The following is a 72,089-nucleotide window of genomic DNA, read 5'->3' as shown; positions in this document are numbered from 1 at the left end:
GGAATCCCCTAATCTTCACCTGAACGAGATTCCAAAATGAACACTTTCAGAAACATCATGCTTAAATTCTAGAGCTCCTAACTGAAGGAGAAAATACTACAGGCAACCAGAAACAAACAACTCAAATATGGATTTACAGTCAGAATTAAACAGGATTTGGTACCTTCTACATGAAAGAACTGGAGGGTATTCTGGAAGGTATAGAAATCCAGGTTACAACTAAGATTTCATATCCAGGAAATAATTTTTTAGGAAGAAAACTAGGTATTTAATAAAATAGAAGACTACCAAGTATTTATTCCTAATTAAAAGATCAGAGTTGAATAAAAAATCTTGATTTTAAAATTTAGGCTCAAGAGAAACATAAAAAAGTAAAAAAGAAAGAAAAAAGAAAACATAAGAGATTCAATAAAGTTAAACTGTTTATATTTCTATGTGGCAAGATGATATTTATGTCTTAAGAAGTTTATCATTGTAAGGGCAATTAGAAGGAGTATATATAGAGAGGGAATGGGAAGGTGAAATGACTATGATGGGATGATATTCAAAAAAGAAAAGAAAAAAAAATTAAAGGGTGAGAAAAAAGATTACACTGGTAGTAAGGGAAGGAGAGATTTACCAGGATAAAGTATCACATATTAAAAAAACAAAAAAGGCAAAAGACAGAGGATTGACAAGAGAAATGTAATTGTGGGAAATACACAGCTAGTTATGATAACTGTAATTTTGAATAGGATAAATTCACCTATAAAACAGAAACAAATAACATAATGGATTAAAAACTGGAGTCCTATAATTTTCACTGTATAAGAAACCCATATGAAGTAGAGAAATACACACAGAACAAAGGTTTAAAAAGCAGAGGTAAAAAAAAAATCTAAAAGTAAAGTTAAAAATAGATTTAATTAAAAGAGATAAAAAACTATTTTGGTAAAGGTAAACAATGAAGTAATATAAAATACTAAAATATACATGCATCAAATGGTATAGCATCTAAAATATTTAAATGAGAAATTAAATGAGAAATAAAATTATATAGTGGGGGACTTCAACTTTTCCATCTCAGAATTAGATAAATCTAATTAAAAATAAGCAAAAAAAGAAGTTAAGGAAATGCATAGAATTTTAAATAAGTTAGATATGATAGATCTCTGAAGAAAATTAATAGGAAAAGAAAGGAATATACTTTTTCTCAGCAGTATATGGCACCTACACAACATTGACCATGTATTAATTAGGGTATGAAATATCCCAATAAATACAAAAAAGCAGAAATATTAAAACATCCTTTTCAGGTCATAATGAAATAAAAATTATATTCAATAAAGTTTTCACTTTTTTGTTGCTTGCTTGCACTTTATTTTGCTTGATAGTTTTTTATTGGTATAATTTGATTTTTGTGCAACACAATAATTATATAAATATGTATACATACATTAGATTTAACATATATGTCTACCATGTTTAACGTATATTGGACTACTTGCCATCTAAGAGAGAGCATGGGGGTAGGAAGGGAAAAATAGAACACAAGATTTTGCAAGGGCTAATGTTGAAAAATTGTCCATGCATATGTTTTGAAAAATAAAAAAAGTTTTAATGAAAAAAAGATACAAAACCAAATTTGTAGGATGCATACAAAGTGGTACTTAGAGAAAAATCCGTATCTCGAAACCCTTTATATATAAAATAGAAAAAAAAAGCAGATCAATAGAGAAAAATCCGTATCTCTAAACCCTTTATATATAAAATAGGAAAAAAAAGCAGATCAATTATTTGGGCATGCAACTAAACAAACCAGAAAAAGGACAAATTACAAATCCCCAATTAAACACCAAACTGGAAATCTTGAAAATCAAAGGAGGGATTAATGAAATTGACAATAAAAAAATTATTGAGTTAATAAACAAAACTAAAAGCTGGTTTTATTTTTAAAAACCAACAAAATTGATGAATTTAATTTGAAAAATAAGGAAGAAAGAAAAAGAACAAATTAAAAACCCTCAATTAAATACCAAATTTGAAATTCTGAAAATAAGAGGCATTTTGTGGAAAAAAAACAAGATAGATAAACCTTTAGTTGATTAGAAAAAGGAAAGAAGAAAATCAAATTGTTAATATCAAAAATGAAAAGGGTGAACTTTCCACAAATGAAGAGGAAATTAGAGCAATAATTAGGAGCTATTTTGCCCAACTATATGCCAATAAATCTGATGATCTAAGTGAAATGGATGAATATTTACAAAAATATAGATTGCCCAGATTAACAGAAGAAGAAATAAATTACTTAAATAGTCCAATTTTAGAAAAAGAAATTGAACAAGCTATTATCAACTACCTAAGAAAAAAATCTCCAGGGCCAGATGGATTTAACATATGAATTCAACCAAACATTTAAAGAACAATTAATTCCAATATTATATAAACTATTTGGGAAAATAGGGAAAAAAGGAGTCTTACCAAATTCTTTTGTGACCTAATACCTAAATCAAGTAGAATCGAAACAGAGAAAGAAAATTAAAAACCAATTTCCCTAATGAATATTGATACAAAAAATCTTAAATAAAATATTAGCAAAGAGATTATAGCAAGTTATCACCAGATAGATATATCTTGACCAAGTAGGATTTATACCAGGAATGCAGAGGTGATTCAATATTAGGAAAACTATTAGTATAATTGACTGTATCAATAACCAAACTAACAAAAATCATATGATTATTTCAATAGATGAAGAAAAAGCATTTGACAAAATCCAACACCAATTCTTATTAAAACACTACAGAATAAAGGAATAAAATGGAGTTTTTCTTAAAATGATCAGTAGTATCTATTTAAAACCATCAGCAAGCATCATATGTAATGAGGATGAACTAGAACCATTCCCAATAAGATTAGGGGTGACACAAAATTGCCCACTATCACCAATATTATTCAATATTATATTAGAAATATTAGCTTTAGCAATAAGAGAAGAAAAAGAAATAAAAAGAATTAGAGTATGTAATGAGGAGACCAAATTATCACTCTTTGCAAATTATATGATAGTATACTTAGAGAATTCCAGAGAATCAACTAAAGAACTACTAGAAACAGTTCACAACTTTAACAAAGTGGCTGGATACAAAATAAATCCACATAAATCATGAGCATTTCTATATGTTATCAACAAAGTCCAGCAGCAAGAGATACAAAGAAAAATTTCATTTTAAATTACTGGGGATAATATAAAATATTTGGGAGTCTACCTGCCAAGGCAAAATCAGGAGCTTAATGAACATAATTACAGAACACTTTTCATACAAATACAGTTGGATCTAAACTGGAAAACTGAACTGTTTAATAAAGCATTAATTATTAAAACAACCTATTAATGACTAAGACATAATGGTGGATCAATGGGAAAGATTTGATATACAACCCAAACATCCAAATTTTGAGGACATAACTTATTATTTGAGGAAAAACTGCTAGGCAAACTGGAAAACAGTATAGCAGAACCTAGGTATAAAACATATTACAACATTTACCAAAACAAGGTCAAAATGGGTGACTTATACATGAAGGGTGATACCATGAACAAATTAGGGGAAGATAGAATAAGTTAATTGTCAGATGTATGGAAAGGGAAGAATTTAGGACCAAACAAGATATAGACAGCATTACAAAATGTAAAATAGATAATTATGATGAATTAAATTAAATTTTAAAATTAAAAAAATTTTAAACAAAATCAATGCAAACAAAATTGAAAGGAAAGCAGAAGGGTGGGGAAAATTTTGTTGTAAGTACTTCTAATGAAAATTTCATTTCTCAAATATACATATATAATATATATTTCTAATTGAGCCAAATTTACAAAAATAGAAATTATTGCCCAATTGATAAATAGTCAAAGGATATGAACAAGCAGTTTCAAACAAATCAAAGACATCTACAGTCATATGAAAAAATACTCTACATCTTTATTGATCAGAAAAATGTAAATTGAAACAATTTTGAGGTTTCACATTCACATTCATCAGATTGGCTAATATGACAAACAAGGACAAGGACAAATGTATCCCAAAGAGATTTCTTTTAAATGGAAAAGAATCTATTTGTACAAAAAATTTAGAGTAGTTCCTTTCATGATGGTTAAGAATTGGAAACTGGGAATCTCCATTAATTGGACAATGGCTGAGAAAGTTATAGTATGCTATTATAATTGAATATCATTGAACATGAAAAACTAACAAGCAAGATGATTTCACAAAAACCTAGAAAGATTTATATGAATTGATACAAAGTAAAGTGAGCAAATTGTTAATCATCTCAAGAATGGGGGGGGAGGAAGAGTTAGAAATTAGAACTGAAAACTTAAAAAAAAAAGCTTAAAATTGTTTTTACATATAATTGGGAAAATATTACTAAAATAATAAAAATTAAGAATTAAGAAAAAAACTAATTAGAGACCCTGACTTCTCTGGCATTGTTGACCCAATATTCAAAACCATGTAGGTTGCATGCTAGAAGAGCTTAAAAAAAAAAAGACTGAAACCAATTACATCCTTATTTGTCAGCCTATACTGTTGGAATATACTATAAATGAAATAAACTGATCCTCTCATTTTGGGAAATGGTTGGTTTATGTTGTTGGTGAAATTTCTGATTACTTTTTGATTATATATCACTATGACTTTACTAATTAAACCATTCTATTTTCACTACTTTTAGAGGTCAATGTGCTTTGTAAACAACAATACTGTATTTCAAGGAAGAGAGATTTCTATTGTTTGAAAGTATGTTATCATCTGGGATTATAGGAGAAATTATAAATAAATTCCAATAAGATATTATAGCAAGATGCTATGACCTACAATTCTAAAACAGAGGTGGGGCAAAGGGAGAGGATGTTGGACTTAGAGTTAGAAAGATCTGAGTAAAAAAAACAAAAAACAAAACTTCATATATGTATTAGCTATGTGACTCTGATCAAGTCATGTAACCTGTTTTTGCCTTAATTTCCTCATCTGTAAAATGAAGAAAATGATCTTGATAGTCTCTAATAACACTTTCACTTCTCAAGCTGTGATCTAGCCTCTCATTAACAATTTATTTTGAAGAGGAAACAATAGGCATATTGGGGACCTGATTGAAGAGCTCAAATTTTATAAAATCATTTACAAGAGATAAAAGGGATGGCAAATTATAGAGGACAAACAAAAAAGACAAGTAAAATCTTGTAGTAATAGTGTCAGAAGGGCTAAAATATAGTGTGTGCTGAAGCTTGCCGTAATTAAAAAAAACTCCCCAAAACAAAAGAGATTTTGATGTTATATTTGGGAACAAGAAGATCAAGAAAAAGATATGATGCTTACTTAAGATGATGATAATAAACCATAAAGAGAAGGAAGACCTTCTCAATCTTACTTTGCTTTTATTTTCTCTACCAAAATGTCTACCCCAGACATTTTAAGGATAGAAGAAAAAGACTTTTTTGTTTTGTTACCATTTAACTTTAAATCCTTTGTTCATAAATTCACTCTGTTCAATATTAATTATAGCTTGCTATATATAAAAGTTGTAGCTAATGAATACTTGGAATTGATTTATGCTTACAAAGTGCTTAAGGGTTGTTATATCAATAAAGGATTAGACTTGTTCTTCTTGGCCCCAGAAGGCCAAAAAAAAAAAGCAATTTGAAGAGAAGCAAATTTTAACTTTATATAACTTTCAAAATTGTAGTAACTATTTCAAAGTGGAATAGACTGGCCTGGGAGATACCTGGACATATTTGAGCAGAGTATGGATGATCATTAATTTGGAATGTCAGAGAATAAATACTTATTCACATAATATAGAAGATATTATATAACCTTAGAAATCTTTTCTAACTCCAAGCTTTTGAGATTCTATGATATTGTGAATAGAAATTCAAAATTAAAGAGAAGATGGCAAGAATATAGCTCTCTCAAAGAGTTAAACTCACCAGGTCTAAAAAGGTACATCCTAGGAGTTTGAAAGAACTGGTGAATGTAATTACTGAGTGAGTGGTTTCTAAGGAAACATCACAAATGGGAAATTTGTTGTAGGATTAGAGAAAAGCAAGTTTTCCATTTTTTTAAATAGAAAGGACATTGATACTTCAGACTACTAATTAGTTTGACATACATTTTTGTCAGATTGTAGATTGGATTACTAAAACAGCTTGTGAGTTGGCTAATAGGTTTAATTGAATTAAATTGGTTCAATAGAATGTAATTAATAAACATTTATTTAACACTGCTACAAGTTAGAGGCATTAATATTAAAAATGAGTCTCTTCACTTAGAGTTTGAAAGGCTAAATGTATATATGTGTGCATGCATGTATAAACACATGTATATAATGTATAAAATATAAACTGTGTGATATAAAGCACAATGTATAATATAGACATTGAATTATATAATACATATAATATAGTGTGTGTACATATCTGTGTATATGTGTTTGTGTGGGTATACTTGATATCTACACAATTAAGTATGAGAAGAAATAGAATATGCTAAGGTAATCGAGTCAATCAAAATGTTATAAATATTAAGGAAAGAGATTTGGGTGGGGAGGTTGGGGAGGACTCAGAAAAGTTCTCAAGAAGAAGTTAGTATTTGAGCTGAACCTTAGAAAAAGGGGAAAACTTCAACAAAGATGTTGAAATCTTTTTCAAATGTAGTATGGATTGCAACCTTTCTTTCTCTAATGTATATAACTTTTTGGAGTCAAATGTGAAAGAGGCTGTATGGGTTTCTACCTTATCCCTATTCTGGATATTCCAGCAAGCAGTCCAAGCAATTTGAATAACTCCTCCTAACTACTCAGAGTGAATAGGGGAGATGTTGTATGGAGCTGAGTAGAAAGTGGAAGGAGATTAAAGTGTTCTGGAAATCAAGACTCACAGAGGAAGACTGATGTAAATAGTAGAGGGTGCAATATTTTAGCTTTGGGGAAGAGAGGATACAAAAATGTTATTATGAACAAGTATGAACTATTGTGAGAGGTACAAAGGAGGAAACATCTAGCAACAGAATTGAGAGGAAATGTACCAAGAACACAATGTTTGAAACCCTGGCCATGTGTATTCTTATTTGTACATGGGTGATATTTTCTTTGTAATGAATTTTGTTTAATTTGATGTATTATTCCCATGAGGAAAATATAAGTGGGACTCATATCTATGATATTGAATCAATACTGATTCAAAGTGTCCTTTTGACCTTAGGCAGATTTCAAGGATGCTACAATTAAGGGGGGGTCCAGACTACAAATGTAATTTGAAGGCCTTGGATAGGGTGACTTCTAATTTCTCTTCCATAAATCATTTTTACAAATGATACAGAATGCAGGGACACATGTACACACACACACACACACACACACACACACACACACATAAATATAGATAGATAGACAGATATAGATATATAGAGATAAGGATATCTCTCATAAATATAACATCTATATCTATATTGATATGTTACTTATATCAATATAACTATATTGGTATATTACCTATATCTATGTAATGCTAACTAGGATTCCTAGGTTTTTTGAAGTTTTCTATAACTATTTTAATTCTGCACATTCCACTCTAAAATTTCATACAAATCTTCTGAAATTTCTCTCAAATCATCTCCCTTTTTTTCTTCAATTCTATCACCTTCATATGTCATAATTTGTTCATACAGTCTACAATTATTGGACTTCTCCTCAGTTTCCAATTCTCTGCCACTATACATGTTTTTATTCATATATATCCTTCTCTTCTTTCTATGATCTCTTTAGGTTAGTAACCAATTGTGAGGATGAGTGAGTCAAAAGGATATTTAGTAAAACTAAAAGCTATTGCTTTTTGATTATAGTTCCTAATTACTTTCCAGAATGCCTGGAATAGTTTATAATTCCATTATCCATTGATGATCTCATACTTTCAAAAAGAGCTACTAAGAATATTAATTGTTCTTTTGGGTTTTCTTCTTTCTTTGATCTTTTTGTAGTATAAGCCTGGTAATGGTATGGATGGGTCAAAGATCATACACACTTCAACACTCTTTTGGACATAGTTGCAGATGACTTGGCTAATTGGCTTGACTAGGCACAACTACTCAATACATGTATTTATGTACATTTATATATTAATACAGCATATGTATTAATGTACATGTTTTTCCAAAGCCCAGTTAGCATTTGTCATTTTCTTTTTTTTTTTTGGGTCAACATTGCCAATTTAATGGTTATAAAATAGATCTTCAGACTTCTTTAGTTTGCATTATTTTTATTATTACTGATTTATAAGATGTTTTATACATCATTTGATAGATAAAATTTATTTCTATGAAAAGAGACTGTTTATATCCTTTGACCATTTACCATTACCCTCATAAATTTTAAATCACTTCTTTATATATTTAGAAAAGACCTTTTTCACAGAAAATTTTATCTAAGACCTGCCTCCCAATTATTTGTTTTTCTTTTCACTTTAGCTGCATTGGTTTTGTTGGTGCAAAAACTTTAAAAATTATATATCATCATAATTTTCCTTCCATGAATCTCTGTATTTCTTATTTAATAATTATTTACCTTTCCATAGGTCTAATGGATAATTTCTTTCTTGCTCCACTAATTTGTTAAAATGTCTTAGTCATTTATACATTTATACATTAGGAGCTTATCTTGGTATATGGTGTGAATTGATGGTATATATCTAATTTATAATTTATAATGGACTGCTTTCCAGTTTTCACAATAATCAACTAATAGGCTTTAATTTATAGTATACTTAATTTATAGTATAGTTAATCCATTTCATTGATCAACCTCTATTTCTTAACTAGTAACAAATTCTTCTTTTTACTTTAAAAATTTATTTTTATATAACAAAATAAACATTTCTGTAATGAAGTATAATAAAAATTATCACAAATGAAACTGCAAATCTATTGGGTACAACTTGCTATTATTTTAAAATATATAATAATTTTATCATGTAAATTTTTTTCATTTTTTTCTTTCACACCTCCCACCCTAGAGATCGCCACTATTAGACATCTACACACACACACACACACATACACACACACACATACATACACACACACACACATACACACATACCCCTCATCCTACATACACTTCCATTTATCAGTTCTTTCTCTGGATTCAGGTAGTGTCTTCCTTCATATTTCCTTTGTAGTTATTTTAGGCATTTATAATAGTCAAAATGTCTTATTCACTAAAAGTTGTTCTTAAAACAATATTGTTGTTACTACATACAATACTCTTTTGGTTCTGTTCATTTCACTCTTCATTATTTCATGGAAGTCTTTCATGTTTTTCTAATATTATTCATCATTTCTTATAGAGCAATAGTATTCTGTCACTATCATATACCACAATCTTTTCAGCCATTCTCCAATTGACAGGCATTCCTGAAATTTCTATTTATTTGCCAGCAAAAAGAGAGCTGCTATAAGGATTTTAGAACATATAGACTCTTCCTCTAATCATCTTTGGAAATAAACCTAGTAGTAGTGATGCTGGGTCAAAAGATATAAGTTGTTTAATAACTTTGGGGGCATAATTCCAGATTGTTCTCCAGAATGGTTAAATTGGTTCACAGTTCCACCAACAAAGAATTAATGTCCAGTTTTTTCAAATCCTCTCCAACATTTGTCACTTTGCCCTTCGATCACTTTGCCAATCTGGTAGATATAAAATGATATCTCAAGGTTATTTAAATTTGGATTTCTCTAATCAACAATATTTTTTATGTGACTATAAATTGTTTTGATTTCTTCCTTGGAAAACTGCCTATTCATATCTTTTGGCCATTTATCAATTTGGGAATGCCTCATATTCTTAAAGATTTTACAAAATTCTTGATATATATGAAATGAGACCTTCATCGGAGGAGCTATCTATAAAAAATTTCCCTAATTTTTTGCTTTTCTTTTGATCTTGGCTAAACTTATACATGTTGCAGCTCATGCTAATCTCTCTTTTATTTATTTATAAATTATTTGCCTATTCATAAGTCTATTCCTTAATCAGTACCAAATTATTTTGATGACTACTTCTTTATTGTATAGTTTACTATCTAGTAGTACTAGGTTCTCTTCTCTCCCATTTCATTTTTTATTATTTCCCTGAAGACACTTGACCTTTTGCTCTTCCAGCTATATTTCCTTATTATTATTTTCTAATTCTATAAGGTAATCCTTTTATAGTTTGATTAGTATGGTATTGAATCCATTAATTAATTTTTTAAGCATTGTCATTTCTAGCATATTAGCTCACCATACCTGTGAGCAATTATGTCATCAATATTTAGATCTGTCTTTATTTGTGTAAAGACTCTTTGGTAATTTTATTCATGTAATTCATATAATTGTATTCATATAATTCATAATAATTCTGCCTAGCGCTTGTTTTGGTTGCATCCAAAAAAATTGGAATGATGTCTTATTGTTGTCATAATATGTGGAATTATTAATTCTTTCAATGATTTAATTTTGATCCATTTACTTTTTGGTGTTAAATTGTTTTGTTTTCAATTGATTGCGATTCTTCTTAGTGATTCTTTACTGAATGTGACATTTATTGCAATGTTGTTTATTTTATTTTATTAACAGTTAGTGTTTATAAGATTTGGATTTGGATTTCTTTTTCTCCCTTTCTTCTTTTCTTCCTCCCTCTTCAAGATAACAAGAAATCTGACATAAATTATACATGTACAATCATATTAAACACATTTCCACATTAGTCATGTTATGGGAATCAGTAGGGAAAAATCATAAGAAAGAAAAAAAAAGAGAAAGTGAAAATAGTATGCTTGAATCTTCATCCTTTAGTTCTTTCTCTGAATGTGGACAGCATTTTCTATCATGAGTCTTTCAGAATTGTTTTGGATCACAGTATTTCTGAGAAGAGTTAAGTCAATCAAAGCTGGTTATTGCATAATGTTGCCTTTATTACATACAATATTCTCCTGGTTCTTCTTATTTCACTTAGAATGAGTTCATGTAAGTATTTCAGGTTTTTTCTGAAATTTGCCTGCCCATCATTTCTTATAAAAAAAGAGTATTCCATTAAATTCACATATCATAATTTGTTCAGCCATTTCCTGATTGATTAGCATGCCCTCAATTTTCTATTCTTTGCCATTACCAAGAGAGTAAAGTGTGGTTTGTATTTCTTGTTTTCAGCCCTTGTTTGAGAGGTTTTTATATTTTAATACTTGTTAATTTTTTGGAAAGATGCCATAGTCATCTGATAAAACACACACACACACACACACACACAGAGAGAGAGAGAGAGAGAGAGAGAGAGAGAGAGAGAGAGAGAGCACTTTCTAGTTCCATGAATAATCATCAGGGATCTATCACATTTAATTTTCTAAAATTTTATTCTGGTCCATAATTTCTTTTCAGTTTGTTTTCATTATATTCATCCAGGTTTGAGGCCCTACTGTTATAGTTGTATTTATTTCTCACTGTAATTCATTTTGCCATTTAACTTTTCTGTTAAGTACTGTGTTTGATTTTGATATTAACCCATTGTCTATGAAACTTTTTAGCAAAATGTAGTTTCCTAGTTTATCTCTTTCACTAAGTAGAATTACATTATTGCTCTGTCAAAATATGATCACTACTACAGCAATTTTTCTATCAACTGAAACATAATAGATTTTATACTATTCACATATTTTAGTTTTATGTATGGATCTTTAAGTTTCAAGAATGTTTCTTATCTAGATTGTATTCCTAGATTTTACTTTCTGGTCTATTCTTCTATCCTCTTCTATCTTATGGATGAGTTCATCTCAATCACACTCAATGTTTTAATAGTTAATTATGCATTTTTCTCCAAGCTATTTCTTATACTTTCTTTGTCTTTGTCTCTCCATTAAATCCTTTGCTTTTTATAAAGAATGTAATGGTGAGAAAAGAATGTACTTATCATCCATGCTCTAGGCTTGATACAATCTACTTCTGTTCCTTTCCTCCTCTTCTCTTACTTTTATCTAGAGTGTAGTTATAGGTTCTTAGGTTTTCTTATCATGAAAACATAAAAAATCCACACCCATACTCACTGTCTTTTTACACTTCTCTCTAAGACTAATAATAATTAGGTTCTATCATCTCATATTAGAAGCGAAAAAGTTTATCTTCATTTAGTTCCTTTTATATTTGCTCACTTTTATTTACTTTTTAAAATGTTTCTCTTGATTTCTATGTTTGTTTCTCACAAATCCTTTGTGCCTCTAATCTTTTCTTCAAGAATATTTGGAAATGTTTTATTTCTTTGAAAGTCAATTATTTTTCTCTATAGAATTATACAATCAAGTCTCAACTTTTGTTGAAAATGATTTGAAAGTCACTTACACAGGAAGGCAGCGTCAAAGATGATAGAGTAAAGGCAGGAATTTGCCCAACCTCTTCTCCAAATTGCTCCAAATTCTTTTAAATAATGACTCTAAATAAATTTCAGAGCATCAGAACAGAGTAGACAAAAGTAGAACATTTTCCATCTGAAGGCAACTTACTCAGTTTTTCAGCTTAGCAGAAAAAGTCTGTCACACCAGGATGGGGTCCTGGGGCAGGACACACGAGGACAGAACACACGAGGACAGGACACACTGAGAGCCCTGGATCCAGACCCAGCCAGGCCCAGGTCTGACCTTTGAATTAGTGGCAGTACTGGCGGCTTCCAGTCCTCTCAGCCCAGAGATACCAAGGAGGATCTGGAAGGTCAGCAGAAATGGTCTATGGAACCAGAATAGAACCCAGTACATAATCCCACTGCAGTCTGAGTCTTGGTCCCAGCTTTTGGCCCAGACACCAGTGCCAGCAAGGCAGGACCTCTGAATCCGCAGCAGTGCTGGAGGCTCTCAGTCTATGGACACCAGGGAGGACTCAGAAAGTCAGTGGAGAGGGTTGGGAGTCTGTTGTGCTCAGTCAGCAGAGCTTCAGCAAGGGCCAACAAACTAACTCTTACACCTGCATTGGAGTGGAGACTTATCTAACAGCTCCAGGGCAGAAAAAAAGTTCTTGTGGTCAGATTCCTAGAAGAATTTCTGAAAACAGCTGCACAAAATTCCTGAAGCTTGGGACAGTGCATCCCCCACCCTGGAAACAGAGCCTTACTTTAACAAACAGTTAAAAGCCAAATAATAAACTAGGAAAATAAGCAGAAAACAAAAAGTTTCTGGTCATTGAAAGTTATTACGGTAACAGAGAGGATCAAAACACACACTAAGAAGATAACAGAGTCAAAGCTGTTATATCCAAAGCCTCCAAGAAAAATAAGAATTGGGCTCAGACCATGAAAGAGCTTTTTTTAAAGGGACTTTGGAAATCAAGTAAGAAAGATAGAGGAAAAATTAGGAAAGGAATTGAGAAAGGTACAAAAGGAAATACAAAAAAATGAATGAGGAGTAGAATCCCTTAAAAACCAAAATTGGCCAGTTGAGAAAGGAGGTACCAAAGCTCACTGAGGAAAACAATTCCTTAAAAAATTGAATTGAAATATGAAAGCCATTTGACTTTATGAGAAATCAAGATACAATAAAGCAAAACCAAAAAATGAAAAAATAGTAAAAAAAAAAAAATCTCACTGAAAAAAGAATTGACTTGGAAAACAGATCAAGAAGGATAATTTAAAATTTTTGGTCTACTTAAAAGTTATGATAAAAAAAGAGCCTGGACATCCTCTTTCAAGAATTTACCAAGGAAAACTATCCTGATATTTAGAACCAGAGGGTAAAATTGAAATTAAAAGAATCCATTGATCACCTCCTGAAAGAAATCCCAAAATAAAAACTCCTAGTAATATTATAGCAAATGCCAGAACTCTTAGATCAGGGAGAAAATATTGCCAGCATCCAGAAAGAAACAATTCAAGTACAGTGGAGCCACTGTCAGAATAACACAAGATTTAGCCACTTATACATTAAAGGACCAGAGAGCTTGGAATATGATATTCTGGAGAGCAATGGAGATAGGATTGCAACCTAGAATCACCTACCCAGCAAAACAAAATATAATCCTTCAGAGGAAAAGTAGACATTCAATGAAACAGAGTACTTTCAAGCATCTGTGGGGAAAAGACCAAAACTGAATGGAAAATTTGGTTTTCAAATACAGGACCCTGGTAAAGCATAATGAGGTAATCAGAAGGGACTTAATCAGGGTTTATCTGTTTACATTCCTCCATGGGAGGACGGATTCTTGTAACTCATTCGAACATTCTCATTATTATGGCAGTTAGAGTGAGTATATATAGACAGAGGGCAAGTGTGTGGGTTGAATACGAAAGGATAATATCTTTTTTAAAGATGAAATAAAGGGGTGAGAGAAGAATGTACGGGGAGAAAGGTAAAGGGAGAAGTGGAATGGAGCACATTAACTGTTATTAAAAAGGAGGCAAGAAAAAGATTTTATAGTGGAGAAGAGGGGGAGGAACTGAACCTTACTTTTATCAGAATTGGCTTAAATAGGAAATTACATACATATTCAATAAGATTGTAGAAATCTATCTTACCTTGAAGGAAAATAGGAGGGGACTGGGATGTGGGAAGGGGGGAGGGTGATAAAAGAGAGGACATACTGAGGAAAGGAATGGTCATTGGAAAAACACTTTTGAGGAGAGACAGGGTGAAAGTAGAGAGAATAAATGAGGGAGAGACACAATTAACAATAGTAATTGTAAAAAAAAAATTGAAGCAAGTTTCTCTAATGGAATATTTTTTTCCACTGGAAAAATGAGCAGGATGCTCTCAGGGAAAAAAAAACCTGGAAAATCCTCCATGAACAAAGTGAAATATATTATATCCAAAGTAATAGCAAAGTCCTGGAATGACCAGCTGTAAATGACTTTATTATTCTCAGTGGTACTATCATTCACACCTACCTTGAAAGACTTATGTTGAAAAATCATATTCATACCTAGAAAAGAAACAGATTGAGTCTGAATATAATCAAAGTATTATTCTCCACTAGTCTCTCTCTATTTCTATCTCTTTAATTTTTAATTATTTTTTAAAATTTTAATATTTTTAACTTTTAATTTTTCTTGAGGGTTTTTATTTTCATCGAGGAGGCAGATTTTTGTTTTCTTGCATAATTTGACTTTTATGGAAATGTTTTGCATAACTTCATATGCAGTTTCTTAATTGTGGGTAAGAATAAGAAAAAGAATCTATAACTCAAAAATTTAAAAACAAATGTAAAAAAAAATTGTTTTAAATGTAACTGGGGAAGATATTACATGAATAAATTTTTAAAAAGAGAACCTCCCCCCAAAAATCAAAGGCCTAATGGGGTGAAATTAATTGCCTAAGTTCACACAGCTATCAAATGATCAACTCAGTTATACAGGTCAACACAACTGAAACAATGATTTGATTTGAAAATGTCCTTTAATGGTCCAATATGTGTGGTTTCCTAGATTCAAGGACTGAATTTTAATCATTTTACTCTCTGTTATATTATGAAAGCTGGAATTCTATTTGCAGTAGATGCTGGCAAATGTTTAGTGACTGCAAAATTGTTAATTGTGCAGTATAATATTTAATGCTATAAAATAAACTGATGATTACTTACGTAGAAAAAAAGAAAGTCATAAACACAAATGATGAAACATTGAATCTATGGAAAATAGAGGGTTAGGTTCCAGAACCATGTAGAGCCACCTTTTTCTATAGATTGCTGAAAATACACTCTTCTGTATCAATTTTCCTAACAAAATAACTATGAAATAACCTAAACAATGTAGTATAGAAAATGAAATTAACATGCAAAACATCTTTTCTTTTTAGAAATTTCCTAGAATTCTGTAGGCCTTTTTATACTAACATCTCAATTTAAAAAACCCATCGATTTCAGACATTATTTATTTAAAAAAAAATAATGTATGAAATATATAGTACCATAACTACTGTAAAGCAAATAAAATTCTTAAAACTAAATGTTTTTGATCTGAATCTTATCTGCTATTTTATCAGAGGGCATTGTGAGTGCCTATTAAATAGGAATTAAATTTAAATCTAAATCTAAATTTAAAAATTGTTTTTTTAAAAAACTATCCCATTAAAGGATGTCTGGGATTAGCAGTTATGGCAGCACTTGTTATCCTCAGCTTATCCTGAAGTCTTTTTTCTTGTCTTCTCTTCCTCCCAACCAGTTAAATTTGCCCCAGGTAGTGAAATTCTCAGTTAACACCAAATTTTATGCCTACAGTTGCTAAAGACATTGTGGCCTGAAATTTATCTAACATCTTTATTTTCATACTAAACTGCATCACTGAGGTTGGGCTTAGAGTCCTGGTTGCATGCACTATGCTTTAGAGGAATAATTGCAACACCAAACTTGAATTTTAAAGACAAACAAGGAAAAAATATAATGAATGCACAAGGAGTTCTTTATAACAATAGGATGAACAAGACCAGTAGTAGTTACTAGTACTAGTAACCCTAGTAATGGGCAAAAGCATTGCTTTTCTCATTTTTTTTGTCTCTATGAATATAGCCAGCTGTGAATATACCCAGTTGGCCAATACAAAAATAAAAATGAGGTTACTAATAAAATCACTCAAATGCTTAAGTCAAGGAAGTTGAGAATTGACTCTACTTAATTTTACAAAGCAAATTTTAAAAACACCCTCCTAATACAATGAAAACCTGCTATTGAGTAAGAACCTCCTAAGATAAAATTTCATGAGAAGTAAATAACTCCACAATAATTTCAGTAGAATCCCAGAAAACAAACAGTGGGTTACTGAAAAAAGCTTCAAAAGAACAGAGAAGAAATGAAGTAATCTCTTTGAAAAGAAATTAATACTCTTGAAGGGAGGGGAAAAAAAACTTGGAAGGAGAATTAATAGCTTTGTAGAAGCAGACATTACCCAATTAGTGGATAATATAAAAAAAGAATGGAATAAACAACTATAAAATTCAATGCTATAGCTTCAGAAAAAAAAAATAATAGAACTAAGATTGAAAATTTAATCCCATGCAAGGTATCTATTATCAAAACCAACTGATCAGTAAAATATGATTAGAAATAATTATTAAATCATTGTATATCCTGAAAACTAAGATAAAAAGTCATACTTATATGACATTTTATTTTAAAAGAAGAATATGAGTATATATGTGTGCATGTATACACACATAGCTATTAGGCATTATTATTAGACATTGTTATGCTGTTGTTGGCACTAAGATGTCTAACCATTCTGGAAAATAATTTGGAGTTATATTTTAAAAGTCACTAAATTGTAATCCTTTAATTCAGAGATACTGATTTGGGGTATAGACCTCCCAAAAGTCAAAGGTAGAGGAAATGTGCCAATACATACAAAAAACAACTCTAATAACAAATTTATAATAGCAAAAACTGAAAACAACCTGTGTACTCATCAATTGGGGAATGACCAAACAAAATGTATAAACAGCACCCCCTCACCCAACACACACACAATCATCTATGTAGATTGAACAGTTTTTCTCAATTGGTTGAGAAGTTTCACATCTCTTTCTGGTTTTTTATTACTCTGGTGACAAGGTTATCTTTCAGAAAAAAAAAATAACAGCTGCCTAATGTAATGGGCTGAGGCTTGAGTTGATGCACTGAGGTCCCAAGCACATGAGGCTAAATAGTAATTGGACCATACTCCATTAATATATAAGCTTGGAGAAAGAATGGCCCCTGCCCACTCTTTGTGCAAGTCTTGATGTGTTGTATAGGAAATGACGATTTTGGTGGGTGGAGGCAGGGGAGTGGAAAAGAAAGGGGAAGGAGAGACTGCTTGCTTTTGCCATTGCGATGACCTTTCAGCTCAGATCCCCCTCTGTTAGCTGGCTTCCTGTCGCAGCTGCCCATATTGCTATCGCAATCTTTCTTGCCCATATTGCTATCGCAATCTTTCTTGCCCATATTGCTATCGCAATCTTTCTTGCCCATATTGCTATCGCAATCCTTAGTCACCTCTTCACTTCAATAAAGTTTGAAGATTTTTCCCTTAACCTGAATTCCTGACTCCGGCTGACTTTAAATATGTGGTCATTACAGCCTAACCAACCCATGAGGACAAAAAGGTTACATGTGCGTATGATGTCTGCATGATTATTACATGGTAAGAATGGGCAAATTTGCAGAATTCAGACAACCTTTATAAATACATACAAATGACCTGATAGATGTCGAGAATTCTGGAAATATGGTGGAATAGGTCAAAAAATTCCAAGTTCTCTTAATCCCCCCCACACCCCAAGCAAAAAGAAAATAAGCCTCAGGGGAACATAGCTAAACATGGTTAAAAACAAATAAGAATTGGGACACCACAGTGGTCCTCCTGGAACAATCAGAAAAGATGTTAAGAACTATATAGCAAGATAGAAGTTTGGCCCCTATGATGTGTAAACACTTCCAGACTAGTGACCCTGGAGCTAGCTGCATTGGGAAGTAGCCTCAGTCCCAACCACAGAAACTCACTTCCAAGGCAGCATGGGTAGTTGGACTTCTGAATTGGGGAAGATTTAGGGAACATAAACTGATAAGGAAGGCTAGACCCATGTGGGCTGGGAGACAGCCTTAGGCAAAAAGGATTCAGCATATACCTAGTGAATAGAGAAGCAGAGGTACTGCAGGTTGTGGACACTTAGGGCATGGTGGAGTTCTTGGAGAAGTAAAAGAGGGGACAGAAGCACAATTCCCTCTACTTAAGAACTAGAGGTGATTACATTAACAAACTCTTGTTTTAATAAAATTGATTAGACAAAGAAGAAAGAATAAACCATGAAAAATTAGTAAGAGAATAGACAAGTCTGGGATCCATCTTCAGAGAAGGATACATGATTAAAAAAGCTTCTCCTACCACAAATAGTGAAAAGAATTGGTCAACTGCCCAAAATTAATTCATAGAACTTTAAAAAGTAACTTAAACATCAAATAGGAGAGATTGGGGAAAAACAAAAAATATAAAAATAAAAGTAAGAACTATACAAGAAAAACAAGAAAATTAACCCCATTACATAAGGAGATTCAGAATCTTGAGGAAGAAAATTACTGCTTGAAAATTAAAATTAAACCAGGGGAAATAACAAACTTTTAAGAGACTAAGAAATCATTTTTAAAATAATAGCTTTTTAGTTTTAAAAATACATGCCAAGATAATTTTTAGTATTTACCCTTTGCAAAACCTTGTGTTCCAAATTTTTGTCCCTCCCTTTCCTGCTCTCTCCTCCCCCCTCCTGTAGACAGCAAGTAATCAGTTAAACATGTGCAATCCTTCTAAACATATTTCCACCTTTATCATGCTGCATAAGAAAAATCAGATCACAAAGGAAAAAATGAGAAAGAAAAACAAATTATAAAACAATAAAAACAAAGGTGAAAAATATTATGTTGTGATCCACATTCAGGCCCCCTACTCCTCTCTCTGGATGCAGATGGCTTTCTACATGACAAGTCTATTGAAATTTCTTTGAATCACCTCATTGCTGAAAAGAGCCAAGTCCATCACAGTTGATCATCATATAATCTTATTATTGCTGTGTACAATGTTCTCTTGGTTTTACTCACTTCACTTAAAATGAATTTATTTAAGTTTCTCCAGACCTTTCTGAAACCAGCCTCCTAATTTTTTTATAAAGAACAATAATATCTTACATGCATATACCATAACTTATTCAGCCATTCTCCAATAGATGGGCATCCTCTCAGTTTCCAGTTCCTTGACACTACAAAAAAGCTCCCATAAACATTTTTGTACATTTGGGTCCTTCGACCTTTTTAATGATCTCTTTGGGATATAGACCAAGTAGAGATATTGCTGGATTAAAGGATTCACAGTTTGATAGCCTTTTGGGCATGGTTCCTAATTGCTCTTCAAAGTGGTTGGATCAGTTCACACCTCTACCAACAATGTATTAATGTTCTAGTTTTCCCACATTCCTTCCAACATTTCTTATTATCTTTTCCTGTCATTTTAGCTAATCTAAGAGGCGTGAAGTGGAAACTAAGAAATCATAAGACAAAATATAAAGAATGAAAAAATAGAAGATTACGTGAGACATCTCATAAGGAAAAACAACAAATATAGAGAACATCTCAAGAAGAGAAACATACTATGATAAAAAAATAATTTTGATATATAATACAAGAAAAAATTAAAGAAAATTGTTCTGAAGTGTCAGAACAAGAAGGTAAAGTAGAAGTTGAAAAAGTCTACCAATAATCACCTGAAAGAGATCCTACAAGGAAATTATATATGAACATAATAGTTAAATTCTTAAACCTCCAGATAAAGAGAAAAATATTAAGAGCAACAATAACAACAAAAGCCCAACATTTCAAATGTGGTGGAGCCACAATTAGAATCACACAAAAATCTAGCAGCATCTACATTAAAGACTACAGATCCTGGAAAATAACATATTAAAGAACAAAAGAACTAGCAATGTGGCTGAAAATATCATACCCAAAAAAGTGAAGCATAATCCTGAACAAAAAAAGAAAAGGTATATTCAATGAATTGCCAATCTTTTAGGATTTTGTTGTAAAATTTTAATAATAAATTTGACATAAAATATTAATAATATAAAATCTTAATAAAACATTTGACATAAAAGATCCATGAGAAATATAAGGTATAAAAACATATAATGCCTTATATATTTATGTGTATAAATATATAAAATAAATATCAAATTCAAGGAATCAATAAAGATAAACTTTATGTTTTATATATAGAAATGAAAAAAAAGAAAGATTGGGGAAGAGCTGAATTGGATGTGATTCTAAAAAACAAAACCATGTAGGAAAAAGTTTTAAAAAATAACAATTATTTTATATAATGAAATGGTAAGAAAGAATTCACACAGAGGAATTAAATGGGAGAGGAGGGCTGTTCTAGAATCCTACTCACCTTAGGAATAGGGTAAAGAAGGAACAATGCACGTATATCTAAAAGAATATAAAAGTTTTAGAAAGAAAGAAAAGGGGAAAGGCATAAGATAAGATAAGAAGATATCTGAAATATTTTTAAGTATTAAAAAAATAAGCTGATACCCAAAAAAAGTAATCAGAACCAGGGCAATAATTTAAGGAAAGGAAAGGAAAAAGAAAACAACATTGGAAGACATCAGATCCATGATCAATGGAGAAAACAATCACAACTTCAAGACATTTATGTAAAAGCTTACCTCTTATTCTCTCAGCAAAAAAGTGGCAGGTTGTAAGGGAGGCATCTTCAGATAGCCCATGTGTCAATGCTAATTTGATTTGCTTGAATTTACTTACTTTGTGATAGGAGAGGGTTGGGGATGGGGGGGAGGAGAGAGAGGAATAGTGATAGGAACAATTGGTTGGAGCTTTCAATATTAAAGTAGATGGAGGACAGATGAACACACAGTGACAGAGACAGAAAAACAACAGAGATTGAGAAAGAAATGGGGTGAGAATGAAGAAAACATCAAAAAAGGAGGAGAAAATGGTATAGAAAATTCCAAGCTCTTCAGATTTCCCCAATAAACAGAACAGATTTGTGCCTCAGGGCAAAATAGAGCAATGAAAAAAAAAATTGAGGCAGAACAGGAGTTCTACTGGGACAACTTGAAAATTAATCAACTAGGAAAAGAAATACAATTCTTTTTTTATTATTATAGCTTTTTATTTACAAGTTATATGCATGGGTAATTTTACAGCATCGACAATTGCCAAACCTTTTGTTCCAATTTTCCCACCTTTCCCCCCATCTTCTCCCCCAGATGGCAGGTTGACCAATACATGTTAAATATGTTAAAGTATAAATTAAATACAACATAAATATACATATCCAAACAGTTATTTTGCTGTACAAAAAAAAAAAATCAGACTTTGAAATAGTGTACAATTAGCCTGTGAAGAAAATCAAAATGAAGGAGGACAAAAATAGAGGGACTGGGAATTCTATGTAGTGGTTCATAATCATCTCCCAGAGTTCTTTCACTGGGTGTAGCTGGTTTAATTCATTACTGCTCTATTGGAACTGATTTGGTTCATCTCATTATTGAAGAGGGCCACATCCATCAGAATTGATCATCATATAGTATTGTTGTTGAAGTATATAACGATCGCCTGGTCCTGCTCATTTCACTCAGCATCAGTTCATGTAAGTCTCTCCAGGCCTTTCTGAAATCATCCTGCTGGTCATTTCTTATGGAACAATAATATTCCATAATATTCATATACCACAGTTTATTCAGTCATTCTCCAATTGATGGGCATCCACTCAGTTTCCAGTTTCTGGCCACTACAAAGAAGGCTGCCACAAACATTCTTGCACATACAGGTCTTTTTTTCCTTCTTTAAAATTTCTTTGGGATATAAGGCCAGTGGTAACACTGCTGGATCAAAGGGTATGCACAGTTTGATAACTTTTTGAGCATAGTTCCAAATTGCTCTCCAGAATGGCTGGATGTATGCACAGTTCCACCAACAATGATTTAGTGTCTGTTTTCCCACATCCCCTCCAACATTGCACATTATCTTTCCCTGTCATTCTAGCCAATCTGACAGGTGTGTAGTGGTATCTCAGAGTTGTCGTAATTTGCATTTCTCTGATTAATAATGACTTGGAGCATCTTTTCATATGGCTAGAAATTGTCTCAATTTCTTCATCTGAGAATTGTCTGCTCATATCCTTTGACCATTTATCAATTGGAGAATGGCTTGATTTCTTATAAATTAGAATCAATTCTCTGTATATTTTGGAAATTAGGCCTTTAGGAGATATAATTCTTAAAGAAGAAAACAATTCTTTGAAAATTAGAATTGGGCAAGAGGAAGCCAGTGAAGCTAGAAGAGACTAAGAAATAACAAAACAAGATATAAAGAATGAAAAAATGGAAGACAATGTTAACAAAGTTAACAACTTATAAGAAAAAAAAAACAGATCTGGAGAACAAATCAAAAAGAGGAAACATACAAGTAATTGAACTACCTGAAAGCTGTGACCAAAAAAGAATCTTGACCCAATAAGATAAGAAATAATCAAAGAACATGGTCCTGGAATGACAGAACATAAAGGGAAAATATAAATTTAAAAAATCCACCAATTATGACCTTAAAAAAATCTTACAAGGAAAAACACATAAGAATATGTATATGTAAATATATATATGAATATATATATATATGTATGTATGTATTACTGATAACTTTCAAACCTCCCAAATCAAAGAAAATTTTTACAAGAAATAAACCAAAAAAATTCAAATATGCTAGAGTTACAATTAGAATTTTACAAGATTTTTCAGCAGCTATAATAAAAGACTATGGGTCTTGGAATGTTATATATCAACAATCAAAAGAACTAGGTCTGCATCCAAAAATATCATATCCAGCAAAATTAACATAACCATGTTATGGACATTCAAGAAACTTTGAAATTTCAGGACTTTTTCTCAATGAGACATGAAAAAACTGAAAATTTAACATATAAGAGTCAACATCAAAGATTAATTTCAAGAGACTCAACAAGGATAAATGTTTATATTTTTACATGGAAATATAAACCTCTATGTGTAAGATTGACAGTAGTAATTGGGTAGTTCAAAAGAAAGAATTGATGCAGAACTGATTATGATCTGAATATAAAAAGCAAAGCTGACTATGAAAAGGTAAAAACAGTAATTATACTATATGAATGACATGCAGAGAAAGAACCAAAAAAGAGAGTTAAAGGGAGGAAGAGAACTGGCAATTCTGAAAAGCTATTCATATCAATAATGTATAATAGGGAACAATACATGTCCCTACTGTAAAGAATATAGCACCCTTCAAAATTTATAATGAAATAAGGGAAGATAGAATAGGATAAGATAGAGTATAGAAGAGTGTTTATAGATTTATGACAGTGGGACAAATTATCTAAATTAATCAGAATCAAGATGAAGAGAAAGGATAGCATAAGCTAAAGTAGGGTATAGAGAGGTATTTAGATTAATGGGAGTGGAATAAGATGTGTAGATTAATGCCAATAGGGAAAGAAAGGGTAGTGGGAGCATTTAAGACAAGGATAAATGGGTGAGAAAAGGTTAAGTAATAGTAAGGAATAGAATTAAAGTAGAAGACTTAACAGGAAAAGGAAATAATAGATATACACAAACAATATAATAAGGATCTAGAGCAGAATTTATTAGGGAAACAAAAGTTGAGTTAGTAATCATTGATCTCAGACAAAGTCAAAGTTAAAGATTCAGTGAAAAGAGAAATATGCATATGTCAGTCATATTACTATTGTTTTAGATGCCTGTTTACATATGTGCAAATGCACATGTATATGTATATGCATTCATGTAGATGTATGTTGTATGAATCTGTGTGAGAGTATAAAGGAGATGTGATTGTATAAAGGGGATTAAAGTGAGAAAGAAAGAATTAAGTAAAACAGGAAAAAAAGAAAAACCTACAAGGAAGCAAAGATGGATAGTCTTTTTTATTATTATATATGCTTTTTTGAAAAATGAAAATTTATTGGGACATATTTTGAATCCTCCCTGGTTTTGTGCATATGACAATGTTTTGTTTTATTTATTTTCCTTTTCTGTCTTACTTTTTTAATTTTATTTTTTCTTCTTCTGCATTAGTTTTAAATAAATAGATATTTTAAAAACTAATGAGAATAAACTGGCCATGTTTTTAGACCATAGTCTAAATGACTATGTGTATATGAGATCTAGTGTATATGAAATCACAGGGTTGTTGTGAAAATCAAATTTGGTTTAACATTGCTTCATTTGATTTTCAATTGAATTTGAATTCAAATCTAGTGATCCTGAGTAAATCACTTAACTTCTGTTTGCTTCAGTTTTCTTATTTATAAATTTGGGATAATAATAATACCTACCTCCTAGAGTTATGAGGATAAAATCAGATAATATTTTAAAAGTGCTTAGCACAGTGCCTTATATATAATAGATGTGATATAAAAATTAGCTACTGTTATTATTATTTTATATTATTATGTTACATATTATATTCCTTATTATTAAAAACACATAAATAGGAAAACATCTAAAAATCAATAATAGTTAAAAATAACTGATAGTAATAGAAATAAATCATTAAAATAATCTTAATATAGCTTTATACACATTAATTTGGCTAAGTTAGTTTTTAAAAATGGGGGGAAAATAGGTGTTTTAGTGTTTGTGAGAAGAGGAAAAATGATTTAACTGCTGGTTGAGCTATAAATTGGTCCAACAATTTTGGAAAACCAATAGGAATTATGTAAGAAAATTTATAAATTTTTAAATAATCTTTGATTCATTAATCCCACTACTGAACTGAAAGTCATTGATGGGGGGAGGGGGAGAAATCAAAAATACTATGATGGAAATATCTGGAGTAGCACTGAGCTAGACATCCACTATGTGCCTATTGATTGAAGGCTGACTGAGCAAATTGGGGCATGTGAATTCAAAGAATATTGTTGGAAGAGAAATGACTGGGTGCAGGGGTCAATTTGAATTCATAAGATATTCAAAAAGCCATGTGAAATTAGCAGAGGTAGAACAGAGAAGTGGACTGGAAGTAGAGGGAGAGGGAGGAAGAGAAAAGAAACACAGGAATGTGACTATGAAATTGCCGATACCAGATTCCAGATCCAAAAGGAATCATTTAGGGGCTGCACTAAGTTTGGTATTATGTTAATGAAACTCATTTGTATTGAAGAACACTGCAAATCTCTGAGTCTAATGTTTCCTACTGGGGAACAAGGATGCATATTCTTGTTTCTTATGTAATGTTACTTTGGACTAAACCCTAGGTGAGTGAATCCCCCTCAGAGTTCTAGGGCAATCCTGAGATGTTGAGGTTATCTTTTTCTAATGCTTCTGTCTTCAGTTTTTATTCCAGTGTGCTCTCTCTACTGCTTTCCATCAGTGATTAGTGTCTTGTCCATTTAACCAATTAATAGAAACCAACATTTATAAAGAAATAACAAGGACAGAAAATTGCAAAGCAGTCCCCTCCAAGACCAAGGCTGGGAGAAACACACCTGCAAAGAGTGAGATTAACCTTAATGCCGTTTTTTCATAGCATACAAATCCCCTTTCAAAATGTCATAACCAGTGTATGGATGAGACTTCATTTCTGTTATTTCTGGGATATATCAAGTAGGTCCTTCAGACTTTATACCTCACCATCTGGTCTGTGACAAATTGTGACATTAATTCGGGCTCCCGAACTTCTGATGGCTTGGTTTTCTGATCTTTTGCAATTTACAATATGTGAATATGTCATATCCTTATCCAATGATCCTTTACCTAAAATCAGGAAAGCATTTGACAAAGACAGAAGCAATAATAGAGTCATGTGCTTTTAGTTTCATGCTTGCTTAGGGGTCCAGAGGTTCATCCACTAAATAGGGGTCTCATCAACTTATTGTTCTTCTTCTGGAATGATAGCCAGCAAGGAAAGAACCAGACAAAAAGACTCCCTTTAGTTTGTTAGAGTATTTTGAATGTATTGAATGCACTTCCAACTCCATGGTCAATCAAAAAGCCTTCTCTTCACCATGTGTTTAGTAGACCAGAACCAGTTATAGAATGTTTGCATATGTTCCAAAGTCCACATGGGGATTGCATCAGCCTAGTATTCTGTGTATGCTTACTAGCCCCTCATTACACTTAAAAGTTTGCTTCTCCTTTGTGTTTCAACCTTTTGTCTCTAATGCGTGATGAATGTCAAAAAGCTGCTAAGCAATTACATTGCTTTTAAAAAACTGTCACTGTTTAAATGAAGTGTTGAGAGAAGTAATTGGAAATTCTGGGAAGGAGAGAGTGAGGTAAATTTAAATCTTTAGTATTTTTACAGAGCAAAATTTTTGGCTCAGGGCTTGAGTTCAAAAGAGTTATTGATTCATTTGTATAATTTGTTAGAGGAAAGACAATCCCATTTAATGGTTTTTTTCCTAAGCAAATGAGTCAGTAGTAGCCACTGCTAACTACTACCTAAGCTAACTAATGGTATTAAGATAGGTATCTACCATCCTTTCATTGATTAGTTTGAACAGAAAACTATTCTTTTGAGGAGCAAGGTCCAAGGGAGTAGTTAGAAAAAGAACCATATCCAAAGTAGAGGAATTGTCAAGACTACCAACAAAAAACAATGGGAGCTAAGGAGTAAGAGGGATTTACAACTGCCTATATGCATGTTATCTCAGCAAAGCAATACCACTGCTATGCATATAATGTAGTGAGATACCATTTTTATATTTTCTATTATAGTTTTATTCTAGCTAGGTTATTGCAGACTTGGACAATAGTATTTATCTCTGTTCTACTAGGCAAATAATATTTTATGAACTTTTTAAAAATAGTATTTTTTTCCAATTATATGTAAATATAGTTTTCAATATATATTTTTATAAGGTTTTGAGTTCCATTTTTTCTCCCTATCTCCTTTCTTTCCTCCCCAAGATTGCAAACAATCTGATATAAGTGATATATGTGCAATCTTGCAAATATATTTCCACATTAGTCATGTTGTGAAAGAAGAAACACAACAAAAGTGAAAAGCTATGAAGAACAAACAAAAAAGTGAAAATGCTTTGATTTGCATTCAGACTCCATAATTCTTTCTCTGGATGTGGATAACATTTTCTTTTTCTTTTCTTTTTTAGGTATTGTTTTTTTTAAATAGCTTTTTATTTACAAGTTATATGTATGGGTAATTTTACAGCATTGACAATTGCCAAACCTTTTGTTCCAATTTTTCCCCTCTTTCCCCCCACCCCCTCCCCTAGATGGCAGGATGACCAGTAGATGTTAAATATATTAAAGTATAAATTAGATACACAATAAGTATACATGACCAAACTGTTATTTTGCTGTACAAAAAGAATCAGACTCTGAAATATTGTACAATTAGCCTGTGAAAGAAATGCAAAATGCAGGCAGGCAAAAATATAGGGATTGGGAATTCAATATAAGGGTAACATTTTCAATCATGAATCTTTTGGAATTGTCTTGGATCACTGTATTGCTGAGAAGAGCCGAATCATTCTTAGTTCATCATCACTCAATGTTGTTGTTACTGTGTACAGTGTTTTCCTGGTATTACTCAACTCACTCAGCTTCAGTTCATGTAAGTCTTTCCACATTTTTCTGAAATCCACCTGCTTATCATTTATAGCACAGTTTACATTCATATACCACAACTTATTTAGCCATTCCCCCAATTGTTGGGTATTCCCTCAATTTCTAATTCTTTGCCATTACAAAAAGAGCTGCTATAAATATTTTTGTATGTGTGTCCTTTCTCCCTTTTATGATCTCTTTGAGATATGAACCTAATAATGGTATTGCTGGATTAAAGAGTATGCATAGTTTGGCTACCTTTGGGGTATAATTCCAAATTGCTCTCCAGAATGATTGGCTCAGTTCACAATCTAACAATGATACCTTAATATCCCACTTTTCCCACATCTTCTCCAAAATATATCATTTTCTTTTTTTGTCACATTAACCCATTTGATAGGCATAAGATAGTACCTCAGAATTATTTTAATTTGCATTTCTCTAATCAATAGGGATTTAGAGCTCTTTTTTCATATGTCTATAGATAGCTTTAATTTTTTTCATCTGAAAACTGCCTGTTTCTGTCTTTTGACCATTTATCATTTGAAGAATAACTTTTAGTTTTATAAATTTGACTCAGTTCTTTATGTATTTTGAGAAAAGAGGTCTTTATCAGAAAAAAACTTGGTGTAAATATTGTTTCCCATCTCTCTGCTTTCCTTTTAATCTTAGCTTGTTGGTGTTTGTGAAAAAAAAAAAAAAGCTTTTTAATCTAAAGTAATCAGAATTACCCATTTTGTATTTCATAATGTTCTCTACCTCACTTGGTCATAAATTCTTCTCTCCATAGTTCTGACAGGTAAACTATACCTCTACTCTCCTAATTTGCTTATGGTATCACACTTTATATCTAAATCATCTAGCTATATTGACCTTATCTTAGTACATTTTATGAGCTTATAAATGCAGTTTTCATTTGCTCAGGGAAATACTGCTTTTGAAGTCAGAAAGGTCAGCCCTTTGCCAGCTGCCTTTTGACAACAGAAGGCAGCACAATTTTGCTCCCTGCTGTCATCGTCTTTGTTCTCAGTACACTTAACAAAGATACTAATTTTGCCAATGTAACCAACTCACTTTTGTTGATGGAACTGTTCCACTCTGTCTTGTCGTTGATACCAAAAACTGGCATGCTCTCAGCATAGAGAAAAAAGAAGCACTTCTATATTCTCCTAACCACATAAGGCCCTCAGCCTCCTAGAGCGAGATCACATTGATCCCTGGGCTAATGTACACAACTGTTCTACTTCCTTTTCTAAGAATAATAAAAATGTCTTTATATCACTACAAACTCCTGTAATTCCATTTCACTTCTCAAATCTGTATTTCCTTCTCATCATGACCTCTAGACTCTCCATACCTCAGTATCATGTCTACTCTACCCACATTTTCTCCTCTTCTCAATCTTGAGCTTATGTTTGTAAATTGCCATCCTTATGCTGTGCTACACTAATTCTTTCCCCTTTGCCTTATCACCATTTGTACGGCGTCAAACACCAATGCTGGATTACTACCACTATCTATTCTTTTTCTATTCATAAGATAATGAAAAAAGATCTGCAATCTTATTGACTGAAGACAGCACAAATTTATATTGTCTAACTTCAATTGGACTTTCAGTGCAGCAAATTACTTTTCTAACTTTTTCTCTATCATTTTAGCTAGATCTTCCCAATGTTCTCTTCTCTTCTTAAGCCTCCATATTTGCTCCCTTCCCCATTTCTCAAATCATTTAATCAATAACTCCCTCTTTCTCTCTTCTTTATAGGTTAAAATTCCTTGACACTGACTCTCATTCTTTTTTCTTCTCTTTAATGATGGCATGACCCTTCTCCTTGCCAAAGTCAACTCCTCTACATGAACCCTAGATTCCATCTTCTCCTATCATCAGAAGCTTATGACCAAATAATCCCTTTTTTTCTACTCTTTAGTGTTTCCCATCTTTCTGCTAGATTCTTCCTTGTTCCCTACAAACATACTCAGGTTTTTCTCATCCTAAAATAAAACACCAACCTGAAAAAGTTTCAGCAGAATAATCACCACAAGAATAGTCAGGAATAAAGTCCAAAGTTTTTATTATCTCCTTCACAGTCTGTCTCATTTGCGTGAAAGTAGGCTAGCTTTCTGGGGAAGCTTCAGATGGGCCTTGATCTTGGTGGAGGAATGCAGAAGGCCGGAGAGTCACTAGAATGGTGGGAGATGGAATGTCTGTCTGCCAGTCTTTGTCGGCTCTTTTATACCTTATTGTAATTACATCATTACAGCATGCTGATTATGTATGAACTAGAGAACCATTACATCACCATACTAAGTGCTAAGTATATATGTAAACTAGATAACCATTGTCTCATCAATTCCTCTGAGATAACACCTTGTTTCAAGTATACTTCTCCAGAGTTCTGGCTCTCTACGTGAGATATTTGTTGTTTTTTTCTTTCAGGATCTCTTTATTAATATTGCCTCTGCCACCTCCAAATTACCTCATATTATTTTAATACATTTGCATAAATATTTGCATATATATATGTTTTATTCTTCAGTAGAATGTAAACGTATTGAAGCAAGGCTTTGAATCCCTACCACTATTTATAGCCAATGATCCATAAGGTCAACGGTCCTAGGCAATGGCATCTGACAATTGCAGATGGAGTTCTGTCTCATAGGAAACCAACTTTTATCAAGGTAGGAGTCTCCTTACTCAGTTTTTCCAGTGTGACATTTTCTTTGGAATGAAAAATTTCCCTACCTAACTTATTTTAAGCCTGAATATGGCATTCTCAATATAATTGATTGGTTACCCATATACTTGTTTAGAACTGATGAAGTCAGGGGAGCATTTTTTCTTCTTACTGTAGTTATGTCCCCATGTTCCTTTTACAGCAATTTTTCTAATCTTGATGGGTGATTAGTAGAAGATATGAATATAATGTTAACATTTTATCTAAAGCTAAAAGACACCTGAGTTACTGTAATAAAATGCAAGTATGTAAAATCCTAGCTATTCAACCTGAAATAATAGTACTTTTCATGTCTCAAACAACTAAGTAGGTGAGTACTTGGAGTTGTCATCTGTTTATTGGCAGTTCAGTATTCTTGTATGAGATATGGTTCTCCAAATATCTTATAATGGTATAATGGAATAATTAGATAATGATGTAAGAATTTATAAAACCAGAAAATAATTCTATTATTAGTGAAATTAATATCTCATCTGTTCTGTTTTAAAGAAAGTAATTTCAACTCAATTAGTTATCATAGAGGATAATGACTCCTGGTCTATTTGATGTTCAAAAAGACATCTCATTATAATCAGATTTATTGTGTAGTATGGATTAACACATATAGAGAGTATGAAATGAAAGCAAATTGGAGAAGAATTTAAAGAGTATTTACACATCTTATCCCAAGTATTTTGTTAAAATTGGAGTAAAACAAGCATGGTAAATTAATTCCTGTGACTATTAAACTTATCATATTAATAGTCTTCTTACAAAGGGTGCTGTTACCTATGTTGTTCTATATAGAATTAGAACCTTATCTTCCTAAGTGGGGAATGATCAGCTATATTGAATAAACTGAATAAATAACTAAAGTAAGTAACTAGAATGAAACATAGAGGAAACATTGGTAAACATAATTTCTTTAAACTAAAAGGATTAATTCTGTGTTATAACCTTACAAATTCTTTTAGATCATCCTTCTTTCAACTTATTCTTAACAATGTTTAAATCAAATATCTTGTTTAATAAATAAATATAGGAATAAGAAGCATGGGAAAATGCAAATTAATGGGTCTAAAGATTCCTAATTTGACATTCTTATTAGAATCATAAGGTTTGAGCTAATTCTCACTATATAATTTAGTTATTAGCAAAAAAAAAAAACCTTAAAATCACTGTTTAAAATTGTATTGAGACCTATTTTGCAAGAAATTTTAGCAGAAAAAGGTTTCTTACAAGTGGCATGAATCAGAGAAGCAAATTTGCTAGAAGAAAGTGCACTGAAAAGTTGGTTGTTCTAGAATGCCTACGAGGAAAGGACGAGAGACAGCATTAGTCAATACTCTTAGAAACCAGACAGCTTTATGGGACATCTGAGTCCCAGGCTATAATGTAAAGGATAATGGGAATGGGTTACTGAGAAAGATTGGTTACCTTCCCCCTTGTTGCTTCCCCATGTGTTGTTGTTCTTTGTATTATAAAGTCTGCTTGCTGAAGGGGACTGACCCCAGTGGTCCTGTCAATGCATTAGTCAGTCTCTGTCTTTCTTCTCCTCACATATTTCCCAACTAAACCTCTTATTAAAAAACAAAAAACAACAACAACAACAAAAAAAAAAACCTTGACAAAATGTTTTTCCTAATAGCTGGTGATTCAGTGGGGAAATGCTATCTCTCTGTGAATCAAAAGGGGAATAAGAAAAATTAATTTTAATTCTGTACCATTCAATTATACTTAATAATCTTTAATATTCCCTTCTTTATCAAAAGATTTGTTTAAAGAAAAGCTCCTTCTTAGCTAAAGAGTATCATAAACATTCTAGCTTTTCTCAAGGCATATGGGCTGGTCTCCACATGAATGGGAACCTGATTTCTGTCTACAACATTAACAGGATCCAGTTTGAGTTGGGTTCTTCATATAGGACATGAGTTTTTGTTATTGCTCTCCTTCATTAGAGCTTAGGGTGACCCAGGTGACAAAGGAGAATCCAAACCAGAGAGAAATTAATTGGGGTGTCCAGATTTCTGTAAGGATTTTAAACACTCTGACCAAGCCATATTTTCAACTGACCTCCACCCTCTATAATGAAACACCTAAGAAGGACTGGAGTCTCTTATCCTCCTTCTCTTTAACTGTCTATCAATCAGATTTCAGTTTCACTTGTCAAAGGAGTCCCCCGTCGCAAGGTGTTTCAGAATCTGACTTGGCATTTTTGGCTATTAAAAATAACCAGTGACTATCAATTTATTAATTATTGGCTTTGCTAGCAAATTGATTATTAATACTTAGAAGCTTTGCCTTTTGGAATTTTCTATTCACCAAAGTAAATACTTAATAAGTGTTTATTGATTAATTGCTTCCTATAAGCTCTGAAGCCAACACTATCCAGAGAGGCACAGTCATACAATATAAATAATACTGAACTGTGGATTCAGGAAAAGCAGCTTCTTGGGGAAAAGTTTAGTGGAAAATAGGTTTTAGACCAATGTCATATACCATGTTCAAACACCATATGTATTTGTATAATCCCTTTAAAAATGAAGAATACAGTTCCAAACCTTATCCTGTGTTACTTTTATTCATATCCTCCTGTAAGTTCAACATGAGACATTTGTACATTGTAGAAAACAGAGATGTACTGGCAAATGCAAAATACCTGGTTATCTGGGGGATATGTGTACACAACAGACAAATATAATCTGCATTACTAAAATTTTCTTCTTTGTTAAATCTAGGTATTCAACAAAACAATAAACTGAGAATGATTTGTAGCATTTTCCTTTTGCTACATGCAAATGCTCATGCTAGAAATTTAGCAATCACCTCTTACAAATCAGTTCAAGTTGTTTCCAGCATATTCTTAGTAGAAGGGTCTTTTTTGTTGTCTCCTGACGTTCTGAGGACACAAAAAGAAGGCTAGAATTATTCACCTGCTATCCCTCACTTTTATCATGAGACCAATGCATCTTCTATCTCAATTACATATTTCCTTTACTTTGCTTTCGGTACATATTGCTGCCTGCTCATATATAGGAGAGGAGGATCACTGGGTTGATTAATGACACAGTTTGGACAAGCAGGTCAGAGCTTCCATATTAATTAGTAGTGGGATCTGAATCAAGAGTGATTGTTGTACTTCCAGGTTGGATAAGATAGAAGGCCTGATTGAAAAATATAAATCTCTCTCTCTCTCTCTCTCTCTCTCTCTCTCTCTCTCTCTCTCTCTCTCTCTCTCTCTCTCTCTCTCTCTCTATATATATATATATATATATATATATATATATATATTATATATATAGATTATTTTGATGAAAATGTTATGGATATGAGAACATATTTATGTCAGTTGGTGATAACTCAATTCACATGCTTTAAAAATCTTGTAGGGGATTATAAAGTTTAAAACTTTTCTACGTCTTTGTCATCTGCATCTCCTTGAAATAACTTGTGAACTGCTCCCTCAACATTCTTACAATTGCGTCTGACTTTTTTTCATTGAACTTACTTTTGTTTTAAACCAGATGCATTTCAATTCTTTGCTCAATTTACTTAGTTCATACACCTAATCTAAAAGATATCTGGGAATGAGACATAAAAACATATATTTTTAAGTATATATTGTATTGTCCTCATTGGAAAAAACAAAAAAAAAAAGTTATAAAAATACTCTTTAATTTCTTGAATTTTTCTGCTATTGTCCTTTTACTTTTTTCATCTTTAAAAACAAACTGAATGACTTTGTTTGTTTAAATCTTTTACCAAATTCTATAAATTAGTTTTATCTTCCACTGTTAATGTTATATGAGGTGATATTGCTCACAATCTTTCATCATTTTCTCATAAGATTGGGGGAGAGAAGCTTTATTTATCTAACTCTGACAATCACATAAAAAAATCAGTTGTCATTTCTCTGCTTTCCACCCACCCCTCCCCCACCTATTTAGAAGGCAAACAATTTGATATTAATTACACATATGAAGTCATGCAAAACAGAATTCTATATTAGACATGTTGCTAAAATAAACCCAACAATAAAAAGCAAGAAACATTAAGAAAGGGAAAAATATACTTCAATGCCCATCAAGATTTCATCAGTTTGGGTTTTTTATTACAAAAATATTTTCATCCCATATGAAATTATCCATTTTACTGCCTATAATCCTTTCTGCCTCTTGTTTGATCAATTCTTCCCTTATCCAAAAATGAGACAAAAATTTTCTATGCTCTCCTAATTTACATATCATATACTCTAGTGTAAATTATTTACTTGTTTTGACCTTATTTTGATATATAATATAAGACATAGGTCTGTACCTAGTTTCTGCCAAACTGCTTTCCAGTTTTTGTCATATGCCTTCAAAAAGCTTGGATCAAACACTAAATTACTACTGTCATTTCTTTTAAGATTTTACCGACTCTACACTTCTAAATGGAATACTAAGGCCTTCCACTGCCATGATTATCTGGGGTTCCAATATTGTATTCCTTGGATATTGAGCTTTGTGCTCTTCAAGGGTATTCATGCTATTTTAGATAAGGGAGATGCAAACTGTGAGTGGGCCCTAAGGTGTCTGATTTATGGCATGAGTTTGATTACTGCCCTCCCACTATTATATTTAAAAATTCCAGTCTCCAGTTTGAATTTGAACAATACAACTGCAGTCTTAGTCCTGAGTGGGGCTAAGTAGACAGTTATTAGTTCTGATTCCTATTAACTTTCCAGAATATTCTGAAACTTCAGAATGACAGAGCCATAGTACCCCACTCTCCACCTCAAGTTAAAATCAGTAGGATCAGAACAATAGACTTTCAGATCTCTCTCTCTTTTCTGTGCCTTTGGTTGGAATCCCACGATCTCCTCCAGGATTAGAAGTTTATAAATGCAAGCCCTTTACAGATTGGTCTATGCCAGCAAACCTAATTGTGCTATTGGTAAGTCCAATAGCACTATAGATCAACTTCTATTTTGAACCCTTAGTTAAAACCCATGGATTCATTGAAAAGTGAGGAGGGATATTGGGCAGCCACGTGTGAAGAAGGCAAGAAGAGACAGGGAAGCCTTCTTCCTACCAAGGTAAAGGAAAAGATTACTAACTTGGATTTAGCTTTTTAGACTTGGAATTTAAGTTTCCAGGAGGGGTGAAGATAAAGGTATAAGATTTGGATATATCCTGGAAAGAAGATTAATAGCCAGATTACCTCCTTCAGACACTCTCTAACTTATGAATACCTTCTGAAAAAAATGGTACCTACAATTGAACACAGTACTATAAATGTAGTCTGACTGGAAAGAGCACCTATGGTAGGATTATTACCTCTATAGTCCTATACATGACTATTTCTCTAATTTTGGATTAACATCTTGGGCTGCTATATCATACTAAGAAGTCATATTGCAATTGTAGTCTCTAAAAGCAGATCTTTTTTAATCACTTAATTTAAACTCTTCAATTAATAGATAAAACAAATGTGGCCCCGAGAGGTTAGTGGCAAGATCATTCTTCTAGTTATTGATAAAACTGGGATTAGAATGAAAGTTCCTGCCTCTTGGTTGAGTGTTTTTACTAATGTACTATGCTAATCTCCATGTCAATTGTTTTATAAATGAAATTAAATTATGTAGGCTGTTGGAATAATTATTCTTGATATGTTAATATTGATGTTTGCCATGCCATATATATAAATACATACATGTGTGTATATTAATTAATAATATTAATATGTAATTAATTAATATTAATTAATGTATAATAATACATGTATATAAATACACACATGTGTTTTTATCTACACATTTGAGTATTTCACCTCATTATGCAGCTATATCATCAGTATCTATGCATTGTATAGCCCTTCCAACTCTCCCTACTCCATAGTTATCCAGTTTTGAAATCATAACGAAATTAACTGTCATTGCTCCTGGAAAATGTCTGCCAAACTACTTTCCCATAGTCTCACTAACTATTCCTGTAACTTGCTGGAACAAATTTTCTCTCTTGTCTCCTCTCTCTTATTTGTGTTGTTCCCCACCCTCTAATTTAATTATAAACTTCTTTATGTCTTTATTTTTACGTTTGTATCTTCAGTATTTAGCATACTGCTTGGTATACAGTATGGGTTTAGTAAATGCTTTTTCGCTTATTCAATCCATACATTCAATCATCTTTGAACTTCCCTAATTTCTAAAATTTGGGTATAGTTTTTAGTTTTCTTATAGTAAGTTTTCTTAAAGTGATGAAAACTTACAAATATATTATGGGTATTTTTATAAATAGCTAATTCAGGTTGATGAATATCACTGAGTCAGAGACTTTATCTTGAGTTAATAATGTTAGCTTACATGTGTTTCACTGTAAAGTTTTCAAAATCTATCTTCCTTCCTTCCTTCTTTCTTTCCTTCTTTCCTTTCCTTCCTTCCCTTCTTTTTTCTTCCTTTCTTCCTTCCTTTCTTTTTCTTCCTTCCTTCCTTTCTTTTTCTTCCTTCCTTCCTTTCTTTTTCTTCCTTCCTTCCTTCCTTCCTTCCTTCCTTCCTTCCTTCCTTCCTTCTTTCCTTCCTTCCTTCCTTTCTTTCTACCTATCTATTTATCTATAAAATGCATTCAATGCATATGTGCATTATGTCACAGCACTAAAAATATTATCTTAACTTTACAAATGAAAATGGTCAAGTTACTTACTTAAATTCACATAGTTGAAAAAAGTCATTGAGGCAGTTTTCCCCCATATTATCTAATTCCAAATTTGCTATTCTTTCCATCACATCATGCTGTCTTGCAGACATATGTAGGAGCTTATATTTTGTAAACACAAGGTTGGAAAGCATATGTGAACACATGTCAAAAAGGATTTTAAAAGAAGCAAGAAATATCCATGAGGTTCTGAGATTTGAAACACCAAGAACATATTAAAATAATAATAATCAACAAAAGAAGTCAAAAGATATTTATTGGTTGCCAACTATGTGTTTAAAAGCCTTATTAATCTGTACTCCAGACAGATGTGCATATGGCATGCTCCAGATATGGTGCCAATTCAATTCAATTTAATAAACATAGATTATCAATGCTGCTCTTTTAGAGTTAAAGGGCCCAGAAAACTGCCAGGCTCATTCTTCCTCTTACTACCCTTTAGGTTCCCCCATAATCCTGTTACCTCTCTGTACCAGTTTGTTGGCCTATGACAAATAACTATTAATAATCTCCTTAAACCAGGGAAAATGGAGGATAACTAAATTAGAGAATACCAAAATTGTGTCTAGCTGACGCCAGACAAGTCCAAGTCTCCCATTTCATCCAGTCATCTACCCTGGCCATCTCGCGACCACTATCATATATTCTCCCTGTTTCTTACCATCTCCTTCAATTCCAAACTCTTTCTCCCTCTTACCCTTGGAATGCTACCTCAATTAATTGTCTGATGGCTCTAGTCAGTATTTTTGTGACTGCCCAAACAGATATTCCCTTATTTGTGTACGCATTGTCTCTTCCTATGAGAACCTAAGTTCCCTGAAGTCAGAAATTGTCTACATTTTTGTATTTGTTTCTCTAGAACTAAGTATAGTTACTGTCATATCATAAATCTGAAATAAATATATTTTCATTCATTCATGCATTCACTTATGTTGGCTAGCATTTGTCTACTTATAAACATTTTATTTATGTCAGTATTAGCTTATATTTTTCAATTATTAGTGTTAAATGTTCTATAGTATTTGACAAAACCCTTCTTATGGATACTGTGTATCATATTTGTCTGAGTCATGCAGACTAATGAAACAATAATGTTTAAGCAACATAGTACTTTGTAACAAAAAGACATACACAGAGACTTAAAAGACAAAGTCAGAGATACAGTAAACAGACAGACCAAAAAAAAGAAAAAGAGAGAGTTTTTATTAAACATTATGTGTTAGGTACTATGCTAAATGCTGGAGATATAAACAAAAGGAGGCAAAATAATCCCTGCTATAAAAATCTTATATCCTAATGTAAGAACATAAAGGAGATCTGTAAAGGGAGAAGGTATCCTGGGGAAGTGGTGTGGTATGAAGGTTTGTAGTCAAGGTAAAGTAAAAGTGGGGGCAGCTTAGATGGCTCAGTGGATAAAGCACCAGCGGCTCAGATACTTGACCTATTAATCAATCTATTATCTACCTATCTCTATCCTTTATCAATCTCTTGACGTTCTAACTATATTAGCAATTCAAATCTCTTATTATGAAAAGAGTTTTAATCTCACAGACTCCCCTAAAAGGATTTTAGGAATCCATAGGCTTCTTTGACCACACTACTAGAACTACTGATCTAGAGGAGTTATATAATCACCAGATTCATGTTACCAATAATCTACCCAGAAATATAGACTTCAAAAGGTAGAAAGGATTTTAGAGATCACAGACATTTCTCTGACAGATAAATAGATATGAAATCTAGAAAGATAAAATAACTTGTCTAAAGTTACATAAGTACCTACATATACATGTGTTCCCTGTAAGTGCATCTTCCACTGCTTCTCTACTCTCAATGGTTATTCAAAAGAAGATGTCCTTTCTCCCTTGGGGGATTTGCATTTGGGAAAATATCCAGTTTGGTGTTACTTTCCATTTTAATATAGTTTGCAAATCCATTTTTTGGTTGTTTTGTTGTTGTTGTTGTTGTTAGCCAACATGAAAGAGGATCATTCCGCTTCTTGCTGTGTTTATTTAATGCTGAAAGCTATGCTAGGCTGACTCAGGCATCAGATCAGGTTGTTGAAGATGTGATTTGAATAAAAAATATTTGGAGGAGAACCTCAGAAGCTCTGAGTTGGGAAGGCTAATCAAGGCCATCTAGTGCAACTTATGTCTAAAGGAGAATCCCTTATACATTTTTTCTTGATGAGTAGTCTTCCCAGCCTTTGCTTTAAAAAAATTATATAAGATAAACCCACTATTTCTTGATGAGGCAACTGATTCCTGTTTTGTATTCTTCAATTTGTTAGAAAGTTTCCCTCTAGATGAAACCTTAATTTGTTTTTGTGCAACTTGTTCCCCATTGTTAATGTTTTTTTTCCCCCTATGGGCCCTAGCAGAACAGGTCAAATCCCTCCTATATGATAGCCTTTCGTATACTTTAAGACAGACATAGGGGAGACAGGGAGGTTTGGTGCTGGCTAAAATACAGAATTTTAAGTCAGATACTTTGTTGCTAGTAGAAAATACATAATGAAGCCAAGAAGAGAGGCCAGGATGGTTGAAAAGTGGTGACTTGACCCTCTATTGCTCAGCATCAATTGATTGAAAATCAGCCAAAAATCTTGAGAGTGAGCTGAACTTTAAATCTCTTACCTATATAAAACTCCTGTGGGTTTTTCCCTAATTACCTAACATGAATTTTGTGCCATACAGGATCATAGACCCTTCATTTTACTGCTGAGGAAATGAAAACACAGAAAGTTTAAATGTCTTGCTCAGTCTCACAACTAATAAGTGTGTGAGATAAGATTTGAAATCAAATGTCCCTAATGCTAAATTCAGCATTCTATTCACTATCCCATGATGCCTCTGACTTCTACCCCTTCTTATCCACGATGAAGAAAAACTTACAGAAAATTTCTAACTTTAAATCAGGTGATTGTCTTTAAAACAATCAACACTAGAAATGGGTCCTCAGAAAGCTTAATCTTAGCCCCCAGAAAAGTTAGAGCTGATGACATATTGCTTCTGAACTGCTGTTCAGTCACTGCTGTCTAGTCACTAGACCTCAGCTTATGGGAGCTGAGAGGACCAGCAGATGACTTTAAAGAGATAGAAGGAACTAAAAATTCAAAGATGAAAACAAAACCTTATTTTTTCTTAAGAAATATTCATTTTGTCATATGGGGAAACTCAAATAAGTAAATACAAACTGGATACAAAGTAATTTGGAGAGGTAGAAAACATCAATTAATGGGAAGCTCAAGAAAGAACATGTAGGAGGACTATTGTAATCATAACAAGAGTATAATAATAATAGGAATAATTGATAAGAGTTTGAACTTGAAAAGTTTCTCATTTCCTCTTTTCTTTGTCTCTGTCTCTCACAACACACACATACATACATACATACAACAAATATTTGTTTATACATATATAATTTAATATTTAATAATAAAAATAATATGATTTATATCATATTATAATTCTATTTATAATATATTTATTTACTTAATTATATGTATATATGAACATATACATATAGTATGTGCATAGTATGCATATATTTCAAGATTTTGAGAAAAAATGGAGAATGAAGGGAAGTCAGAAATGACATGACATAGTTGGAGAACAAATGAGATAAGAGAATAACTTATTTTTCCTTCCAATGGCCTTTCAATCTTCTTCATGCACAGATCTAATCAACTTAACTCTTCTATTCTAAAGTCAAAAAGATTTCCATAGTGCCATATCTACAAAACAAAGTCCAAATTCTTTAGCATAGCCCTCTATGATCTAACAACATCCATGCTAACAGCCTTAGCTTATCTTTTCTTAATCGTTCAACTTCCTCCCAATCCTCCCTGTTCTATGCTTCAGCCAAAGAAGCTTATTCACTGTCCCTTGTGTCCCCCCATCCCCAACAGGTTTTTTTTTACCTCCCTATGCCTAAAATGCCTCCCCACTTTCCTTTTCCTATTGAATTTTCACTTAGCCTTTAAAGTTCATTTTGAATGCTCTCTCAATTGTGAAGTTTCCCCTCATGTCCCAGAGAGTGAAGTCCTTTTTTTATCTTAAATCTCACAAAGCACTTTGTACCTCTACTATGTACTTTTTATGTCTTTTTTTTTATGCCTCATTTTACATCCCAGAAAATGTCACATTCCCTCTATAGAAAATAAGCATTCTGAGGGAAAACATATTATTTCTAAATTTTCTCAAGATCTTTATATAGGTACTAAATATTTGTTGGCTTGAGGACTTAACTACATAAGAAGAAGGTAGGTGATGCAGTGGATAGGATGCTAAGCCTGAAGTTAGGAAGACTCATCTTCCTCAGTTCTTTCTTCAGACACTCATTAGCTGTATAACCCTGGGCTAATAACATAACCCTGTTTCCTTCAGTTTCTCATCTGTAAAATGAGCTAAAGAAGGAAATAGCAAACCACTCCAGTATCTTTGCCAAGAAAATCACAAATGAGGTCATGAAAGGTCAGAAACGACTAAACAATAACAACTTCCTTATACCATATGAAGATAAAGTCATTTGGCCAATTTATAAAAGAGATATCAGGATTTGCACATTAAAATTACTGCTGTCCCCCTGAAAGTAGTCACCTTGGGATTTCAACATGCTGTCATCCTTTAAAATATATTTCAAATGAACTTTGGAAATCACTTTCAGAGTCTGTAGTACATACTCTTAAACACCTCCTGTGGTAAGGAGTTTTTATCCTTTGAGGATTGTTTTGTTATTGGAAATAGTCAAAAGACTTTGTGAGAAAAATGATTTGGCAAAAAAAAGGTGGGTATCCATAATAACAAAGACATAACTAAGGTGGGACAGCTGGGGCTTTCTACCAGGCACCAGCATATGGTATATGTTGAAAACCCTCCAAAAAGGTTTTGTATATGGAGCACACTTCCTCTCTGTGGTAGTTCAAAACTTCCTGGACCTCTGCCTTATACCTCATATTTCTCCACTTCTCTTCATCCTCAAAGGTGTTTGGAGAAAGGATGGCAAACCACTACATAATCTTTGCCAATAAAGCCCCAAATGGAGTCACAAAGATTCAGACATGACTGAAATGAATGAACAAGCCTAAAGAAATGAGAAGGAGTTGAAGGTTGAAGGCTGTCAGAAGTCATGAAGGAAGAAAAGGAGATAGACCATCTTTTTTCCCATCTCATTTTGTGTCCCATAGGAATTGGAGAAAATGTGGCCTGAAAGAAAGACAAGTCTAGAAAAGGATGAGAGTACAGGAATATAGACCAGGAAAAGTTAAAGAGAGAAAGGAACCAATAGTCCTCTCTCTGAGGCAAACTGACCAATGTAATCTTCTTTAAGATTTAGGGAAGGGAAGATAATCCCAGGAGAGAATAAAGGAATAAGTTCCATGGAATCTGAAGCTGCCCAGAAAGAGGATGTTTGAGGTTAAAGAAGGGGATTAACTGAACACTCCCTGAGCAGCCCCTAAACTATTCCCATTTCCTACCCTTTATTGTGTCTTATCCTTCTTATTTTTATACTGATGAAAAAATTCTTAGTTATGATAAAGATTAATAATAATAATTACTCACAGTCTTATAGAACTGTATAATTGACAAAGTGCTCTAATAAATTTTATCTCAACAACTTTGTGAAATCTATAGAACAGATATTAGCTACATTATACCAAAGACTAGTCTGACTCCCCTAGGAGTTTGTCCAAAGTCATGCAGTTAATAAATGTCAGGACTGAGACTTGAAGATATCAAGTCTTTTGACTACAAGTTCAGTGTTCCTTGCATTAAATTATAACCCTCAAGGTAGGTAATAATTGCTTAATTATAGGGGAAGGAGCTTGATTTTCTGGTATGAGTTATGGAAACCAGACTCACTAATTCATAGTTACCCTCTGCATATTGCACACACACACACACACACACACACACACACACACACACACACATGCATATGAATGCACATACACAAACAGAAAAGAATGAAATTGTTTGTATGTAGTCCTGGATCTTTTTGTCTCTTCCTTTTCCCAAATGTTCACCTACTTCTTTTCAGTTTCAATGGAGGAAGCTGGTTTTAATCAAGGTTTAAGATGCCTATAAGTAGGAGCATAGGGAATGCATCTTTATATTCCATTTTTCTACCTCTTTCCACTCAGAAGGCCAATCTATACTTTGAATTATGTGCCCCCTAAACACAATGTCTGGCCAAGATATTTCTAAGAGATGCCCCCTAATGCTATAAAGCAAAGTCCAAATCTTACAAAACTACCAAGAATGTGAGTTTCCTCCCCCTTTTACTTAACACTTTCTCTCACATACCACTCCTAAAACTCAGACTCCTGGAAAATGTCATAAAGTGAATTGCTATGTCCATATGAATCATAAAAGCAGATTGCTCATAGGTCTCTTGCTCTTTGGCCTATTCTGTGCAGAGCTGGAAATGACTAAGACAAGCAGAATTTTATAAGACAGTAATGTTTTAAGGCGACTTCTGGGTGCCCTCTCCTTTACATTTTAATGTTACACTAATGTTGAATTAAAATGGAATTCCTATGGTAATATACAATGTCTAAATCAATACCAACTGATTAGTGTCAGAAGGATGAAAATGAAAAGATATCATAGCAATGGCAAAACTCAAGGAATTTTGGTGGATAATACTGTATGTGTCCATTAACTCATGCCTGACTAATGCTAAATTACAATAAAATATCTCAGAAATTCTGGCAAGAGCCACTTTAAAGCCCACAAAATGTAACCCAATTAGCACTAAGATGATAGATGCAGAAAGAATTCATTCTATCCATAGACTCCTTGTAAAATGAGGCCTCATAAACTTCCCTTTAAAGAACTGTTCCATTATTATAAACACAATGGCCAGAAGGCCTCTACAAGGCTATCAAGTTGGCTAAAATCCCAGAGATAACATTCCGACATATGCCTTAGACAGACCATGTCTATCAAGGAAGTCAGACAATAAATAATTTGTGCATTCTCTCCATCCGCTGCCCTCCATGTGTCTTCATATACCAATCTTTTTAATTTTTGTCACTCTTCATGACTCCCTCTTCTCTCTCTTGCTTTCCAGTTCTCTGGGAGTCAGGGGTAAAAGTGATAACCACAGGAGTACTCTGACTAGCCAAAAAGTGTCACATCTAATACATCTTTGAATTTTAGAACTAGTAGGGATGATCATCTATGCAAGATCTTGGAGAATTGAAAAGATCACATAGGACCCTTTCTCTTAATTTTGAAAAAAAATTCCATATAGTAGATCCTTAAACCTACAGATCAATGAGCTTGTTCCAACAAAATCTTTTAAAAATATATTATTAAAGGGGTCTTTTGTGAATATTAAGAAAATAAATGGTGATTTTTAAAGTGACTAGATGTGTAATCATAAAGCTTCTCTTAATCATCATATTCTAATCTACATTTCTTTGGGATTACTGTTAGCTTCCCCAGCTCTCCTATAGTAGAGTACAATGTCTCTCCTATCTCTCCCTGATGAGGTCAGGGGAGGGATTTTTTTAGGGCAACTGGGTTGCATAGAGGATAGAGCACTGGGCTGACAACCAGCACCAGAACCAACATTATAATCACTACCATTTATACAGTTCAGAAAGATTTATAAAGTATATTATACAGATTGTCTTATTTGAGCCTTATAGTGATCTTGGGAGGTAGTATGTTATTATCCCCATTTTACAGATGAGAAAAATGAGGTACAGTGAGATTGAACGACTTAATTCCAATGCATTATGCTCCTTGTCCCCTAGCTGCCTTGGCTACATCAGGAATAATTTATGCCAGTCTATCTTTATTACCTTTTTGATAGGGCATCTCCACTATTATATTTGGGAAATATATCAGACAAAGATTGTAGCATAACATTTGACCAAGTTTTTCCATATTATCCTTGTGGGGTAACATAGAAATATAGGAGCTAGATCAGTAGTTCTCAAACATTGTAATCATTGTTCAGCGTCCCTTATCTAATATATGACAGGCCTAATAAGTGCTTTCTGACTAATTAATATCACCAAGGGACTCTAGGACATTTTAAGATGAATGGTCTGTAGACATTTCAATTTCAACTCTGAAACAGAATCCACTATCTTTTTCTATAAAACCCACTTTCATCCAAACTTCCTAATTATTGTCAAGGATACTAGAAGTATTCTAATTACTTAGGATCAAAATTTTAGACTCATGCTTTACTACTCACTGCAATTCACCTCACAACTAGGTCTATTTGTTCCTCCTCCCAAATTCCCCATAAAATAGAAGCTTTGTAATGGCTGAGATTATCTCATTTTTGTATTTGTATCTCTAGCACCTAGTACAAAGCCTAGCAAATAATATGCACAATTTAGTTTTTGTAGAAGTAGATAGACTTCTTTGCTTTTTCTCTTTCCCTGTAATCTTCCCTCCCAAGACTAGAGGGAAAGAGAAATAAGAAGACATAGAAAGATTTTTATGCAGAGAGGAGGGAAGCTAGGTGAAAAGATGTAGAGTTAAAATATGACAAGATTCACATCAGATGGCCATTCTCAAAGAATGATGTAATATATTGGAGTTGAGAAATTGAAGAAAAGGTTTCAATGTGGAACTATGCTAAGAAATCAAAGATGAATATTATTAATGCTGGATAGTCCATTATGGTCTATTAAGATTAGCTACCATAGATTTTTAGTTCAACCCATAGCCCAAGTAGAAAATGAAAAAAAAAAAAGATTTGGGGGCAACAAGGTGGTATAGTGACAAAGAGTAGTCCTGGAGTAAAGAGAATCACATTTAAATCTAGCCTTAGAAATGTATTAGCTGTGTGACCCTGGTTAAGTCACTTTACCTTGATTACCTGAAAAAAAAAGTTTTCTGAGGGTTTGCTCCCATTCCTAAGCACATTGTTCTATTGAGCTCTATCTAATTTGATGGATAGAACCCCTGCATTCATCTTTACTTTTTGCCTCAGGGCAGTTTCAGAAAGCTAAAGCAGACTAGGTAGTTATATGGGAGGAGAGAGATCCTATTCATATTTTTGGTTATTTTCCCACCTGTGAGATCAAAGTCAGGGAAGCATCATTCATCTGGGGAACTGGAAATTCCTGAGCTGGAATTTCCAGAAGAAAAAAAAAAGATTTCAGATATAGGAGTTTCAGAAAGAAGTCAAGGCAGAGAAAAAGGAGATACCAGAAAGATTATTAGTACAATGCAGACTGCTTGTTGGACAGAAAAAGATTGTCCCCTAAACCAGAGCTACAAGTGATTATTGTTAGGATTATTATACTATCAAACTGGTATTTTTATGAGAATCTCTAAGGTTCCTTCTAGTTCTACAAGTCAATAACTCTGGTACTTCTGTACCTTTTGTTCATTTTCCCACATAAACACTGATTCAAAGTTTTCTACTTCACATGCCCCTGACCATGCATTTGTCTCTAGCCTCTAGTCAAGATATGGAGTCGATGCTGGTCAAAGAAAAACAAAAACACTATTTAAGGTCCTTCTATAACTACCATGGAATAGTTCTTTTTTTTTTCAAAAAGTATAAAGATATGTCCATGAATTTATGTACTAATAGCTAAATATAAATAAGAAGCCTGATTGTAATATAAAATAATGTAAAAAATATATTTTAATTCCATTTGATAAGTAAATAATTAAGCACCTATTATGTTCAGAGAATAATTCTAAGCTCTAAGAGAGATACTGGATTTAAATTATATTTTATAATAACAATTGTCCCTATTTTCATAGAAGTAACACTCTGATGAAGCTTAATATCTAAATCATATACATATATATATATATGTATATGATTTAGATATTAAGATAAGATTATATATACACACATATCTTTGTTTATATGGATTAAAAGTCTCCACCCTATCTGGATAGATAGGGCTCCACTCTCTAGATATATAAATACAGATAGATAAATATACATAATACATATTATACATACATATAAAGATGTGTGTCTATTATATGTAGATTTATGTATCTATGTATCTATCAACACACACACACATACCCCTGATTATAATACAAAATAAGAAACAAATGTCATCAAGAGAGACAAGGTATTTTATGAAGTTTGAAGAAGAAAAGAGTGCTAGTAAATTGAACAATGTCAGAGAAGATATATAAAAATACATATGAAAAATGTTACAAAAGTAGAATCTTTAAAACTAAGCAACAGATTCATAGGGTTTATGGGGAGAATGAAAAAGAAGGTCAGGAATATAGGATAATACCTAGGTGGTGAGCCTGAGTGACTGAGAGGATAGTGGTATACTTGATAATAATATGGAAATTCAGAAGAGGGACGTTTGGAATGAGAAGATGAGTTCAGTTTTGGATATGTTGTTTAAGATTCCTATAGGACATATAGTTCAAAATGTCCAAGAGGTAATTAGAATGTGAATCTGGAGGTTAAGAGAGATTAAGTTCTCAGAAGTGAGAATCATCTGCATAGAGAAAATAATTGCATTTATCAAAGCTGATGAGATCATTAAGAGAAACGGTAAAAGTAGAGAAGAGAAGAGGTTCCAGAGCAAAGCCTTCCATGACAGCTGTAATTAATGGACATGACCCAGTTGAAACCTCAAAAAAGAGAACTGAGAAGAAATATAAAGGAATATCCAGGAGAAAATAGTGTCACAAAAATCTAGAGAGAAAATATCAGGGGTAGAACCAAGATGGTGGAGAGATATTGCCTGAGTTCTTCCTGGCTTTCCTCAGAATCAACTAGATCAATCCTTGGAATGGAGTTTTGAGTGACAGAACCCTTAGCTATTCAGAGTATAACAATTTTCCAGCTTAAGATATCTTTGAAAGACTTCAGGAAAGATCTGTCTCAATTGGCCAGGGGAGGATGTGGTCTAGGACAGGGAAGAATGGCCCAGTGTGGAGATGCTTGCTGCAGGGAAGCTAGAGGAAGGATCTCAGTCAAAATACAGCAACATTGGTTACTTTTCCCCGAGAAGGACATTTCAGTAATGAGATCTTCAACAGAACCACAGCAGACAAATTGTGAGCCTCTAAATTTCATCATAATATGTGGAACTTGGCCAGGACCCTCAGAACAGTGGGGAAGCTCTGGACAATCTCCCCTGTGTCCTAAGAGACCTCAACCTTCAAAAATGACCCAAAAAGCAAAAAGAACTCTGACTATAGAAAACTACTATGGAAACAGGGAAGACTAGAACAGAACAAAAACCCAGAAAAGGACAACAAAGGCAAATGTCTTTAAGACGAAGCCTCAAAAGAGGATATAAACTGGTGTCCAGTTCAAAAGACTTTTTTGGAAGAGTTCAAAAAGGAGCTTAAAGAGAAGTAGAATAAAAATGGAGAAAAGAAATGAGTGTTGTAGGAGAGTTATGAAAGCTTATAAGAAAAAGCCAACACCTTGGAAAAGGAAGCATAAAAATTCACTGAATATGATAAGATTGTTGCAGAACTTGAAAACCATCAAGAATCATAGGATTCCCTTATACATGATGACACTAGGACTTCAAAACTTGCAGGAATCATTGGATTCTCTCACACATGAAGTAATGGACAATAGATTGGTTTTGGACTATCTCTTGGCTGCTGAAGAAGGTGTATATGTGATTGTTATCGATATACTCTCCTTCTAGGACTTATGGACATAGATATTCATATTGTTTGTTATATCACTACTTGCATGTATAACTCATGTTTGTTACACCACACTGAGCTTGTGCCAGTGCTGGGGAGAGCCATCACTATTAGCCTGTGTTATATTACTATGTGCTTGTGTAATACTTCCCATGCTGACAGATTTATGTATATCTTTTCAGTGTTCCTGCCCTCTACAACTGAAAAAAAAAATAACTCCTTATAAATCAATTTGATGAAATGGAAAAAAAAATGTATACTGAAGAAAAGATCAGTAAGGGGAAAATTACAATAGCAAAGATAGCAGGAAGGATTCAGAAAAGTCATTAGATTGCATGATGAAAAAACATTGGAGAATTCACATTCAATTGAAAGATCAGTGAAAAAATGGGCTGTAGAGTAAAAAAGTGTGGGAAGAAAGCAAATGGAGGCAACACACTTCTATATTTCCCCTTAAGAAAATTAGCCACAAAAGGGAAGAGAGATGTGGAATGATATCTAGCAGCTATGGATGGATCAATATTATTTGGTTTGCTTGTTTTTAACTTGACAGAGAAATGTGTATACTTGTAACTAGTAGGAGGAAGGGTAGGGACAGCCCTTAGGCAAGGAATGATTGAAGAAAAAAGAAAGGGTCAGGATTATTGAGAGGGCAGTCTGTTTAGGATGAGAGGGTGGAATGAGATCACTTGCGCATATAGGGATTTGCCAGAAATCTTGTGAAACAGAGGTAAAAAGCTGATAGTTAAGGCAAATGATTGCTATAAGTTGAGGAGGGGAGAAGAGTATATTCTAGGCAAAGAGCATCAACTTTTTCATCAAAATATAAACCAAGATACTCACTTTAGGGACTGAAGAGAGGAGAAGCCACAGAAAATTTGTTTTTGGGAAGAGAAATGAAAAAAGTTTGAAAAAGCTGCTGTGTTAAGTGGACTAGTAAGAAAAGTAAAGAGGTTTGAAAGGAGGGTCTTGTCACATTGAAAGCCTATTTGAAATTACATACCATTACTTTGTAGCAGACACAATCAGCATAATTTCATCATTTTCTTCAGCTTATGCTGCTGAACAGTAATGAAGGCAGTGGATGGTGGGAGTAATACAAAGCTGTTTTGACATATCAGTATTGGAGAGGATAAGGTGGAAAGGAACTTGGCAGAGTCATGTGAATCTTCATGATGAGTAAAGTCAACATAAATGATACTTTAAAGAATAATTTAGGCAGTATTATTAAAGATTTTAAAATTGTAAGCATCAAAATTCACTAAATGGTTAGTATATAGCATATACATCAAAGAGATCAAATAGAGAAGAAAAAGACCCATGTGCACAAACATTTTCATTATTATTAATTATTAATACTATTTAGTAATTCCTTTTTAGTATATTAAAAACTGAAAGTAAAGGGGATGTTCATCAATTGGGAAATGAATGAATAAATTATGGCATAGAACTAATATAATGCAATATAATTATGCTGTAAGAAATGAGAATAGCGATGACTTCAGAAAAACTTGGTGTGAATAAATGCAGAGAAAGAGCAGAGAGAAGAACCTGGAGGACAATTTATAAAATAATAACAATTTTGTAACAACAATCTTGAAAAATTTAAGAACTCTGATTAATGCATGATTCCAGAGCACTAATGATGGATTAAGGTACATATCTCCTCACAGAGATAGAATAGGTTTGAGAAGCAGAATGAGACATGCATCTGTATATGGCCAATTTGGAAATTCGCTTTGTTTAACATATATGTTCCAATAGATTTTTTTTTCTTTTTTAATTTTTGGGAGGTGTGATGGGCATGGAAAAAAATGCTTGTTTTGTTTTGTTTTGTTTTTAATTAACAGTCTTGGGAAAGAAACTGAATAAAGTGGTTAATGTTATTTTTATCATTGCTGATTTACAACAAATGCTTCAGTAGAGGAAGACAGATTTGGGAAGTAAACAGCTGATTAAGAGGATGGTGTCTGACAATAGGATTTGGATTTATAGACCAAGGCTTAAAATGCAGGAATTATAAAAATGACAGAATCCTGGCCAAGGATGGAATGTTCCTAATTAAAACTAGTAAGAATGCCTTTGCCTTGGGGTCTTAACGAATCTAATTTAAAAAGATTTATTTAAATAGAAAGGTCTCATTTCCTCATGCCTTCAATGTGGCCCACAGGTTTATTCATGGGTGTTCAGGTCGTAGTTCATGTGTCTCCAGTAGTCAAGCTCAGGTAGGTATTACTCATGTGACTATGAAGAAAAGTCCTCATTATTTTTAAGTCTTAGTTTTCTCATCTTTGATGATGATGATGATAACAGTTGACATTTATTGTTTTAACATTTGCAAAGTGTTTTGCATACATGATTTGATTCATTTTTCACAATTAGCTCTGTAAAAGAAGTAATTAAAAATATGATTGTCTTTGGACTAATTGTATTTGCACAGAATATTTGATGGGGACTTTGTGAACTAATCACTTTGTCAACATTTTTATTTTCCATCTTGTGCTTTGCTTTTTTACCCCGTTTTTTGGTCATTCTTTTGTATACCCCTACATTGGACAAAACACAGCATTCACCAGAATAGGGAAATTATTGATAAAATTGTGAATTCAAATTCTTTTTTATCTACCTTGATGAACTGTTACCATCTAGATTGTTTCCACTCTGTGTGTGTGTGTGTGTGTGTGTGTGTGTGCGTGTGTGTGTGTGTGTATCCCTAGAGAAGGGGATTGCTAGAGGGCCTTGGACATTGAATATCTGAAAGTTGAAATGGAGCCAGACTTCTCATATTATACCCTATACATGTTGCTGAGGCACAGAAATGGGGACTGAAGAGTGGAATTTCTTTTACTTTTAATTATTCATAAGAAATGCAATTTCCATTGGATGAGTTGAGCTAGTTAGAAGATTACTCAGAGGCAGGGCAATGGATTGGATGGCCTCTGGAAGTGCCCAGAAATCATACACAAACACACACTGTGATCCGTAATATACTCCTCTAAAGTGTAGTAGGCCATATTTATAGCAGCAGATCCTTTGAACTCTGGTCATTAATTTGATTAATCCTTGATAATTCCTGTAATTTTATTTTCAATGGTCTTGGCAAAGTTATTGATCATTATCATTGTTGGCAGTACTATTTGCAATTATTAATAATTGCACATATATCTTTAGAAATATTATAGAGGTAATTGAATAAAATCACATAAAGATGCAGAAACTTCCTTCTTTTCTTCCTCTTCTATGCCTTCCTTTACCCCCACTACATGTAAATACACCTTCCATAACTGGGGCAAGAGATTGACAATTTAATATTTATCAGGTAATTATGATTCATACAGATTTATGAAATGGCATGTTTTCTAACAAAGAACACATGTCATTTGCTCTACTTTCTTGTCTACCCTTGTCCCTCTCACTGGTAGTCAAATATTAATATTCCTGACATCCTAAAGCTATTCTAAGTCACAAAAAGAAATCAATTTTGCTGGAATCAGATTTAACTGGATATGAGTCCTAGATTAATGATTTTGTGTAATCTTGGGCAAATCATTAGTTGGTAAAATGATTGGATTATAGATTTAAAATAGGAAGGGATCTGAGGCAAATAAAACTTAAGTGACTTAATGTCACCTAGGTTGTAAGTATCAAATGAAGTAATATTTATAAATAGTTCTATTTCTGACAAGTGGTAAATACTTGATAATAATTTTTAAAATGAATTAAAATAGGAGATCCATGGTTTGAGCCTAGGGCCTGTCAAGCTTTTATTTCCTATATTTGAAATGGGAATAATAATGACTTCTGACAAAAACAGAATACTTATTATGGAATAAGAAGCAGATTTCTAGCCAAGTAGACTAAGTTCAAATCTAATTTCTAATTCTGCCACTGACTAGTGGGAGTCATGAGTAAGTTAAATCTCTGCTTTTTTGTAGAATGTGGACAATAATACTTGTACTATTTACTTCATGAGATTGTTGTGAGGTGTAAGCTTGTGCTATGGAAGGAATATGGGAAAGGGTCATAGAAAGGCTTGGAGATTACAGAGTATCCAGCAGACTAAACAGGTCTTTTTCTCCCTCTCCCACCAGAGCCTCACAAAAGCAGTAAAGGAAGTGAGAGGGGAGTAGAAGAAGCAGGATTAGAAATAGCAGATGTAACAACTGGAATTCCTAGAGACCAGGAAAGTTACCCCATTATTTTTTGTTATCTAGTACCCAAGAGTCAGAGATCTTGCATAGTAATCTGTATAGTACTTTTATGAGAATACAGATGACATATTAGCATATCTGGCACATTTTATAAGATCATCCTTTGATGTCATCCTTTACACATCCTTTTATAAGTCTGAGCTCTTTTAGGTTAAATACCCTTCCCTTTCCTTACTGTTCAGTGTTTAAATTTTTTCTTGTTAAATTCTCAATATATTTGTCCACCAGGTAGATCAGTTTAAAGTTTTAAACCTCTTGAGGTCAGAGATATTGACAGTTTAAATGATTAGATACTACTCTCAGTATAAAGCCATGTAAGGAAGAGGAAGGGAACAAGCATTTATTAAACACCTATTATGTGCCCAGCACTGTCCTGCGTGCTTTAAATATTATGTCATTTGAGCCTGACAAGAGTCCTGGGAGGTAGGTTGTGGAAAAGAGACGGAAGCTGAATGACTTACCCAGGATCACACAGCTAGTAAATGTCCTGATTCTGGACCCAGCACTCTAGCCATTACATCATTCCACAAATATGAAATAAATTATTTACATTATAAATTATAAAGCTGAGTTGTTATAAATCAGAATTATAGAAGAGATTAGAAATTATGAGCAAGCTGGAACCATTAATTATTTTTGTACCTTTCAGAGATTATTATGTACTTTGAATATTGAAAGTAAATATTTAATGAATAAATATTTGTGGCTCTATTACCAGCAAATTCAACATTAAAGTTGATAGTTTTTCTAACACCTTGATCACATAATTCTAGGATTATAAGATTTAAAATAAGAAAGGTGCAGTAAAAATTCTCTTGTGCAAACCTTTACTTCCTGTAAAAAAAAAAATTAAGTGTATTTTCTCAACTAATTTCTAGGGTCAAACACTAAGTTCTACTTGTTTCACTTCACTTTAATTTATATAAATCTTTTGGGACTTCTCCAAATTCATTTTTATAACTTCTGAAAGGGACAGTAATGGTCAATTACATCCATGCAACATGATTTGCCTGGTCAAAATTTGTTCCAGATTTTCAGTTGTCAATGAGCACCTATTTTGCCATTTCAAAAAGTGATGCTATGGGCATCAAGGTGGCATAGTGGATAGAGCACCATCTCTGAAGTTAGGAAAGAACCTGAGTTCAAATTTGACCTCAGACACCTAATACTTCCTACTTGTGTGACCCTGGACAAGTCACTTAACCCTAATTGCCTCAGAAAAAAAAAGTAATGCTTACTTGACTACAAATGTATAACCCATATCGAATTGCTTACTTTTCAGTGAGGAAGCTTGGGGAGGGAAGAAAGGAGGGAAAGAATTTAGAACTCAAAATTTTGAAAATGAATGCTGATTTTTTTAAAGTATAATTCTGAATTAGTTTCTGGAACAGTTAGGCGAATTATCACTTCTACCAACAATATATTAGCATGTCCATCTTCCTGCAATTCCGCTATCACTGAAAATTTCAGTCTTTTTTATCTTTACTAATTTTCATAATGTAAAATTAAATCTCAGAGTTGTCTGAATATGCAATTCTTTTTTATTATTAATGATTGGAGTAATCCTTATTCTAGTTGTTAATAGTTTGTAATTCTTTTGAAAAATGTTTGCTGATATGCTTCAAATACTTTTCTATTGGGGAATGGCTCTTGGTTGTTATTTATTATTGCTAATTCACTATGTATATTTATGGTCAGATTCTTTTTACAAGGAGTTGATACAAACTTTTTTTTAAAGCAATTTCTTTTTGTAGTTTTGCTCATGCCAAAAGTATTTTAAATTTTTCATGCAATTGACTTCTTCCCTAAACATAATTGTGAAAGATATCATTTTGGATGATGTAATCATTTGTAGTTAACATTGAATTTGATGGTAGCACATTTTGTAAAATGCTGGTTGAAACATGTTTTCTGCCAGACCTATTTTCTCAGAAGTTCTGGTTAATACAGAACCTTTTACCAAGTAGTTTATAGACTCAGTTTTATTGAACATTGGATTGTTGAATAAGATTTATCTGATTTTCATTTATCTAATTTGTTCAAGTGATCTTTTTTAAAAAATCACAACCAAATAGTTTTAATGGTGACTAATTTACAATAGAATGAGTTCTGGAAGTGCTATTCTACCTTAATTTCTCTTTCCCCCCATTATTTTAGTTTGAGATTCTAAACTCTTTCTACCTGTAAATGAATTTATTTAATATTTTGTTTACCTAAAACCAAATTATTTAATAGTTTTTTTGGCATAATATTAAATCTATAAGCTAATTTGGTATAGGATTAAATTTATTGGCTGAGTAGCATCATAATTTTTTATTATGTTAGTAATACCCAATAATGAATAATAATTATTTATCCAAATCTTAAACCTTCTAATAATTTTTTTAAATGTTTGTAATTGTATTCATATATCTATTATATTTATTTGAATGGTGTAGATAAATAAGTTCACTTACCTTGACAGTAAACTTGCCAATAATGTACACTTTGATAATGAGGTTGACACATGCATTGCCAGAGCTAGCTCAGTGTTTGGGAGGCTCCGAAGGAAAAGTGTGGGGTAGAAGAGATATTAGACTGACTACCAGACTGGAGGTCTAAAGAGTTGTTGTGCTGATCTCATTATTGTATTCCTGTGAAATCTGGACAGCATACCAGTGCCATGCCAGGAAACTGAATTGCTTGCATTTGAATTGTCTTAGGAAGATTCTGAAGATTGCCTGGCAGGATAAGATACTAGACAAAGATGTTCCTTCTTGAGCTAAACTGTCAAGCATTCCAAATATAATGTAAAGAATACAATTCCACAGGTATGGTCACATTGTTGGACTGCCAAATGTATATTACAAAAAAAAGACTATTTTATGTGCAACTACAGGGCAAACACTTACAAGGTGGTCAGAAAAAAACAGTACAAAGACACTATCAAGGTCTCTCTAAAGAACTTTTAGAATTGATTGTGTGACATGAGGGGGACTAGAATGGATCACTCAGCATGAAGTGCTCTCAACAGAGAAGGTATTGTGCTCTATAAGCAAAGCAGAATTGAATTAGCTCAGAAGAAATGCAAGATGTCCAAAGTTGGAGAAGCCCCCAAATGTTCACACAGATTATTTGTGTCTGATTTGTGGCAGAGCAATACGAGCTCGTATTGGTCATCAGCCATAGTCAGACACACTAACTTGATTCTAACATAGTGATGTCATTTCTGTTCTCTTCTAGAATGAAAGACAACAATTGACCCTTTTGGGTCACCAAGGTTGACTACTGGATATCTTTTGTAGTTTGAAGTCACTTTGAATGGGCTTTTTCTTTCCATTATTTTTTCATATATTTTAAAAATTATTATATAAAACTATTATAAATTTTTATATATTTAGGATTTTGCTGAAGTTGTAAACTCTTGATTAGTTTTAATTAGTTATTCATTTTTATTTAAAATTTTTTGGATCAATATTATTTGTGATGTTAGTTTAATTAAATATTGTCTCTTTTGCTTTATCCCTCTTGAGTATAGGTGTTAAGACTGAACTTTTATGATTAAAGAATTTCCACATATATTATCTATCCAAGTTTTTAAAAATAACTTGTGTACATAGATATTAATTGCTATATATATATATGTGTGTGTGTGTGTGTGTGTGTATAATACACACACACACACACACACATATATACATATATATAATTTCTATGTCAATACATTTAAATTCCTTTTTTCTTCCTTTTACAACTCTTTTTTGGCAATCTAATTTCACTTTCTAAACTTGTGTTGCTTAAAATATCTACTTTCTATTACTTTTTGTATTCACGTTTTGTAAGTAATCATCCATGTCCTTTATATTCTCAGTTTTATTAAAAAAATGATGTACAGTATTTTCTGATTATCCTTTTGATTTCTTCTCTCTGATGATTTCATTTTGATAGATTGTTTCTTATTTTAATGTTTCTTTCTCTTATTCTATTAGGTTATCTAAAATGTATTTTTACACTTTTAGAAGAAATAATATAGATTTCTATTTGTTGGGGTTTTTTTTTAATTCTTTTCTCATTTTAAGAATTTAATATTTTTGTGATTATTTTGGTTGGGTTTGTTAACTTGGTTATTACATAAAAAGATTTTCTTTTTTCAATTGCACACTCAGTTTATAGTATAATAGTACTGTAAATTTAGTACAGGAAGGAACCTAAGACATTATTTAGTCCAACCTTAAAATAGGACGCTGAAGCCCAAAAATATTGAGTGACTTGCCCAGAGTCACATTGGTAGAGCCTGAATTTGAATCTAGATTCTTTGGCTGCAAAACCAGAACTCTTCCTCCCATGCCATGCTATTTCTTTCTCCTCTATTTTCTAATGAATTCGTGTATTTTTCAGGGATATAATTTTTTCTCCAATGACTGCTTTAGCTATATTACCCAAATTTTGGTATGTTGTCTGAATATTATCATTGTCTTTCATGAAGCTGTTCATTATTGCCATTATTTCTCTCTTTACTCATTATTCAGTATTTTGTTGTCTCCATTTAGTTCTTTAGAATTTATTTTTATTCACTGTAACAATTACTATTTTTATTGTTCAATGGTTTATAAGACATTATTTAATTTCTCTGCAGTACTATCTTTTGTAACAAATAAAGAATTAATTGTCATTCATATATTGAGAATACTAAAGAAGAAAAGTAATCCTTATTTCACCAAAATGTGAATAAGATTGCCTTTACTTCACTCCCATGGAAAATGTGAAATAATATAAAAGAATGCATAATAACATAAACAATAAAAAATTATTATTCTTTGTTAAGTTTCACTTTCAGAAGATTCTAAAGTTTTCCTCCCCTGTGACTCAGACTCCTTTGAAGAAAGAAACAAACTTTGGGTTGTTGAGTGGGAGTCCCCCAAGGGATGCACACAGTCCTGAAAACTAATAGCATAGGGATGTGATTTGAACACCCTCAGCAATATACTTGATTTGATAGACCTACAATTGGATCTAGAATATTTAAATAATACATTATAAAAACAGAGCATAAAAATTGAGTTACTTGGTCCTCCACATTGGGTATCAATAGGGAACTCCTTTACTCCTGTTTTTGCAGATGATTTTTCCAGAAACTTACCCTTTTGTTGATACAAAGCTGAATTCTCACACTTTTGAAGTTAGATTTGGTGGAGAAATATTTCCTAAGAAAGAATTCTCAATGCTTTTCTGGAAGATGAGATTCAGGAATTCTCCTGATTCATACTGTGCAGTTCTCTTTCCATGCTTGTTACATAGATGAGGATATATGTCCGTCTGAAACCATCTTTTCAGGACTGGCTCCAATCATTCTTTATATTTCACCATTGTCTCCACAGCTGTCATCTCTTGGGAGATATCCTGCCATCTTTATGGCATTTGAACTCATCCACATACTTCAAGATTGATTGAGAGGACATGGTTGGTATATTTCTTATCCTAAGGTATATGTCAATGGCTCCTGTCTTGCTACTCTTGGCTAGTGTATATCTAAGGTAGAAATTGTACACAGGTCTTCTTGTGCTTTACAAATGGTTCTTAACATCCATTTTAACATCCCTGTTGTTTCACATGTAAAATATATTTGAGACAAAATATTGTGGCAATCTGAGAGGAGTTTCTTTAATAGTCTTCCTGTATTCCTCAAATAAAATCATTGCTCAGAATGGATGACTCAATTTATGTGGACAGTGAAGAGAAGACAAACAATTCAAATTTTATTTTGTATCTATATTTTCTGTTGATAAGAATTATATTAGAGCTGAAAGAGGTAGTATGGAGATGAAACCCAAGATAAAAAAAAAAAAAAAAGAAATAAGAAATCACTTAGCTCCTTCATATGGAAAATGAATGGATGTCCATCAATTGGAAAATGGTTGAGTAAGTTGTGGTACATGAATGTTATGGAATATTATTGTTCTGTAAGAAATGACCAGCAGGATGAATACAGAGAGGCTTGAAGAGACTTACATGAACTGATGCTATGTGAAATGAGCAGAACAAGGAGATCATTATATATCTCAACAACGATACTGTATGAGGATGTATTCTGATGGAAGTGGATCTCTTCGACAGAGATCTAACTCAGTTTTAATTGATCAAGGATGGACAGAAAGCTATATTCAAAGAAACAACACTGGGAAATGAGTGTAAACTGTTTGCATTTTTGTTTTTCTTCCCAGGTTATTTTTCATAGAATCCAGTTCTTCCTGTGCAACAAGAGAAGTTCGGTTCTGCACACATATATTGTATCTAGGATATACGGTGACATATTCAACATGTATAGGACTGCTTGCCATCTGGGGGAGGGGGTGAAGGGAGGGAAGGGAAAAGTCGGAACAGAAGTGAGTGCAAGGGATAATGTTGTTTTAAAAAATTACCCAGGCATGGGTTCTGTCAATAAAATGTTATAATAAAATAAATAAATAAATAAAAGTTTAAAAAAATACAATATCTGCTGGATGGGTTGCTTCACTGTATTTCCTAAGCATGCTTCTCATTGGGCAACTGTGTTGCCCTCTATCTCCAATTTTCTGTGTGGCTTAAGGGCTTTCTCATCCTTTTCAAGCATAAATAAGCTACTTAAAACTCTTGATCCCATCTGAGGTACAAATGAGTCTACTCAAAGTTTGATATCTTTTAAAAGTTGTCACTTGATCCACTCACTTATGAAAGAGGGTCATCTTTCTATAAATAGCAAATGCAGTCTGGATTGCATGAACTTTTATATCTCATCTCATTTACATCTTATTACAACTCATTCCCTTCTGAAAGGGTAACTCCCTTATGAGTTCAACTCATCAGGTCTAGAGCAACTAGAGCAATCCAATTTAATGAAAGAACTAGTGAATATGATTTGTGAATCACTGCCTAAGACAGACTGATCAATCAATACATAATTGAGTATTTAGTCATAAATCAAGCACTTACAACTATCATTGCTAAATATTGACAATTCACATATAAGCAAGTAATCTAGTCCTAAATGTGCATTTGAGAGGAGGGGAAAGACCACTCATAAAGCATTGATAGGGAATTGCTATATAAGTGCTGGCATGGGATGGAGCAGTGTGGGAAGTAGCATGGAAGCCTCAGACCTGATAACAATTGCAAGAATGAATAAAAACAATGCATCCAAAATGATCTGGGACAGGCTAGAATGATGGACCAAATTACATGAAATAAAATATAGCAACAAAGTTTTATATTTTGTTTCTCAAGTGCAAAATAGTAGAGGGAGTGAAAAAAAAAAGGTATAGATGATTAGATAACAGTTCATTTGAAATAGACCTTAAGAGTTTTTATTAACTTTTTTTTATTAAATTGAAAGCTCAGTAGATGATGTAGTAACACAAACAAAAACCAAACGCTTATTTTTAAAACTACATTAAGAAAAGCATGATGCTGAGAACAAAGGATTTGATTGCCTTACTGTATTTTGATCATGAAACTGAAGCTGAGCAATGTGCCCAGTTCTTGGCATTGCTTTTTAGAAAGGACATCTGGATAATCTGGAGAGAGTCAGAATTAGAGAAACCAATATGATGAAGGAATTCAAGTTCATGCCATGAAAGAAAAAAATGGAAGAATTGTTTTTTTTGTTTTTTGTTTTTTGTTTTTTTTTTTTTTTAATTTTATTTTATTTAATAATAACTTTGTATTGACAGAATCCATGCCAGGATAATTTTTACACAACATTATCCCTTGCAATCACTTATGTTTCGTTTTTTCCCCTCCCTCCCTCCTCCCCCCCCCACGATGGCAAGCAGTCCTATATATGTTACATATGTTGCAGTATATCCTAGATACAATACATATTTGCAGAACCGAACAGTTCTCCCGCTGCACAGGGAGAATTGGATTCAGAAGATAAAAATAACTCGGGAAGAAAATCAAAAATCAAATAGTTCACATTCATTTCCCAGTTTTCCTTCTTTGGGTGTAGCTGTTTCTGTCCATCATTTATCCAATGAAACTCAGTTAAGTCTCTTTGTCAGAGAAATCCACTTCCATCAGAATACATCCTCATACAATATCATTGTCGAAGTGTATAATGATCTCCTGGTTCTGCTCATCTCACTTAGCATCCAGTCCATGTAGGTCTCTCCAAGCCTCTCTGTATTCATCCTGCTGGTCATTCCTTACAGAGCAATAATATTCCATAACATTCATATACCACAATTTACCCAGCCATTCTCCAATTGATGGGCATCCATTCATTTTCCAGTTTCTAGCCACTACAAACAGGGCTGCTACAAACATTTTGGCACATACAGGTCCCTTTCCCTTTTTTAGTATCTCTTTGGGGTATAAGGCCAATAGAAACACTGCTGGATCAAAGGGTATGCACAGTTTGATAACTTTTTGGGCATAATTCCAGATTGCTCTCCAGAATGGCTGGATTCGTTCACAACTCCACCAACAATGCATCAGTGTCCCCGTTTTCCCGCATCCCCTCCAACATTCATCATTATTTTTTCCTGTCATCTTAGCCAATCTGACAGGTGTGTAGTGATATCTCAGAGTTGTCTTAATTTGCATTTCTCTGATCAATAGTGATTTGGAACACTCTTTCATGTGAGTGGTAATAGTTTCAATTTCTTCATCTGAAAATTGTCTGTTCATATCCTTTGACCATTTATCAATTGGAGAATGGCTTGATTTCTTATAAATTTGAGTCAGTTCTCTATATATTTTGGAAATGAGGCCTTTATCAGAACCTTTAATTGTAAAGATGTTTTCCCAGTTTGTTGCTTCCCTACTAATCTTGTTTGCATTTGTTCTGTTTGTACAAAGGCTTTTTAATTTGATATAATCAAAATTTTCTATTTTGTGATCGGTAATGGTCTCTAGTTCATCTTTGGTCACAAATTTCTTTCTCCTCCACAAGTCTGAGAGATAAACTATTCTATGTTCCTCTAATTTATTTATAATTTCGTTCTTTATGCCTAGGTCATGGACCCATTTTGATCTTATCTTGGTATGTGGTGTTAAGTGTGAGTCCTTGCCATACTAATTTCCAGTTATCCCAGCAGTTTTTATCAAATAATGAAATCTTATCCCAAAATTTAGAATCTTTGGGTTTGTCAAACACTAGATTGCTATATTTGACTATTCTGTCTTGTGAACCTAACCTTTTCCACTGATCAACTAATCTATTTCTAAGCCAATACCAAATGGTTTTGGTGACTGCTGCTTTATAATATAATTTTAGATCAGGTACAGCTAGACCACCTTCATTTGATTTTTTTTTCATTAATTCCCTTGAGATTCTCGACTTTTTATTGTTCCATATGAATTTTGTTGTTATTTTTTCTAAATCATTAAAATATTTTCTTGGAAGTCTGATTGGTATAGCACTAAATAAATAGATTAGTTTAGGGAGTATTGTCATCTTTATTATATTCGCTCGGCCTATCCAAGAGCACTTAATATTTTTCCAATTATTTAAGTCTGACTTTATTTGTGTGAAAACTTTTTTGTAATTTTGCTCATATAATTCCTGACTTTCCTTTGGTAGGTAGGTTCCCAAATATTTTATGCTATCAACAGTTATTTTGAATGGAATTTCTCTTTGTATCTCTTGCTCTTGGATTTTGTTGGTGGTGTATAAGAATGCTGAGGATTTATGGGGATTTATTTTGTATCCTGCTACTTTGCTAAAATTATGAATTATTTCTAATAGCTTTTTAGTAGAATCTCTGGGGTTTTCTAGGTATACCATCATATCATCTGCAAAGAGTGATAGTTTGGTTTCCTCATTGCCTACTCTAATTCCTTTAATCTCTTTCTCGACTCTTATTGCAGAGGCTAGTGTTTCTAATACAATATTGAATAATAATGGTGATAGTGGGCAACCTTGCTTCACTCCAGATCTTACTGGGAAAGGTTCCAGTTTTTCCCCATTGCATATGATGCTTACTGAAGGTTTAAAATATATGCTCCTAACTATTTTAAGGAAAAGTCCTTTTATTCCTATGCTCTCAAGTGTTTTTATTAGGAATGGCTGTTGGATTTTATCAAATGCTTTTTCTGCATCTATTGAGATGATCATATGGTTTTTGTTTGGTTGGTTGTTGATATAGTCAATTATGTTAATAGTTTTTCTAATATTGAACCAGCCCTGCATTCCTGGTATAAATCCTACTTGGTCATAGTGTATTATCCTGGGGATGATTTTCTGTAATCTTTTTGCTAATATTTTATTTAAGATTTTAGCATCAATATTCATTAGGGAGATTGGTCTATAATTTTCTTTCTCTGTTTTCAGCCTACCTGGTTTAGGTATCAGTACCATATCTGTGTCACAAAAGGAGTTTGGTAGGACTCCTTCAATCCCTACTTCTTCAAATAGTTTATTTAGCATTGGAGTTAATTGATCTTTAAATGTTTGATAGAATTCAGATGTAAATCCATCTGGTCCTGGGGTTTTTTTCTTAGGGAGTTGATTGATAGTTTGTTCTATTTCTTTTTCTGAGATAGGAGTGTTTAGGATATTTACTTCTTCCTCTGTTAGTTTAGGCAAGTTATATTTTTGGAGGTATTCTATTTCATTTAAGTTGTCGAATTTATTGGCGTAAAGTTGGGCAAAGTAACTCCTAATTATTGCTCTAATTTCCTCTTCGTTAGTGGTGAGTTCTCCCTTTTCATTTTTAAGACTAACAATTTGATTTTCCTCTTTCCTTTTTTTAATCAGATTTACTAAGGGTTTGTCTATTTTGTTGTTTTTTTCATAGAACCAACTCTTAGTTTTATTAATTAATTCAATAGTTTTTTTACTTTCAATTTTATTGATCTCTCCTTTTATTTTTTGAATTTCAAGTTTAGTGTTTGATTGGGGGTTTTTAATTTGTTCCTTTTCTAGCATTTTTAGTTGCAAGCCCAATTCATTGACCTTCTCTTTCTCTATTTTATACAAATAGGCCTCTAGAGATATGAGATTTCCCCTTATTACCACTTTGGCTGCATCCCATACATTTTGGTATGATGTCTCATTATTATCGTTTTCTTGGATGAAGTTATTAATTATGTCTATGATTTGCTGTTTCATCCAATCATTCTTTAGTATGAGATTATTTAGTTTCCAATTATTTTTTGGTCTACTTTCCTGTGGCTTTTTATTGAATGTAATTTTCAATGCATCATGGTCTGAAAAGGATGCATTCACTATGTCTGCCTTACTGCATTTGAGTTTGAGGTTTTTATGTCCTAATATATGGTCAATTTTTGTATAAGTTCCATGAACTGCTGAAAAGAAGGTGTACTCCTTTCTGTCCCCATTACATTTTCTCCAGAGATCTATCATATCTAATTTTTCTAGTATTCTATTTATCTCTTTGACTTCTTTCTTATTTATTTTGTGGTTTGATTTATCTAATTCTGAGAGTGCAAGGTTGAGATCTCCCACTATTATAGTTTTACTGTCTATTTCTTCTTGCAGCTCTCTTAATTTCTCTTTTAAGAATTTAGATGCTACACTACTTGGTGCATATATGTTTAATATAGATACTGCTTCATTATTCATTCTACCCTTTAGCAAGATATAGTGCCCTTCCTTATCTCTTTTGATTAGATCAATTTTTGCTTTAGCTTGATCTGAGATCAGGATGGCTACCCCTGCTTTTTTGGCTTCACCTGAAGCATAGTAGGTTTTGCTCCAACCTTTTACCTTTAACCTGCATGTATCACCCCACTTCAGGTGTGTTTCCTGTAAACAACATATTGTAGGATTCTGGCTTTTAATCCATTCTGCTAACTGCTTCCTCTTTATAGAGGAGTTTACCCCGTTCACATTTATGGTTAAAATGACCAATTCTGTATTACTTGCCATCTTGTTAACCCCGGTTTATGCTTTTCTCCCTTCTTACTCCCTTACCCCCCTTCCTAGTATTAAGCTTGTGAGCACCACTTGCTTCTCACAGCCCTCCCTTTTTTAGTATCCCTCCCCCCCTTAGAATTCCCCCCCCCAACTTACCCCTTTCCCTCCCAGTTACCGTATTCCCTTCCACTTAGCTTATTCCTTCCCTTTTCACTTTTCCCTTCTCACTTTTCAATGAGGTGGGAGAAGTTTCACCATAGATTGAATATGTCTAAAATTCTCTTAATGCCAATTCTGAAAGCAGTAAAATACTCACTATATTCATCCCTCTCCATTCTTTCTCTCAGATATACTAGGTTTTCTTTGCCTCTTCATGAAATGTAGTACCCCCACTTTCCCTTTTTTCTGGTACAATGTCCTTTCCACATCTAGTTTCTAGAACAAGGTATACATGTATTCTTTATACATCTTTATAGCCGAAATATAGTTCCCAAGATTAATCTTTACCTTTTTAGATTTCTCTTGAGTTCTGTGCTTGTAGATCAAATTTTTTGTTAAGTTCTGGCTTTTTCATCAGAAATAGATGAAATTTGCTTACTTCGTTGAATGTCCATCTTCTTCCCTGGAAAAAGATGCTCAATCTCGCTAGGTAAGTTATTTTTGGTTGCATACCAAGTTCCTTAGCCTTTCGGAATATCATATTCCAGGCCCTTCGATCCTTTAATGTGGATGCTGCCAGATCCTGGGTGATCCTTATTGTGGCTCCTTGATACTTGAATTGGGTTTTTCTAGCTGCTTGCAGTATTTTTTCCTTCGCCTGAGGGTTCTGGCATTTGGCCACTATATTCCTTGGTGTTTTGATTTTAGGATCCCTTTCAGTAGGGGATCGATGAATTCTTTCAATGTCTATTTTACCCTCTGTTTCTATGACTTCTGGGCAGTTCTCTTTGATAATTTCCTGGAAAATAATGTCCAGGCTCTTTTTTTCATCATACTTTTCTGGAAGTCCGATGATTCTCAGGTTGTCTCTCCTGGATCTGTTTTCCAGGTCTGTTGTCTTCCCCAGAAGGTATTTCACATTCTTTTCCATTGTTTGATTTTTTTGGATTTGCTTGACTGATTCTTCTTGTCTCCTCGAGTCATTCAATTCCAATTGTTCGACCCTGATTTTCAGTGAGGTATTTTCTTCACTCACTTTTTTAAGATCTTTTTCTAATTGTCCAATTGAGTTCTTTTGTTCTGTGGAATTTTTTTCCATTTTGCCAATTTTGTTTTCCAGTTCACCAATCCTATTTTTCAAGGATTTGGTTTCTTTATCCACTCTCTCTTTAACTGACTTCTCCAGGCTCTTTTGCCAAGCCTCCCTCTCCTTTTGCAGAGCCTCACTCTGCTTTTGCCAAGTCTCCCTCTCCTTTTGCCAAGCCTCCTTCTCCTTTTGCAAAGCCTCCCTCTCCTTTTCCCATTTTTCTTCTAGCTCCCTTGTGAGAGCCTTTTTAATTTCCTCCATGAGATTCATCTGTGCTGAGGAACAGATGATCTCCTCCTTTGGGGATTCACCTGGGGACTGTTTGTTTTTAGTCTCCTCAGGATTTGGAGTCTGCTCTTTATCTGTATAGAAGCTGTCAAGGGTTAAATTCTTTTTCAGTTTCTTGCTCATTCTGTCTAATAATCAAAGACAAACTATCAAAGAAACAGAAGAAAAAAACCCTTGAATGGAGGCTGCTTTCTTTGGGGGAGGGGCAGGGTAGTCGTGAGGCACGGGTCCTACTGTGCTATGGTGCCTGCGCTCTGAGATCCGAGCGCGCTGAGACACTGTGGGGGAGGGGTGGCCAGGTCCCGAGAGACTCCAGCTGTTTGGGGTTGTATTCTTTACCCTCGGTGTTTTTAGCTTCTCTGCTGAGCTGCTGACTTGCTGCCGGAGCAAAGTATCTAATCCTGTAGCAAAGCTCTCCCCGCAGAGACGGCTGCGATCACGCCCCACCCCCTCTCCACTCTACTTGGCTCTGAGCTGCTATCTGTGCTCTCACTGCAGCTGCTGCCCGCAGACTGCTTCCAATCTAAATACCGTTCCCGCCCTCGCGCAAAAACAGACCTTTCTTGACGAGTCTCAAGGATGGTTTCTCTTGGTAAGTAATTGTATGTTTTTTTTCAGTCGAGCATTAATTCAGAGGCATGAAATGAAATGGATAGTGAGAGAAAAATATGGAGGTTACACAGCAGTGTGTTTCCTCTCCGCCATCTTGGCCAGAAGTGTCGAAGAATTGTTAATATGTAACCTAAAGATAAATAGACAGGATAATTGTTTTCAGGTATTTGAAGGGTGGAAGGATTCAATTTAGTCTACAAGACAATAAAGGGTGGAAGAACTCATATATTAATTGTTGGAAACTGAAGAGATGTCCATTTTGAATTGTTGAAAGAAAAATCTAGTAATTAAATGGTAGTAAGTAGAATGGGGAGAAGAAAGGGTGGAAATAAAATAAAAAGTACACAGCAAGAACAAAAGGAAAGAAAAGATGGATAGCTCTGAACACACTATATAGTATTTAGTATATAGGTTTTCTTGAAATGGAAGTTTATTGTCTAATATTTTGAATCTTATATTCTGCTCTCTAAATGACATTTTTTTTCCATTTTGTATTGTTTTAAATAAAGATTTTTTTTGAAAAAGAACAGACTGAGTTATCTCACAAAGAAGTATATTCTCTTCCATTATGGTCAATGAGCAATTTCTTTTCTTGGCTTTTCTTTTTTTTTTTTTATTTGCTGCGGCAATTGGGGTTAAGTGACTTGCCCAGGGTCACATAGCTAGGAAGTGTTAAATGTCTGAGACCCGATTTGAACTCAGGTCCCCTGACTTCAGAGCTGGTGCTCTATTCCACTGTGCCACCTAGCTGACCCATGTGTAATTTCTGAATGACTATTCCAAGATGTTGTAGGGGAGACCTTGTTGAGATATGGATTGAATTTAACTGCCTCTAAAACCCCTTCCAAATCTTAAAATCCCACTCTATCAGTTTCTGGATCTTCTCACAAGTATATCTTACTGTAAAATGCTCTGCTAATAATCTCCTTTACCTATTCCATCTCTTCTTTACATTTAATTTTTAAAATAATCACTTTTTGAACTTGATGAACTTCAACCAAAATGACCATTTCTATATACAAAGCACAGAAAAAAGCTTCTTTTTCTTTTATATCTTATATGGTGAAGATATTTTAAATTCTCAGAACATTTTATGAATATATTTAAAATGTTTTCAAACAAATATAAATCACTTCATTGAGCAACAGAAAAGTTGGCAATAGGGATATGCCACTAGATTTATCAAATATAATAAAATGTGGTTTAACCCTAGATGAATCATGAGAAATAACTAAGATCAAAGAATAGAATCAAAACACCCCACATAGGTAACATCAACATAAATTCAATTGACAAAAGTATTTTTATAAAACATGGTTGAACTGGAAAATGAGTGTAGACCACAATATAGCATTTACGCTCTTTCTGTTGTTGTTTGCTTGCATTTTTGTTTTTCTTCCCAGGTTTTTTTAAACCTTCTTTCTAAATCCAATTTTCTTGTGCAACAAAATAATTGTGTGTGTGTGTGTGTGTGTGTGTGTGTATTACATATATTGTATTTAACATATACTTTAAAATATTTAGCATGTATTGGATTGCCTGCCATCTAGGGAAGGGGGTGGAGGGAAGGAAGGGAAAAGTTGGAACAGGAGTTTTTGCAAAGATCAATGTTGAAAAATTATCCATGCATATGTTTTGTCAATAAAAACCTACAAAAAAAAAAAAAGGAAAGAAAACATGCTTGAGTCTTTTGGGCTTTGTAGAAAACAGGGATAAAGAACAACTAGAGTCATCAGGCTTCCCATCTAGAGAATACTTCATACCATGAATTTTCTAATGGATTAGTACTGAGTATTGTACTACTGAGCTCAAGCTACGTTTATAGAGCAATAGTGTGCTGGCAAATATTTAACTAGTGGGCTCTGTGGGAGGAAATAATATACTTGCATAAACACATACATATTTATATATACACATATATACTTTTAAGTTTAATCTACATTATTATTACTTTCTTTAGCCTAGATAGAGCAGTTAGGTAGTGAAGTGGACAGAGTACTGAGGAAGATGAGGTTTCCTGAGATCAAATCCAGTCTCAGACACTTACTAGCTGTATGACCCAGAACAATTCAATGACAAACCATTCTAGTATTTTTGTCAATCCCAGTGTGAGATCATGAAGAGTTGATACAAGGCAGGGCTAAATCTACTATACTCTAGCTCTGAAATAAAAATCAACAAAACATTTTCCAAGTGCTACTTGGAAATTGGGGCCCTAGTTGTGAGCAGACAGGAAATAAGAAAAGATATCCACTAATTGTGAGCCACAAAAAAGACATGTGTAAAGGAATAAAATTCAATTCAATACCACCTCACCAACTCCATTTCTGAAAATTCAGGACTATCCTGTATTCTTGCAGGATATGTTCTTGTATATGGACTACCTCTCTATAGAGAAAATAGAAATATATATATAGAAGAAAATGAAAAAAAAAAAAAGACTGGAAAGGATAACCGGATCTAACTCTTAACTCTTTAACTCATTACCTCTGTGACTACAGGTAAGCCCCTTAACTCTCAGTGCCTCAATCTCTTCAGCAAAATAGAAATAATATTAAATGCACTGCCTGTTTCAGAAGTTTCTTGTGAGGAAAGAGATTTATTGACCTTGAAGTACTATGGAAGCAAGAAAGCACACATCATGTTTATAACATAGCTTGATTATGTCTTCTATGTTATATCTTCCATGTTCATACTCAGCTTGTCAAGTCTCCAAAGCATGGAACTGGCTTTGGATGTTAACCAGTCTAACTTCTCATTTTACATATGAAGAAACTGAGGCTCTGGGGATGCTGGTGGCAGTAGACTTGGCCAAAATCATGCAGTTAAGTTAAAAAAAAAAAAAGCAAAACAACAAATATAACAATAGGGTTCCTTCACAAGAAAAGTAACATTCCATTCCTTGAGGGTTCTAGAAATCCAATTCTTAGTGTCATACTGAATATCTGGGGTAGATCAGACCCATTCTCCACCCATAATATTTCTCTGCTTAATAGTAAAGCAAAGCATTTGTCCTTCAACTTTCATTCCTAAGTCTCATGCTCCTTGTCCTGCTAATTACCCTTGCTATTCTTTACTCGGGAAGAATTCAGATTATGTGACAGTTATTTGTAGGGAGCTTTGTCTCCCAAATATAAAGCCTGATAAAGTTCAAAAAAAAAAAAAAAACCTTGCCACATAAACATCACTACACTAGATTATTAATATCTGAGACTAATAACTTCATGCCATCACTGATATATTCCAATGTCTCACTGTGAGAAAAAAGTGAATTTGGGTGCTAGAAGGTTTTACCAGCAGAGTAGAAACCCAGACGAGTCTTATAAAACTAGAGAAGCTTTGATAGACCATCTATATGTCTGTCATACAAAAACAAGCCTAATGAAGTTCATAGATACTCATCACCTGAACTTTGGTCACCTAGAGATGAGATATTTTGGCCAAAGAAACATACTAAAAATTGAGGAGAGACAATGTGACATAGTGGAAAAAACAGAAAATCGGGTTTAAATTCTGCTTCTTATAATACTGTCTGGTATACAGACATACATAAATACAATACATAGACCTGGTTCAAGTTCTTTAGAATGCTGCACGAGTATTCTATCTTATGTGAAATTGACTCATTAATCAATACTTTTTAGATATAGTCACTAAGCCATTTCTAAATCCATTTAACTAATTTTTCCTAACAAGGACAACAGAAAACTAGAATTTATATATCATTCTGTATATTACAAGATACTTTATAAATACTATCTCATTTAATTTTCCCAACTCTGGAGACAGGTGCTATTATCATTCTCATTTTATAAATGATGAAAATGGGGCAAATAAATGTTAATTGACCTGCTCAGCATCTAAGCTTGGATTCAAACACGACACCAAATCCAGTGTTCTATTCACTTTCCATAGAGCTGAAGTCACATATTCTCTGTGCATTTGCAAAACTGTTATTCCCCAAATAGAGTTTTACTTTAGGTCTTTCCAACTTACCCAAAGATATATTATGATAGGCTTTATCAAATATTTTACTAAAATCTAAACACACTATAGTTTTAGTAATCCCTTGATTTACAACTTCAGTTATGCTGCTTTAAAAAAGGATTGAGAAAAAAAGGTCAGTCTGGCATGACCTACTCTTGCCTATTCTTGGTAAAAGCTGGCTCGTGCTTATTCCTGATTTTTTTTTAGGCATTTACAAAGTCCTTCCCTAACAAGATCTCCAAGAGACCCTTAGTAGTTGACACTTCAGTTGGATGACAAGAATGACACAACAAGAATTTTGTAATAAATATCTGCCATCAAGAGGGCAAAATATATGGTCCTGGCAAAAAAAAGGAAGGGACCTTTGCCCTGGTCTCTTTGCCCTGGTTCATTAAGATTTGATGCAATATCTCAATAAAGCCCAGTTGGCTTTGACACAGCTCCAGAAAGACCAAATCCAGAACATGAGCAAAAACCTAAAAAAGGATGACTGGAGGTCAGCATACCTTTGTTGCTAAAGTGATGAACAACTGTATTGTCCTTGACTTCTCAATTAATCCTCAAAAATATTAAGTAAATAATTTAAGAGAGACCAGATACCTGCCAGGATAGCTATTAATTTCTTTAAAACACAGTTTAAGTTTCTTGAAATTTGAAGAACATTAAGAAAACGATTTTTTTAAAAGGAAAGAAAACCTTCTAAGCATTGCTATGAAGTAA

The sequence above is a fragment of the Antechinus flavipes genome, chromosome 5, assembly GCF_016432865.1.
Source record: "Antechinus flavipes isolate AdamAnt ecotype Samford, QLD, Australia chromosome 5, AdamAnt_v2, whole genome shotgun sequence".
Taxonomy (NCBI): Eukaryota; Metazoa; Chordata; class Mammalia; order Dasyuromorphia; family Dasyuridae; genus Antechinus; species Antechinus flavipes.
This window is presented reverse-complemented; position numbering follows the sequence as displayed.